Consider the following 72,089-nt stretch of genomic DNA (forward strand, 5'->3'; position numbering starts at 1 on the left):
ACTTGATTCTCTCCATGGAAATATTACTTTTTTGCCTTGATTATTCCACAGTATGGAAATAAACTTGGTAATCACAGTGGAGACAGATTACTGGTCAGATCTATGGAGAAGTAAGCCTGCACATGGATAGAATTCATGTTTTTTTTAATGGTATTTTGAGCTATAAAACACCTGTAATAGAACAAATACAAAGGAGGTATGTTTAATAACTCTACTGTGGAATATTCAAGACAAAGAACTAACATCTTCACAGAGACAAGCAAGTAGCAGACCCTCCCCCTTAGAAGTTACAAAGTGCACCTTTAAGTGGGACCATGTATCACCAATGCCAATAATGCCCCAAAATACCCCTTTATAGTCTCAAGAATAATGCAAAAATATCAGACTTGCAAAAATTAAACAAAACTCTTATAATCTAACATGCTCCACTGAACTATGCCTCTTTTAATGAGCTCATATTTTTCACTCATAATTTCGCCTCCATGCATTTGTATTATTCATGCTTCTCTTTGCACATATGCACAATGAGATGCATCACATCTTCATACTTGTAGCTGTACTGTTTTCTCCGTCCTGTCTCCACGCTCCACTAAACTCGCTCCTGTTTGCGTTCTCTCTCCTTTCGTGTTGAATTTGAACATGCATGACGTGTGCTCTGACGCCCCCCTGTGTCCTAGCCCTTCCCTGTGTCAGTGGAGAAGCCTTTTTTATCTCACACCCCCACGCGCCAAATAACCAACCCTCTACGGACTCCCCACACAAAAGACATGGTAATTACACATACGAGTGCTGCCCCCTGTCTGCACGTTGATTAAAAGCAGGGGTGTAGGTTGGTGTGTTGGTATTTCAAGGTCAGGTACACAGAGTAATCCCAGTGATTTAACCTGCTAAGCCTCGCTACACATCCTTAGCCTTTTTCTGAATGATTAGCTGTGCCAACATTTACAAAGAGCCAAGATCACAGAGGGTGTATTGTCAACAACATAGGGACAGAATTGCAATGTTGAGGTAGAGGAAGGGTGCACTATAATATGGCATGTTTTCTTGGTGACAGAACCATAGAGTTGCTTTTATTTGCAGTAACTTTTTAACTTTGAATAGTTTTCAGACAACACCATTTTATCTCCAAGTTTGTAATGTACAGTATTTTACAGTGTAACAATATTCTTGAGTAAAGGTTTTGGGTATACTTTTCCCACTTCGAATAAGTCTACAGTGACAAAAACTTAAAATACTGACTATTTGTGCACTGCTCCTTCAAAAAGGATTTAGGCTTTTCTCTTTATTCAATAAAGAGTAAAGATTTTCAATGGAAGACGATAAAGTTTATTGTCTTCCATTGAAAATACCTGTTCAATTAGGCTCAATTTACTTCAAATTATAAATCAGATGTTATGTTCAAATTTACTCTTATGTGATACGTAAGAAAAATACTGTTTTACTTGTATTTTAGGTATTTCTTAGACCACTGTTTTGTACTTCTTGACTAATATTATTTTGAAGTACCAACGTGTTACTTGAGGACATTTTTGGCTTCTCTACTCACCTCTGTTCACTTGTATATTGGGAAACTGCATGAGAACTGACTACATACCAGAATCCTACTGCAAAAATCTCAAGACCAAAATCCCAGATCGAGATCTAAATAAAACAGGAGCCCTTCACTGTGGTCGCCTTCTGCTTCTGACAGTTCCCCCGGCAACAATGAAGGATGTCAAATGCAGAGGACACATTTCCCTACCAAAACAGAAAATATAACTTGAATTAATGAAAATGTTACCTTTGTATGGATGAATATGGCCATTTCATTTGCTCAGTATGCATAATCGGCAGCAATGACAAAAGAGGCTTCACATATTTTGCAATGAATTAATAAACTAATGAAGTATTTCTTTTAAATAAATCTCTATAAATAACCCAAACCAACTGGCTATGGTCACGAGTTTCTGGGAGTTCTCTATTTTGCAAAAATTCAGGTTTGTTTTAGGTAAACAATGATGGACGAATAGGGGAACCATCCATTCAGAGAACCATTTCAAAATAGATGTGCCTGTTGTGTACATTAGTGACAACACTGGTTTCTCTGTCAACAAATCAAATATAGTCCTAAATGACCTGTCACACTATTGATCTGACCAACTGGGAAACATGCAAAAGGACAAGATGGAAAGGTAGCTATAGGGCTTTACAGTAACACAATATATATATCAATAACATATCTTTCTGAGTTTTAAACCAGCTGACACACTATATAAATAAATGACTCTAAAACTTTTGACCTGTGCATTCAATATTGTTTTATAATAAAGACTAATTTATAGGATTTAACACTAAGGCATATGTTCTGCAGTGTATGTCCATTTTGATAGTATTGTGAATAAATAGTAGACTGGAATAAATCAGTCTACTGTACATTGCTGTGCCGGAACATCACGCGGTGGGTGTTCTACATGAGTCTCTAAGGTGGAGCATAGCAGTTACCATTAAGACACAATGCATAAGATTGGCTGAAATTTCAAGATAATATACACAGTGGATTTAAACAGCACATTTTCAGGAGTTCTAACTAAGTCATCTTTTTCTGGTCAGACTGTGTTAAAATAAAGATCAGATTATTGTCTAACTTCGGTAACAGAGCTTCAACAGAGTAGTGGCCATATCAGTTTGTCAAAGCCTGATTCCATCAGATCTCAGAAGCTAAGCAAGTCTGGGCCTGGTTAGTACTTGGATGGGAGACTGCTGGGAAAATCAGGTGCCACTGTGGGTTGCCAATTGCAAAAACCTTAGGCAAGGCACTTCACCCACATTGCCTAATATGAAAGTGGTGTGTGTGTGTGTGAGTGGTGGTGGTGGTTGGAGGAGCCAAATAACGGAGATTGGCAGCCTTGCTTCCGTCAGTATGCCCTAAACTGTGGCTACGATGGTAGATTACCACCACTGACTGTGGAGTGACTAAATAATGCTCTGTAAAGCGTCTTTCAGTGTACAGAAAAATGCTATATAAAACTGATGAATTATTATTATTATTATTATATTCACATTATAGGGAATGATGATGCCATCAGCGGCAAAAAATCAATAAGGGATGCATGGCATATGTCCAAAGCTGGTTAGTTTGATGCATATATGACAAGCTCATCATCCTAAAGTATGCAGGTATTAACATTTGCAACACAATTTTTAAGTGAGCTGTTCTTCTGGAGATGGGGTGTCTGGTATTTTTTAGTTTGTTTTGTTTAACATATCTAACATAACTTTTTTGTATTGCAATATTTCTAAACATTCTATATGCATTTGGATGGGGATATTAGCTCAACCTGTGTCTACATCTTATCTCTGCCCAGACCCCCTCAGAAACTTGGCTCTGTGTAATGTTTGTACTTCGTGAGTTTGTGCATTACCCGCCAAGACTTGGCCACCAGCGTCCATTTGATGTAGAAGGTCACCACGTGGGATGTCCGCTGCAGTTGGCACTTGAATCTCTCATCATCACCTCCATAAGGAACGCTTTCAGAAAATACAGACACAAGTATACAGCCATTAATATTTCAATGAGCCTTTCAAGGTAGAGTGCTTTTAAAAGAATATGCTTCAAGTGGATATGACTGGTTTTCTTGTTTTTCTAGTCATTACTTGATTTTGTGGGCTAGTACCTGTGGTAAATATTCATCATCATTCAACATCAGTTAAGTTGCAGTTTGGGGTAAAAAGGTTGAAAAGAGAAGTACAAAAATACAGGAAGTAGCACTAAGACAAAATAACTGCACCTGTGTTTAACAAACAAGGATTTGTTTAATGCACTTATACCACAGCTACTAACAAATGTAGCATTCAACATTGTACATTCAAATGTCTCATTGTGAACGTGAAAAGCCTGTTCATATGTTTTAAATGTCTGAAGCTAATCCCTACATTCTATGCACATTTGTTTACTCACTGCTATATTCATGTTGATGGCCACAGACAGAGCAGAACAGTGATTTGGCTGTGGCTGGACTGCTTGTGAAATAATGAAAAATAGATTGTTTTGATTCCTGCTAAACATTTCAATAACTCAACATGAATCTCATATGATGCTTTGTTTTAGATCAAACTGGACGAAACTGTTTTGACCTAATGCCTATTATTGTTCCTCTTCCTCCTGCAGTTGTCTCCATTGTCCTCTGAATATGTGGAGGACACTGCTGTCATGTTCTTGACCCTAGTTCGGGCCTTTCTCGCTTGCAGAAGGACATCTTCATAATCATAGTATCGGTCATTTTGCATGAGTTATTATTGGACCTCATATGAAGACTCGTTCTCATCTGTCCTCTTATTTCTGGTCTTTTTCTTTCTTCTTCTAGTGGTACTAGTTGGATCCTGGATCTCCAACTCCTGACACATGGATTCTTGGATCACGGTGTTAGGGGAAACTTAAGCCTCTGCCTGTGTTGTCTCCCCCGACTCATCGTTAAATCAAGTGAACCAAAACTCTGGTACACTGGAAGACTCCATCCAATCTACCTAATAATTTTTGCTCTTTTTGGTCTTTCTCCTAATGGTGGTAGTGGTTGAATCCTGGATTGAATACTCCAACTTCTCACACAGGGATTTTTGAAGAACACTGTTTGCGGTAACTTCAGTTTCTGTCTGTTTTGTCTCCTCTGCCTCTTCATTTGTGTATTTAAAGCAGCTGAACACATCCTCTTGGCTCCATCCAGTGCATCTTCTTATGTTTTGTTCTTTGTCTTTCTTGGAATCCTGGATCACCACCTTCTTGGTCTCCTCAGGGCCCTGTTCATGGTGAAGTCCAGTATCTTCCTCCACCAATGCTACAGCGTTGGTCATCTTCTCAGACTGTGTTGCTGGTCCTTCTTCTTGTGAAAACACTTCAGCCTTTCTAAAAGCTGTGGCATGGATCTGATTTAGCTCCACTGCTGACGTCTTCTGGTCTTTAAACAAGTCCTTCATTTTACTGTAAACTGCTGCAAGGTTTTCTTCCCAGAACTTCTACAGGGTCTCATTTCTACCCTTTTTGTTTCTTTTTGTCCCACACTTTACCTTTTTTTTGTTGATGTTCATTTCCCCATCCTCGGCTTGCATGTCAGACTGGGGAACATCAACCACACTGACAGCAGCATCCGGTTCTGCCAGTGTTAATTTGTTGTCAGTATTTTCAAATATCTGAACGACTCATTGTGAGGTCCTGTATCTTCATCTGTTGTTTAATAGTTTACAGTGGTGTCCTCTTCTGGGTCAACTTTGGTCAATCCACCTTTATTTTCAAGTGAAATTACCTGGACCTCTTTAACTTCTGCTGCTGTGGTCTCAGGAGTCCTCAAAGCATATAAAGCAAGCACTTTTATAATTTTGTAAAACAATCTTTTGCCTATCTGCAGAGAAAAACAAACAAAACAAACAAGATCTAAAATCTTCAAACCAGCATACCAGAATACCTGTCAACACTGAAAATTCCACCCAGATGCAGGAACAATTTATGAGCAACAAACACTTTTATGACACTTGAAATTCTTTTTTTAAACAAAACAGAGGTGTTGTCATCTATTTTTATCAGTCTAATAATAACTATTGTGAAATTTAGACACATTTCGGCCCTGTGTTAACGTTACAATAGACAACATTATGTTAGATACAGTGTGTCCTGTGTCTGCGGCCCCTGTGCCCCTGTCAAACCAGGAAGTCAAATTATAACCTTCCCCAAAATGACAAAACTAGTAAAGACTAGACAGGACTTTGTAATAAAATCTTAAATATAATGATGTTAGCAAACCTGTCATTCACTTTAAAGTGACAGTCTGAGTTTAATGAGATGTCCTCTTACCCAATACTTCAGAGTGATACAGACATCACATCCTCATTTCATTAAGTCAGGGGAGTCACTTAATTGATTGACAGGGCTAAGAGTACTCTCCTTACAGTTTTTAGGTTAGGTTATGGGAGGGGTTTGAGCAGACATGGTGCTATTATTGATGTGGGCAGAGGAGGGCTAACCACAATCAATGCTCATAGCCTTTATAGTTACCCAAAAATCAATCCAAAAATAAGATCACTTTCAAATGCAGTGCAAGGTTGCAGAATGTGAATGTAGGGCAAATATGAGACAATGAATGGAGGGATTCAAAGGCTTGGGTTTAGTACTTGACAACATAAGTAACAGATTGTCTAATTAAACATTTTGGTGACATTTCCTCTCATATCTCTTAGCATATTTGTTTTTGTTCACTTAATAACAAAAATAATAACTTAATAAAGTAAAATGATGGCCCTCTTAAACATTTCTGTGCCTAAAACTCTAAACACAACAAATCTATTCGCAATTCAGCCTAAAAGGTATGGCTTGATATACTGCACTAAGGTTCTATTGACTTTTCTTTCATAGCTCATTAACTTTCCTCCAGAGAGCCGTCTTGCATCTAATGACTGTTTCTAGCGGGTTATTGTAACATACATGGGGTTAAACGGGATCACGCATAGATGGTATTCACAGCGCCACCTGTGCGTAAAATTTGCCACCTCGCTCAGCCTCTCGGTTCGTGTGCCGGGCGTGGCTGTGTGTCTTGTCTGCCTTGGGGGGCTCTTCCAGCGGTGTAGCAGTAGTAGCTGCGGGGCTGTTGTGGATGCTCCAAGATGGATGAAGAGTGACAGATCGGGGTTAGCCGCCAGGGGAGTCCATTTTCTTTTACGCGGTCCTATCCGAGCTAAGAAAGAAGAGAAGCGAGGAAGAATCACTACAAGGCGCCACAGGGAGGAGGCAGGCACAGGCAATCGGAGAGTGGCGACCGTTTTCTCCCCTTCAGGACCACCCCTCCCTCTCACTCTCTCTCTCTCTCTCTCTCTCTCTCTCTCTCTCTCTCCGTGTCACTCTCCCCAGCTTTCCACTGCGTGCATCAGTGGGCTTCACTCGCTGCTCGCCGCATTGACGCCACTACTCTTCCCGCCGCTTCTGGACACAAGCAGAACAAAGTGCAGATTTTTCGGATGCTATTTTTATAACTGGATTGCATGCCGCCCTCAGTATGTGAATCAGCGTGGATATGCACCGGTTCCCCTTTGGAGAAGAGGAAACAGCTGCAGTGCGCGAGTGGGCTTTAAGTTTTACGCTGCAGCAGAGGAGTTGTGAACGCCGTACCGTTTTAAACATGGGTGTAGACTGAAGAAGGACGCAGAGAGGATGCTCATCTAAGGATTTTAATCGTTCTTGCTCCACACACACTCCCGGACCATGCCGTTTTTGCCGCTCAGGACGTTGTTTGTCTTACTAGCGTATACGCAAGTCTTAAATTCCCTGTGGACCGATGGCGAAGTGCGGACTAAAGAAAGCGATAACGCTGGCACCCACTTGACGAGAACTTTCCACTGGGCCTCTCGGGAGAGCCATCAAAACAAGGCAAGAGAGCACCACGCCACAGGTGCAGCAGCGGCAATTAGCAAAGCTGCTCCCAACTCCACGCGTCCTTGGGGAAAAGTAAAGGAGACGAGAAAACCCGCGCGCAATAACAGTAACAATAAACCCAACTTGAATAAGACAGTGACAGCCGTAGAGGACGCGAACGCTGCTTCACACTGGGACCCAACGCGGCAACATAATAACAAGAGGATAAAGTTGAATGGCGGGCTTAGTGGTTCAGCAGGTGGACACTACAATGCGCCTAAGCTCTCTTCACTGGTTATGGACGAGGAGGGAGGCGACAGGCGTAAAAGCGTCTCCAAAGAAGAGGGGCAGAAGAAAGCAGTGCCTAAAAAGGGAAAGACTCGGCGAAACAAAAGCGAAATTGTTGCGGCACAAGCGCACTCCGCGTCTTGGGAACCCATGCCCAAACCTTTGGCGCTTACGTCCACGGATCTGCCCTTTGACCTTTTCACGAAGCGGAACGACTACTTCTACACTTTTAGGGGAGAGGAGAATCCTTGGGATGCGACCCCCATGACGCCTCCGAGCTCACTGGATTTTGTGGATGAAATTAAGAACCCGTTTTGGCCAGTGACAAGTGAGACCTACGGGGCGTACGCGATCACGTGCGTCTCAGGGGTGATTTTTCTAGTGGGGATAGCGGGGAATATCGCTATCCTGTGTATCGTGTGTCAGAACTACTACATGAAGAGCATCTCCAACTCCCTCTTGGCTAATTTGGCGGTGTGGGATTTTGTTCTCATCTTGTTCTGTCTGCCCATGGTGGTTTTTCATGAACTGACCAAGTCCTGGCTCTTGGGAGAATTCACCTGCAAAGTTGTGCCCTACGTGGAGGTAATACTAACTCGAATCTCAATTGCACTTTCATTAGCACTGTCTGTTGTGCATGCGTAAAAGGGTGTACATCAATGAACAGAATTAGACAAAGTTGCAGAAATAGTGGTGGAATAAAAGCAATGCGGATACTCAAGCGAAGGCAGTGGATGGGAGAGTAAAGAATACAGTCTATTTTATAAGGTGGAACTCTTATATCCTATATGATAAATAATTACATCAAAACTAATACTAATATATCATGCACTTGTTCCCCACCCTTAGTTTGAATGTCCCCATGCAGTCATAATCAGACATCTTGGTTTTGAGCACCATAACATGTCATTTTACACTCTTTCTGCCCCTCTAAAAGGATTAAGAGTTTCGGTTTAAAATCCACACTGGAGCTATACCTATAGGATGACACCACATTCTGCCGATAAGCACACTGTGTTTGTCACTTAAACACTTGCTATTGGAAACTCTACCTCTCCTAGCCCTTAAGGCAAGCTAGACGCAAACATACACACACCTATTAGAACCACTTGTAAGGCAATAGCTCCCAATTACTGAAACGCTGTCACTCTGTCTTCACTAACCTGCACCCACTCACTCAACTGTAGTAACTGTTCTTATTTCTCCTACATCTTATAGTAAATGGCTTCAAAGGTATTCAGCTGTTTTTTCTTTTCACGTTTTAATGTGTTTTTTGATTGGCACATCAATCAAAATGGGTGGAAATTAGCTTTGTGCAAAATCATTACATTGACAATTAACATGGCTCAGTGGGACCACACATAAAAAGGACAAAGCATGGAGGTGAGTGGTATCATGACTCCGCCCCTTAGTGATAACGCAGCAGCAGGAGTGGAACCATATTTCAGGCTTTTAAGCTGGAGTCTGTCATTAGTTTGCTATTTTTAGCCTTTTGTCTTCATTGTATTCCCTTTGAATGCCCCAAACAACGTCTTTCTTCTTAATGAGATCAACTACAGCACATTATTCAGAAAATGCAGCTTTAAAAAGTACTACTGAATAAATGGAGTGACCTTAAACCACTTGGAGCACCACACCATTTTTGAATATATTTTGCAAAATAATGAGCTCTGTCTCGACTCTCGACTATGAACTCATTTACATACACATGCATATTCAGTGTAAATCAAAACACATTAAGGCATAATCCAAATACTGAGCAACTGTTGCCTCATTGCAAGGATTTGGCCTCTGCTACTGAATGGTTAATACTAGGCCTGTCACAGCAACAAATTTTTAAGTCCAATATTTGCTACAGAGATGTACTGCAATAAACAATAGTATTTAAACTACTGCATGCCTCTGACACAATAACAATAATCCAAGATAATCCCCAAAGAGATATGTAGATATGGTAATTATCATGACAGATCTAGTTAATACACTATACACTACACAATAAATGGAGTACTTTGGATTTGTCAATATATTCTTCTATTTCAACAGAGCAAAACGTGAGCAGAAACAATCACCAAATGCATTTATAAAGTCTCCCCATTTCAAGTTACGTTAAACATTAAATTTTTTATATTTCTACTGCATTATTTTCTCAGCACATGCATCTGGCCCGTATAATCAGTGGTGGTCCAACACTGATTTACTCCCCGGGGTGATGGGCTTCCCAAAGTGTGCTGCAAAGAATTAGATGTGCACGGTCATTCATGCTGCCCCCCATGTCACCCCGGGCAGCTGCCTTGTCGGCCCATGTCTAGGACCGCCCCTGCTTGTAATTCCACCTCTTGATGAGTACAAATGTTTTAATCATAAAGGGATCAAAGGGAAAGTGTCGTCTCCCACTGTTACTTCACACGTGCTCCACCCTCTAACCACAGGGTTTTATTTAATAACTCTAATAACACTGACCACATGCCTCACACTGGGGAAGATACTGTACATATGGGCAATAAACATTATATATAATTACATTTTCATAATTTCACACAGTGCACCATTAAGTAAGACATTTGTAGTGTATTATATCACATTTGATGGTCTGCTTGAATATTATCCAGTTGTTGTCTTTGGTCAAATACAAAATGAGAGAGTGAGTTTAACTTTTGTCAGTAATATCACCTGCAGCAGAACAACTCCAGTCTATATGTTTGTGTGTTGTTTGTGTAAGACTAGCCTAGAGCCCTTTGTCTCTGGAGCATTCACTGCAACACACAGATGCACAGTTTCACCCACAGATGTTCACTCTTCACTTAACCCAAAGATCAGGCACTGGGACATCAGTGTTCGGCCCCAAAATGGCCTTCTCACAAGCAGGCTCTTGTGGGACTTGAACACAGCAAAAATGTGAGCTGAAGTATGCATAAACAGAACAGGCTCTAGATAATGTTGGTCACTGAGGATGGAGCGCCTTGCAGTACAGTATTCAGATATTTAATTTAGAAAGGAGAGATCTGAACTTGGAGAGACTTTGCTTTCAGTAATTGGGCATCAGTATTGTATGTTTGTATTTGGAGTGTTGATGAGCTGCTCCTTCTGCTGGTGATGGGTTGCTGTCGTTCATTTTTTAGCTGTATTTAAATGTTACATGGACCACTTTATGAAGTATCTGCACACTATTACTTACTGTCACTTTGCCTTTACCCAATGAGCTTGTAGCCAAATTTGGTCTGTGCAATACATTTATTATGCAACGTTTGCCCCAAATAAATAAATAAAATAAAACAAATTAAATAAATAAACTAGTGATGCACAGAGAGCTGAAAACCCCAAATAACTGCTAATAATGAGTGCTTTCTCTTGCCTCATAATTACACAATATAAACACTGACAGAAAGAGCACGTTTGTAAGCAGAGAAGGAAATATTTAATTTGCCATGGATCATTCAGAGGTACAACACTGCAACACAATGATTAAAACGGTTCGGGCCCATTACCCATAAAGACAAACTGTTGAGGTTAGAAGTACAAGAAGCATTAAGTTTGATTAAGTGGGGTTGCTGTGTTTATTTTAATCCACTAACTGTAACCAGACTCTACTTAATGTGTGAGCAAGCCACTTCAGACAACACTGGCCATTAGGCGTGCTATTATAAATCTGCACTGGAGCATGGTCTCATAGGAAGAAAGTGTGGATATACACCTAGGTTGCTATGGTCTTTAATCAGAGTAGCCAGTGTATATTTCAGAGTCTCTTATAATATTTATGCTTTCCTATAGAGTTTTCTCATGACTAAAGCATGCTATATAGGAATCCATACATTCTATTCGCTCTGTGCTTTCTTGTCCCATGCTTTGTGCAGCTTTGAAACATCTGGCCCATGCAGAGCTGAGCGCAGCCTGCAGTCAGAACTATAGACTGTCCTTGATATGGTACACTGGGCTTCACAGAGAGGCCAAGTGAGGCAGAGAAGATGGAGCAGGAGAAAGAGGGAACGACTGAAACAGGCACTTGCAGCTTTGAACCATATAGAATGAAGAATACATACTGCATTTGATAATGTCATGTGTTTTTAGGTTGGCATCTATATTTACTGGCAAATGTCATTAATAATGATCATATCTTTATTCATTCCACACTCGGCGGTGGTAAACTATTGTAGACACAGCTGCCCGATTCACACTTGCACACACACATACTTGGAACTAAAGCTAAGCTAAACCAAACATAGACTAGAACAGGACCAAATCAAGGACTAAACTAGACGCAAATTAGACAAGAGAATAGGGATACACCAATCTCATACTAGTATAGGATCTGGGCAACAACACTGAAAAATTTGCTAGACTGGATATCGGCTTCCAAATGTTGTTTCAGCCGATATCCTGGTTGAACATATAAATGGATATAATAAGTCTATTTACTGGTTGTAGTCGGTCCACAAAGTCTCAGAATGTTTGACCTTTTACTTGTTCAAAGTTGTTCTGTAGTTTGATATCAGATATTGGCAGATACATAAAGCTGTAGTATTGGAATCTGAATCATAACTGAAAATGATGGCTTGGTGCATCCCTACAAGAGAGTGTACCATAATAAATTTGCCATGTGAATAAGTCATTTGTTAGGAGCAGTTGAAGATCCACTCTCATTTTGCTAAAGACTTAGCTATAGAAAATAGCACCACCCCTGGTCCTCTAGGGAGCTACAGGGAAAAAAATCTATGTTTACGTGAATTCAAGTTCTCAAGTTATGAGCGAATCCCACTTTGCCCATAGTTGCTGGTAAGGTCTTTTAATCCTTAAGAGGAAAAATATGAATAACACATATAACATGAAATGTTGATTACATTCAAATGACATAGCTCAGTAAATACCACGCACTGATGTCATGTGGGAAAATGCTCCACTGTGTTTTTAAACTCCACACACCTTCACTAGAATCATTTGGATCATTTCAACCCTGGAAGGTAAAAGGTAGCTGTTAATTAGAAATGTATTGCTTCATGCCATCACAAGTTGGAACAGAGCATTTTGATCTTAGGAGATATAGACAAGCTAATAATAACGCATGCTCAAAGGTAGGCAGGTACTTTTTATTTAACCAATTGCTGTTATTTGGTTGTGACGTATGTAATGCGCCATTCCCAGGAAGAAGGGCAATAATGTATTTCCCCCTGATAAAATTCACCAAATATTCAGTTAGTTTCAGCTTTAAATCCTTTATCTCAGGAATCGTTGCCAACACAGAATGTATGTCTTCATCTACATTCATCTCGATTTACTGTTGTGCTGTACCACAAAAGGGACCCAGACAGGTGCTTGAGTTTGACGTCATGGCTTCACAGCTCTCCGCTGATTGGCCGGTGCGCGGTCTACAACTTCTGGGGTTCTTGCAAACCGTCTAGTGTATTCCGAATCCTGACCTAGTCGCTGGAGAGAAAAGAAATTGAGTGGAGGCACTAGGTGGCACCAGCCTGGCTACTTATAAAGTGGACCGTCTGAAAGAATATGCATGTAATGTTGGTGTAAGGTATCACATATCACAATTCTTTGGGTTCAAACATGAGACAAACCTAGTCCAGGTACCAGTAATGCTGTTTTGTGCTCGAATTCTTTTCACCCAATGTACATTTGTCGTAAAAGGATGCAGTAACTGTTGTCGGCCTGCTTGCTCAGTTAGCCTCCATGCTGCTCTGTAGACAGCAGTGTTGTAGTGCAGATGGGTGGGATGGCCCCCTGATTCCTGCCCACAGCTTTACTCTGTCTCCTCATATCTTCCTCTCTGCATCAGCTATCTCTGATTAAAAATGAGCCCCAGGGGAACCACTAAAGCACAGTTACATAGGCACTCCCCTTACACTATCAAAACAATACACCACTGCATACTGGAGGAGGTACAACTACACACAAATCACACAAACACACATGTCATGGCCCATCTTAGGCAAATGAGAGTTAATTGCAAGATATGTAAATTGCACACAGTGTATAATTAACAGTTTTGCATTATGCATGTCGGCCAGTCCATTCAGCTCTGTTGGTACAGATGAAGACATAGTTTTGAATAGTGTTGACAAGAGTATGCACAAGGGAAATGTTGGTTCAATTAACTCATAATTGCACATAGTTAGTCAAAATGCACTGGTCAGAACTGCATTTGGAGTGAATTTGAAAGATATAGGAGCATTATTAAAGGTCCTCTATTATGCAGAATTGACTCATGTGTCACTTTAAAGAATGTTGTTACCTCCTCAAAAACATACCTGGAATTGTGTTTGGTTGCATTCACACATTTTAAAAATCCTGCATATTAGTCTGTCTAGAACTGCAAAACTCAAAATGCTCTGTTAAACCTTGTGATGTCATGAAGCAGTAGTTTTCAAGTTAACAGCTCATTTTAGCTTTAATTCAGTGGCAATTCCACAGTTTGAAATGATCCAAATGGTTTTAGTGAAGATGTATGGAGTTTAAAAAGACAGTGGAGCACTTCCTGTATTACCACATGACATCACACGGTGGAACAGAGTGTTTTCTGTTTGAACTCATTTGAACTAAATATGCAAGGCTGAAACAAAACACGACTCCAGATACGTCTGTGATGATAAGAGAACAGCATAATAACATAGATCAATAGTGTAATATGAGCTCAGTAAGGTCTTAAAAAACAAGGCATTATTTTACTTTAAGTTTATACAACATTTTAATTTACACACCAAAATACAGGCTTTTCAGTATTTAGATCCCCATGTAATTCAGTCATCCATATAGCTGAGACTACTAGTGTGGATAGAAAGCATTTAGAAAAACCTGTATATTGTAGTGTTTTTTGCTCAGAGGTTTATAAATACATAAATAAACACATAAAAACCCTCTTTGCTCCGCTAGCACAGGTCCATGATTTAGCTTCAGTCCGGGCTCAGTGATCAGTGTTTTATAGCAGCCATCCAATGTACACTTTCAGCAGAATATATTTTTTAATGTCCAGGGGAAATGTGCTGGTATCGTGTATAATTAAATGGAGCAGGAATTTATTGTGTGTAAGAAATACTGCCCCAGACGCACTGACTAAGGACAAGAAAAGCCATATCAAGGTGTTGAGAAGAATATAATTTGAATGTGTATTTAGCATATTCCAGTCACACACACACATTGGATGCTTTACCCAATGTAGAACCATGAGTAAAAACAGTTTATTCTTAACTGTTAGAAAAAAAAAAAAAAAAACTTTGCAGGTGAGGCTAACAGACAAACAGTCTGAACAGCTTCTAATAGTAACAGGAAGTTGAGTCTACATAGTTATCATATTCATTTAGCCCCTCCTTTGAAATTCCATGATAAGTATATGGTTCTCATGCAGCCATGTGTAAGGTTAGACAATGTGGAGTGAGTGACAAGCCTATTTAAAGGCCCTATATTACGCAAAATTGACTCTTGTGAGCTTTAAGCTATGTTAAAATGCTGTTACCTCATCAATAACATACCTGGAGTTGTGTTTCATTCACACGTTTGACTAACACTTTATTATTGGTCGACATCTCCAAAGCTCAAAATCCTGTTGTTCCATCTTGTGATGTAGAGGTATTTTTCAAGTTCGGAGCAACCTTTTGTCTTTAGAGCAGTACAGATTGGAGCATTTGCGGAGCTAAAATTATTCTAGTGAAGGCCTATGGAGTATTACCACATGACATTGCTGAGTATTGTACTGTATTGTTATTGAGTTGTTGAGTATTTTATTGAGAGAATAACTAAATATGCAGGGTTTGTGTGTTAAAGACATGTGAATGAAACAAACTAGAACTTCAGTATGTTTTTGAGCAAACGGAATTATAGCATTGTTCAGAAATAGTGTAATATGGGCTCTTTAACCAGTGAAATAGAAATGTACAAGAACGGTGATAAATGGAATACTATACTTGCAGCCTATAGCTTCTATACCATATTGCCTATGAGACAGTGTTGTGAGTAGTTATGTTTTGCCATTATCCTCCTCGTCAATCACTCACTCGCGCTTTTAAAATTGGTGAATTGCTTGTAAATCACAGCTTGCTCACTGTGCCATAAACACGCTGGTGCCACAGGCTGAAAGAGGGCACTAAAACATGTCTGTCCGACTATACAGAGACACACCCTGGAAGAAGCCTCTCCTCTCACTCCCTCTCTCCCATCCACACACAAAGGCCAGCTGTGAGATGGATGGGGGCTGTCACAAGAGCAGCGTCTCCAGTGAGAATTATGGTCTGAGGAGCTGGCTCTGGCTCACACTTAACATGGTAAACGCACCAGCTCAAGACACCTCTGTCTCTATACTGGGTTCAATGTAAAGTCTTCATTGTCTGCGATGAGTCAGGTCTATAGAATGAACTGCACAAGGTTGGAAAATGCTGATATGCATGTTTATAGTGAGTTGGCCATTTTTAGACCAAAACAAATCAATTCAATAAAAGAGTTACTATTTAGTTTTAGTATTACGATTCTTTTCCATTGGGTGATTTGGCTTGGTGTTCATTCAGAGGAAAACTTTTACCTCTAATAGAATAGATTGGATTGGGACATTAAAAGCTTTTATGATGTGACATTAAAAGCATAATCATATTGAGAATGGGTGTAGAAGGGTGTATCAGGAAGAGCATCTGAAAAAACACCTGTGGCAACTAGCAGCCCGTTGCCTTAAAGATGCATTGTGTAGCTTTTCTGGTGGAGGGCCCATCAAATACTTTTCTCCATGGATATATTATTGCTTTGTCTAGAATGTTTCATAGTATGGTATTAAACCTTTCTATCTTCATGGAAACCAAAACTAGACCAAGTTATAGGTCAGACCGCATATTTGAATAACACTTTATTATTTGTCTGTCTACATCTCCAAAGCTCAAAATGCTCTGCTCCAGCTTGTGATGTCATGAATCGGTAGTTTCAAGTTAACAGCTACGTTTTATCTTTAATTCAGTAGAGCTTAGCAATTCCAGGGTTGAAATCATTCAAATTACTCAAGGAAAGGTGTGTGGAGTAAAAAAAAAAAAAAACTTTTTGTATTACTTCATGACATCACAAGGTGGAACAGACTGTTTTGTGAGAAAAGAACTTAGGCTAAATATGCAGGATTTGTGTGTTAAACATGCGTGAATGAAACAGCGTCATAACATGGATGAGAAAATAGTGTAATACAGGCCACCTAGTGCCTCCGCTCAATTTCATTTTTCTCCAGCGACTACGTCAGGAATCTGAATACTCTAGATGGTTTGCAAAAACTCTGGAAGTTGTAGACTGCACATTGGCCAATCAGTGAAGAGCTGTGGGGTACAGCACAACAGTAAACAAAGCAGTCGAGATGGATGTAGACAAAGCCATACATTCTGTGTTGGAAACTATTCCCGAGGTCGAGGATTTAAAGCCGAAACAAAGAGAATGTTTGGTGAATTTTATCAAGGGGAAAGACGTTATTGCCCTTCTTCCTACAGGATTTGGGAAAAGCTTAATATACCAGTTAGCCCTGTTAGCGGTGCATTACATACACCATGACCAAATAGCAGTGATTGGTTAAATAAAAAAAGTACCCGCCTACTGCTGAGCAAACAAATCCTAACGCTGTGAGGTCAGACAGTTTCCATAAAGTGAAACCAGCTGATAAATCAGGCTACTTCAGTAATAACTCCCTAGAGACAAGGTAGTGGTAGTGCACCTTGAAATCTAGACTGTACTTCATTAACATGTTTCTGAAGATTGAATGATGCATGTTTTATTCATAATGCAGTGTAAGTGTACTTGATACTATCACACTGGACTGCAGTAGACTGTGCATGACCTGGTACTGTCCATTACCTCTGACAGAAGTGCTAGTCACAGCTTGGCCACACAGACTCCACCAGGCCCAATTAGAAGACAATTAATAATACAAGACTTCAGCAGCACCAGCTCCGTGGATCTTTAATCAGGGGGCTAATGGAGTGTTATGAAAAGTGTAGTAGGGGAAAACATGGTCCATACCGACTGAGCAGACACATACACTCATAGGCCTGTCACGACACATACTATTCAGACTTATCGTTCAGTACATGAAAGATGGAAAGATGGAACTGTCATTTTTGAGGGTCAGTGTTTATTATGGGTACTTTTTCTTTCTACTAGTGGGAAAGATCTGGTTATTTGTCTGTACTACAATGAGATCTGAGCTTTAGAAGGCTGAATTATGAACAGATTACAGATACAAACATTTTCATATTTATTGCAGCTCACATTTTTATTTAGCGATACTGTAGATTTAGAATACCTTTTGGAGGATAATTCAGCTTTATGGTTTGGTTTCAGCATTATCCTTTATCATCTATATTTACTTCCACAGTATCTCAGACTTTAAAATTTGTTATCGTGACAGGCCTAGACACTAACAACAAAATGGGTTACAGATGAAAGAAATCTGAAAGCTATCATGTATTGTATTTAGCAAACTGGAATTAAATAAATGTAGAACAACCACAATATGACCAGCAAAATTCATAAGTAACCAGAACGTACTTCATACTTGTACTTTAATTCAATTCCAATTAAATATTAAACTGATTTGGAACTGTAAGTCTCTGAGTGACTAATATTTGAAAGAATAAACTAAATGAATCAGTTACCAAAAATAATTGTTAGTTACAGATCTAGAAAAAAAATCTATTATGGACTCCAATATTAGGTGATGTTTATAATTGAATGGCTGATGGGCACAATTCTGAACAAAGGGAGTTTACTTTATATCCCCAACAGTGTTTCCCTATCTGATGAAGCGGCCCAAATCTTGAAAGTGTATCCTGGATTATCTATGAACAGGCAGCTGCCCATGTCTCTGTTACTTTGAAGAAGATTTACTTCCTTAAACCATTCTTGAAAGCGACACAAGACTCCTTCAACCAAAATCTCACCAGCTGCACACTTGGAGATAACCAGAAAATGCCACGACATTGATGAACTATTGTAAATTAATCTTCCACAATATTACATCTGTAAACCACAATGTTGTTTCCCACTGTGGAAACTCTACTATGACTTGACATTTAACTTTTTTTTTCATGATTCAGGGGAATTTCAAAGCGTTGTTATAACCCGAGGCTGATTGTTCGTATTGTGTACAGGTAACTGGACCAGACAGGGTCAAACTGCTGTTTAGAGAAATGTCACTTACATTTTGCTAGAATTGTACATTATAGTAGTCCTGTAGCAGTGCTTCTAGATCTTAATAAAATGGGGTATAATGCAAAATAGATTATTGTTTTCAGCAAATATAGCATTTTCAGAACAGTAAAAGGTAACATGGTAGTTAGTTAGCAGTTAGTGGCCCATAGAAGCAAAATACCCCTTCTTTAAACATTTTTACTGTGTAATTACATTTTAATCAAGTTTGATATTTTGTCATTTCTAATAGTCAATGATCAGCTTGGCTCTTTTTAATCAAGAGGTCTATAGCCAATCAGTAAAAGTATACAGACTCTGGAGGAAAACCTTTGACCAATTTGTGTGTTTAATGGCACTTAGAAGTCTATAATGTTTATGCTGGAGAAATTAACAATACTGAAATACATTTTTATAGGCAAAATATTAAGACATCTGATCAAAAAATATATATCAACATTAGGGGTGGATACCATTAAGAAGTTGGCGATACGATGCATACCTCGATACATAGACCACGATACGATACATATCTCGATACAGTGAACCTTTGATTCGGTACAATACATTTCAAATTGATTTGACACAGTTCAATAAAAAATAAAGGCTAAATCATGGATGTGATATTAAAGTCTTTATTAACCCAATTCTTGTGCAAAGTTAATATGAAACACAAACATTTTAATCCTCAAAACAGTGAATATGTCAATGTGCGTTTCCCTCCTCTAAACAAGTGCTGTAACAAAATAATTTACTAAAGTATACTAAAAAATACTCTTGATGATATATTGATACAGCAGCCCATGATATCGATACTGTATCATCACATTAAACAATATGATATATCGATATTTTTACACACCGCTAATCAATATATTTTTCATATACAGAGTCCTACTTATAACAACAGTTATTTTTTCTTAATAAAACATTTCAGCTCCCTAGACCTCTCTCCCTCCTAAGTTCCTGCAGAACAAAGCTCAAATTGTCCACCCAACCCTTGCCCCCCCACACCACAGTGATCAAAGCTGCTGTAGCACTCCTCTGTGACAGCCCTTACAGCTACATCCAGGCCTGTTGTTCAGTCCATGAAATATTCACTGCATTCTGCACCTGTGTGTTCACTCACATTGGAAGTATATAACACATGTGCAGTATAATGGGAAAACTAGGTCACATGTACCGCAAGATATGATGCAACTATATGATACAGATAGACCACTGAAAGACAGTGTAGCATCAATCTTATACGTCTAGAATCTCCATCTAGAATCATATTTGTTGGTCAGTGTTGAAATGCTTCATTTTGTGCCAGTTGATTCCTTACACCAATTAAAGTTACAGTACAACATGGAGCACTTTATGTCATCAAGCCACGTTACAGGTTAGATCTAAGAGGAGGCAAGCTCTCTCAATGTAAGAATGATTGAAATGATTTTAAGATATTTTTAGTTGTAACACTAATTGAGTAACTGCTCAGTAAATCAGCAAATAACACACACAGGTAGGTGGCGGACGCCCAACCAGAAAAGTTCAACGTAGGCCTGTAAGACTGTAAATTATATAGTTACACTTGGTTATACAAAAATATGGTATGCATATGCTGCTAAGATCTTGTCACAGTCACATGTAGGTTTCTTGTTTTGTGCTCAGACTTGGCAGACTGTCATCCTCTCAAAGGTTTAGCTACCATCAAACATCCATTAAACGATAACGTGATCCTGTCAGATCCTGAGAAACACTACCTCCCCTGAGACCCACAATCCTTTGCTGCTTTTGTTCAAGCTAAAAACACAGTCAATACACACACTATAAAACAACATCATGCATACAGTTAACCTTTATATGTTTTCAATATACATCTCCATTTCAAAGCTGAGGTAATTTGCAGTCTAAAAACACAGTTGGCAGTTCAATCCCAGCTCTGATCTGTGCATACCGTTGTTGTGTCCTTGGGCAAGTGACTTTGTCAGTGTTTACTGGGTATGATTATGAAATGTGACCGAGTGATTGATGTTGGTCAGAGAAGCAGTTGGCACAGATTGACAGCCATTACTCTGTGTCATTCCCAGGGCAACTCTGGCTGTAATATTAGCCTAACACCATCAACCGTGGGGAGCAGTGATGCACGATTCAGCTTTTTCAGTTCTCATACTGATTCCAGTACTTTAGCTTTAAGTATCTGCCAAAACCAGATATCAGTGCAGGGGGTAACAATAGTATTTATTCTTTTTCCTTTAAACTAAAATAAGACAAAACCAGTCCAAAGGTGTTACGTAGCTGTCATTTATCTCTAAAGTAACAATTGAACAACTCTTATACAACTGTATAAATACAATTTCAACCATTAAGAACACTTTCTGGGCCAGCTATGACCAGTCTTATTACATCAGTTTATATGTTCAACCAGAATATTGGCTGATATATGATTCAGCAAAATGTTCTGTATCAGCACCGATATGCGATGTATCGAGTATCGGATCAGGGCATTTGTAGTCGGGAGTGGATGAATAATGCATAGTATGAATGAAAAGTGATAAAAACACATTATATTCTTTGTTCAATGCAGTTTATTTAATAAGATAAACTAATAAAGATAATCTAAATGTAATTGTATGCTTGTCAGCCTCTTAAGGCCCATAGTAGGCACCAGAATTGTCTCCATTCACCCATGATCCCTGAGGAGAGACTCAGACAGATGAATGAATGAACCCGGGTATCACAGACGGGCTACGCTAACACAATTACAGCCCTTTACAGTAGCATCATGTCATGACTCACCAGGATCATTGTTAGCGCTCAGGGTCAGCTGCCTGTTAGCCTGCTAGCCACTCGTATGCCCCAGATTTTCCAAATGGTCAGTCATCATTAGCCTGGTTAGCTGCTTCCTGTATGTCATAGGGTCACTGAGCATGAGCTAGCATCAACTCTATGGTTATATTTCATCTCTATCCTTCCACACACGCTAAATGTGATTGGGGCTCTCAAACCAGATTCGGCGGGGCCATCTGGGAAGCTGGCGGCTGTAATTAAATCAGATATGAGGGATGGGAAGAAGGGACTAAAGATGTGCAAATGGGAATCAATGGTGAGAGGAGATGTGGTGTTTGAAAAGGAACGGCTATAAGAAAGGTATCGCTGGGTGCGGGGGAACATTGGTGTCTGCGGGCAGGTTTAGCGCTGGAGGCAAAACCAGGATAAAGAATGGTTCAAACGAGGACACCAGCTCGTAGACTGCTGTGGCTGCTGCTGTGGGGTAGGCTAGTTTACCAGGGCCCGCTCTGCCAAAATGCTAATCCAAACACATGCTGCAGAGACAGGAGTCCTTTCCCTCCATTTGTCAACAAAGTGTGGAGGCGATAATGGGTAATTAGACACTGCGTGCAGGTTTTCAAAGCACAACAAAGGTAAATAGACACAGTGACAATGCATTTGTATATTGACTATTTCTGCCGATAAGACGAACTAACAGATTGCAAAAGCCATAACGTATTTGTGTTCCTTGCAAGTGTAATTTTATGTACAAAGCTGTTTAACATTTTTATTACTTATTAGACCTCATCAAACATGTTTTGAATGCCGTAAAATTATTCATCAAGTTGGCATGCTTGCTACTTTTCTTCAAATATTATCCTGTACACAGAGAACTAGACTGCTCAGAACACACACAGATGCTAAGTGATATGAAAAATAAAAACACCATTTTACTTGTGTATTAGAGGTGGGTAGTAATTACACACGGGTCGGTCAGGACTAAACCAGGTCTAATCTTGGACTTAAGAGAGAAAACGCCGAGCAGTTTGTCCGCAAAGCGCGATCGGGCAATTGCCGCGTTTAACTCCGTGAGGTGCGGAGCTGAGCCAGTCCTTTCTCCTGTGGTCACCTCTGAGCCTGCCCCGATAGTGAGTCCTGTTTCAGTTCTGATTTAGTCCTGTTTTAGTCCTAGTTCAGTCGTGGATTAGTCCTCCTCTTCAATCCTGGAATCAGTCCTGGGTTAGTCCTGGTTTAGTCTTGGTTCAGTACGTGCCGTAGGCAGCGCAAAAGTTTGATATAATCTCGGGTTAACGGGCAGGTGCGGTCCTGTCCTGCGCGGGTGCGGTGTTGTACTGGGGGTCTCCAAAAAAGGACCCGTGCGGGACTCTGCGCTGTAGGCTCCATTACGGAATAAATGCATCTTCAGTTCGTTACATAAAGAAGGAGGAAAATAACACAAGGACGACAGCAGCAATAAGTTTTAAGAAGGAAGTAAAAAGGGTTGCACCTGTCCTGTCTGAGAAAAGTGTATAAAGTGTGTGCTGGGGGTTTTACAGCCTTAACACAGATAGAATAATTGTAAAATATAAAGTTGACTACTTTGTGGATTTCACCTATCGCGGGTTATTTTTAAAACGTAACACCCGCGATAAACGAGGGACACTGTCCTCTCACCTCACAACCTGTGCACATGACCTCCCACTTGTCCCGACCGGGACGGAAAACGGAGAATTTCTTGTACAAGTCATTGTTAAATGCACATTTGTGCTTCGGTATGTTGCAGGCTGACCGACTGTTTGTGTCTCGCTCCTTCTGAGTCACAGACGCTACGAGAGACGCTCAGTTTAATGCCCCCAATGAACGATACTGAAAACCCAGACATTTGCATCACTTTATAAAAATAAAAACCCGGACGCCCTGGACATGACGCAAAATACGGACATGTCCGGGGAAAAACGGACGTTTGGTCACCCTAGGCTTTGTCAGATGCTCTGAATCTTTCACATTAAGGTATTAAAGGGACAGTCCGGAATTTTGGACATAAGACCTCATTTCCTAGTGAGCCAGAGTGTTGGAGATGTGTGGAGACAGATTTTAAAATATTCCATCCAGTCCTTGTATTTGTAGAGGTCGCTGGTGCTAGACTGGTGCATGTCAGTGGCCATAGTTATCTTGCCACTAAAAACAGTCTTACCCACTCCACAAAACATCCGAAGCAAATCTATTGTTACACCAGACTGTCGCTGTGAATGTCTGTATTTATTATGTTTGAAATAAAACTAACCTTGCATCGCATGAATCGTCTCATGTTGAGGGAGTATTTTCTCAGCAACAGCGGTATTTTACTTTGCCGGTAAGATAAGTGCTAGGTGATATCAGTCTGCTGTTGCCAAGCTTTCTATTAGGAAGTACAACTCACTGCTGCTGCTCAGACATAAATCCTTCAAATCCAAGGTTGGTTTTACATCTAAAATTATTCTTTCGACACAGACATTCACATCAGTAATCTGGCGTAATAATAGATTTGCTTCAGGTGTTTTGTGGAGTGAGTAAGACTGTTTTTAGTGGCAGGATAACTGTGGCCACTGACATGCACTAGTCTAGCACCAGTGACCTCTGCAAATACAAGGACTGGATGGAATATTTTAAAAACTGTCTCCACACGTCTCCAACACTCTGACTCACTAGAAAATGAGGTCCAAAATTCTGAACTGTTCACCTTTACTTTCATGGAGACCAAATCAGACCAAGGAGAGGCAACCCCACTCACAGTCCTAATGTCTCTTTTTCAAGGTATTTTCGAGCAGTAAAACTACCTGTAATTGAAATGCAAGGTAGAGCTGTTTAATATCATACTGTGTAACATTCCAGGCAGAGCAATGATATATCCATAGAAACAAGCAGGCAACAGACTCCAACAAACATAGTTACATAGTGCACCCAGTTTAAGCAATTTAAGACAAAAAATCATATGCATAGTATTAAGATAGACAATTCCTGAACAGTCTATATCAGAACTAGAATATAATCGCATGGAATTACAAGAAAAACTGTTGTCCTTTTGTGTTTCAAGTGCAATATCTGTCAGAGAAAAACACCCTTCCGAATATTATCTAAAATTGTCCAAAAATGCTGTGTTTTATCTTCCTCGTGATTTGGAGTAGGACAGGATACAGCTCATCACCATAAGCAGCTTGCAGTCCTTTTACTGCCTGATCAGAACGACTTAAGGGCCCTGTGCCACTTGATAGCTCCTACTCCGACCACTTCTCCTTATCACTAGGCCAGCTGCTTAATAGCGGGGCCGGAGAGTCAAGCCTTATGTCTGCATCAAGGGTTTCCAAGATGGTGTGGCGTCTGTGTAAAAGCACTACACACTTAATATTTAGTGTCATCCACCTGAACAGAAGGAAAATAGGACGTCTTAAAGAAATCGATCCCATTGTTTTGATGTAATCTTGTGTTTACTTCTAATCATTCAAGTGTAAAATCCATACTGAAATAAATTGTCTACAAATATCATTTAACGCTATTTTAATTTGTCTTTTATGGTAATGTATAGGCGTGTAACAATATCCAAGTCTTACAATACAATATTGTCACGGTATGAATCTCACGGTACGATATTTATTGCAAATTGTGGGAAAGCTCATGATATGGTGGGGAGGCTCACAATTAGAGATGCAACAATATCCAACTCTCTCGGTATGATATTTTCACTATATACATCTCACGGTACGATATTTGTTGCGATTTTTTGTGGAGGCTAACAAAACTGTTAATATGCAACTTTTTTTTCTCTTAAAATGCCTTGACAAGACCTAATCCAAAAAATTAAGACTTAAAAGTGCTTATAACTGAATTTCTACATGTAGTCTACACTGAAATGGATCAAAGGATCATGGTTTATGTAGTTCCCACTGTATTTTTTTTAAAGATATTGCTGCACCATACCTCTTAATTTAAGCAAAGAGACTTGTAATTTGATATATTGTGAGGATCCACGATATTACAGTGAGAACTTTGATGATACGATATCACGATATTTCAGTTATTGTTACATCCCTAATAATGTAGTAAATGTTCTAATTATTTTTCTTTCAACCATGCAATGCAGTTAGGCTATTTCATGAGTTCACACTTTATCCTTGTTTAGTTCTGATCTAGATTTGGTTTGATGGTGTTCTAGTCCTGGTTTGGTCAAGTCAGACATGTCTATACTATGGGATAGGGGCCAAATGCTGCCCTCAGACCTATTTTTCTTGGCCCTCAGGCTTCCAGGTGAATTGGTCCATATTACCTCAAAGGTGACTTTAACTTAAGTTTTTGGTTGGAGGTCCTTCACTCACTTGTTTCTATGGATATGCCACTGCTCTGCCTGGAATGACAGCTCCTCCTTACATTCAAATAACAAGTGGTTTTATAGCTCAAAAATACCTAGAAAAATGGGATTCTGATTGTGTGTAGGATTGCCTTTCCACAGTGCAGACCTGTAACTTAGTCTGGTTTGGTCTCCATGAAGATAGAAACGTTTAATATCATATTGTGAAACATTCCAGTCAAAACAATAAAATCGAAGGAAAAAAAAAATCAGTAGTCGAATTTGAAGGACATTCCACTATAAAAGTTACAAAATGCCCCTTTAAGCTTTTCACTGCAAGTCTCAGTCTTACTTGTTATAAACGCATATATTTGAATGATTCACTGTACTGAGCACCAGTCTACAGCCCTTGATTGGCCCTCCATTTAGTCTGTATTTTTATATGCGGCCCTTGATGACAAAGGTTTGGACACCCCGGTCTAGTCCATGATTAGTTTCGGGTTTGAGTTCCACCAATTTTAAGGCAATGTAAGGCTAAGTGAAAAGGCATTGATTAAGTCTGCGGTCTATGAATTTCTCGTTATTTTCAGATATTCCTTTTTTATTAACTTCCATTTTCTTTTCTCCACAGGTTGCTTCTTTGGGTGTAACTACATTCACACTCTGCGCGCTCTGCATTGACCGCTTCCGTGCCGCCACCAATGTCCAAATGTACTACGAGATGATCGAGAACTGCACCTCCACAACTGCCAAATTAGCCGTCATTTGGATCGGCGCTCTGCTTTTGGCCCTACCTGAGCTCCTCATACGACAGCTGGTGGTCGAAGACACTGGCATTCCAGACGAACCCCCCGTGGAACGCTGCATCATCCGCATTTCCACCTCTTTGCCGGACATGCTCTACGTTCTCGGCCTCACCTACGAAGGCGCTAGGCTGTGGTGGTGTTTCGGATGCTACTTTTGCTTGCCAACTTTGTTCACGATTGGTTGCTCATTGGTGACGGCACGCAAAATCCGTCGCGCGGAGCAGGCCAGCGTCCGAAGCAACAAGAAGCAAATCCGGTTGGAGAGTCAAATGAACTGCACTGTTGTGGCGTTGGCTATAGTCTACGGAGCATGTGTAGTGCCAGAGAACATTTGTAATATAGTCTCTGCGTATATGGCCGCTGGAGTCCCAGAGCATACCATGTCTGTACTCCACCTCCTCTCCCAGCTTTTGCTCTTCTGTAGGGCTGCAGTTACCCCAGCCCTGCTACTCCTCCTCTGTAGACCCCTTGGACGAGCGTTTTTAGACTGCTGCTGCTGCTGTTGCTGTAACCATTTGCCCTCTTCAGCGACTGGCAGTGATGACAATGAACACGAATGCACCACCGAACTGGAGTTGTCCCCTTTTAGCACTATCCGCAGAGAGTTGAGTAACTACACCCCCGCTGGCTCCAACTGCTAAGGGGCAGAGGGAGCAGGAGGGGCACAGATGTTACTGCATTAGAAGGTGCCTCTGCCAGATTAGGGCACATAGCCTTACATCGTCTGGTCAAACGAATGGGTGCATGAGTGAGTAATGAGTAACCACATTCAGACAATATTACAGAACATTTACAGTGACTTTTGAACCCTTAGATAGAGGGGAAACTACGCTCAGTGCTTGGAAACTTGGTACATATCTTTGCAATAATGCACACAGGTTAACATTACAATCTTCACCACTTCTGCCAATACAAAGCCAACAGTGGCGTGGTCTTGTGTGTTCAGTACAGATGCACTACTAGACTTTTGTTTGTGGACAATGGTTCCAGTTGCTTTTATCAAATTGACTGAATTCCCAAAGGATAAATTGTACAGATAAAGTTGACAGAACTCAACTTTTACTGCTGTGCAATGTACATACAGTTTCAGTAATGTTACAGTGTGGTACTTGACATCTGTGGCCAGTAATCTAATATTATGTACTGTAATTTAAATGGTACTGGTACTAATTATTGCCAATCAGCTAGTTATGTGTCATTGTTGAAGCAGCCTTGTATAATACTTCTAATGAAGCTCTCAGTTACACAGTGGGCAAACACTGCCTATACAATGGAAACCCTCAGTTTACAATTATATAGTTCCTGTAATGGTGCACACACGCTGAGCCTTTGTGACTGGGGACCTAGGCTTTGGATAATTAAACAGTGAAGTCTTGTGTTTGTAAGAGCAGACAGAGGAAACCAAGGGATTAAAATGTACTCTTTATAAATCTGTATTATGTCGAGGTGTGTCAATTCTGGGCTGGTCTCAGAAGAACTCAGATGGACTTAAAGGGGCTGTATTATGGTTTGCTTGTTTTGCATTTTAAAACATTTGCTGGCTGCACATATAGCGTGTTTATCAGAGGACAAAGAATTGTTCAATAAGAACTTAATAAGTTAAAACACAGTGCTAATTTTTTGTTTGTTTTTTAAAGAAAGGATGAAAGAATCAAAAAAGTGAATGCATGATATTGTGCATAATAGAGCCCCTTTAAGTGAAACTCAAAATGCTATAATTCCAGGTTAGAAATTAAGTTTAAAAGTTCATATTATGCTATTTTCTGATCGCTGTTATAATGTTGTTTCCTCATCAAAAACACACCTGGTGTTGTGTTTTGTTTCATTAACACGTATTAAATTAACACAGAAACTCTGCAAATGTAGTTCTTCTCTCAAACAAAAAATCTGTTTCACTTTGTGATGTGATGTGGTAATACAAGAAGTGCTCCACTGTGTCTGTAAACTCCATACACTAGAATCATTTGAATGATTTCAGTCCTGGAATTGCAAATTTCTAGTGAACTAAAGGTAAATGGAGGCTGTTAACATGAAAACTATTGCTTCTTGGAGAGGTACACAGCCTTATAATTCAGGATTACTCACACGTGTATGAAAACAAAACAAGTCCAGGTATGTTTTTGAACAACTATTTTAACATGGCAAGAGTCAATTTTGTGCAACATAGGACTTTTAACTGAAGTTGAAGTAAAGGTAAATTACTGAAGTCTAGAAACCCGGTGTCCTGTTCCATCCTACACTATGCTCTGTATATAGTGTACAGTTCCTCTGGTGCTCCTGATGATGCTTGCACTGTAAACAACATATGGTCTCAAAACAAAAATCAATGGTTTTCAAAACAAAATGCAAGACATTGAACAGTGTTTGGTGATACTGGTCAAGAAGACAGATTACACCACAGCAGTACAAAAAAAATCAATTTCAACTTAATTCAGAAAACTACATAGGTTTATTTTGATGACAGTCCATATCCATTTTTCACTTTATCATATTGTGTTCTGTATCATTTAATTTACAACACTATAATTAATCAAGCCCAATCTTAGGCATTAGCTAATAGCATTTTTGAAGTAGCTTGGACCAGTTTCAAATTGACTGGATCCATATTGCAATAGTATAGCACTGTTCTGTAAATGTCATTAACTATTTTAGTTTCAAGGGCAATCAAATTTGTCTTCTTGTGCCATCTTCTTGGATCACACTTCAATCTCTTTCATTTTATGTGAAAACCAATGAAGTCTGAAAATGTGCACGTCATTGTACAGTAAATCTGTTTGTTTTTTTTTTTTTTTTTTATGTTATAGTGGAAGCTAATCATTGCCACTGTGATTTAAAAAGTTTAGTAATAATAAAAGTTACTTTGCCTTTTTTATCACAGTGGCAGAAAAAATGCTACATATTTCAGACCTTGGTCAGAACAAGTATAAACATTTTTTTGTTTATATTTTCACTTTAATATTTAGATTTATTTATCATATTATATCTTTATGCCACACCATGTGAATGTTTGGCTGGACTAAACATAACCAGAGCATTTCAGGCAAATGGCACATACCAGTTTAATGTATTTGTCTATGTATGTTCTAAACCAGGGGTCTCCAACCTTTTTCCGCCAGTGAGCTACCTTTACAAAAAAACATAAATATCAGAGTGCTACTGATTTTTGTGGTCACAAGAAATTGAGTATATATAAGCGCTACAGTGAGCTGGGCCTGTCACAGTAACATATTTCGAAGTGTGATATATTGTTGAAGTAAATATAAACAATAAACGGTAATGTTGAAACCAAACCATAAAGAAGAATCATTCCCCAAAATGTATTCTAAATGTACAAAATACATAAAAAAAAAATAATAATAATAAAAAAAAAAAACTGCCAAAAATACATAACAGAATGCAACACTTAAAAGGTGCACTATGTAACTTTTTGGTTGGGGAAGTCCATCACTTGCTTCTTTCTATGGATATGACATTGCTCTGCCTGGAATCTTCCACAGTAATCAGCTTTACATTTCTTACATTTTATAGTTTTATAGCTCAAAAATACATTCTGATTGTGAGCGGAGTTACCTCTCCACAGATCTTACCTGTAACTTGGTCTGGTTTGGTCTCCATGTGTAAATGTGTTATATCATACTGTGAAACATTCGAGAAAAAGCAATATCATCTCCAAGGTGAAAAGCATTTCACAGACCCTGCACTAGGAAAGTTACACAATGCAGTTAGTTATGTGTTTAAAATGAGTCATAGAACTTCATAATTCAATCTTCTACAGCTCATATTTACTCGTAGTACAGAGAAATAACCAAAATGTTCCCACTAGATCTAAGACTAAGTACCCACGATAAATATTGACCCTCAAAAGTTAAAGTTAAGCACCAAAATCATACATGTACAGTGTGAACAGCCATTTAATTCATCACATTTTAGTTAATAAGCAGAATATGTATAATTCATAAATCCCTTGGTGAGCTATAGGCTGGAGACCCCTGTTATAAACTCTTTTGACCTTGGTCTGACGATGTTGATTATTGGTATACTGTACATACCACTGTACAAATCTTCATAGGGTTCTGCACTGCCAAACACCTTTCTCTTCTCTTTGTTGTGCTCTTGTGGTAGTAGTACTTTTTGGTTGTCTCTCTGGAGTTTGTGGGTCAGCTTGCTCCATCTAAACAGGAAAAATGAACCAAAAAAATGATACTACAAACTGGCAACAAGCAATGCCAGTTTACAGTTAATAGCAAAAAAGTCATGATGATAGTATTTTATGCCCCTTTTAGCTTGAGGCAGGCCTGTCTTTGTGCCTAACGACCTCTGTTTTATGAGTGGGGAGGGCTCTGGGTGAGTGGTGAATCGGCAGTGGTGCTACCTGCTGTTCCAGGACTTTATAGAGGGAGCACAGAGGAGCAGAGGCACTGAGCTCCCTGCAGGCCGCGTGACAATTCTTTTTATTACCAAGGAACTGTGGCCAATGTGTAAACCTGTCCACAAGCTAATTTATATTCCAATGCATCCACTCATGATTTCAAGCAGGTTTTGGAGTCAATTGAAAAAACAAAAAATAAAAATAAAAAATATATATAAATAAAATGTGTAAGGCATAACATTATGACCACCTGTCTAATATATGTAACATATGTCCTCATTCAAACTGCAATGTAGTATGACCATAGACTGTATATAAATAGACATAACCAGCACGTTTCAAACAGGAAGTGAAAATGGGGCTCCATCGACTCCGTTTCAAATTGATTTTACGTAAAAAAAATTGTCACTTTTCTTTCTGTAACTGCTACAATGAGACTCATCATTTTGGGCTTAAAATGATTGTATTAACATGCTCTACATGATCCTGGTGTTTTTGTTTTGATATTTTGTAACTAAATCCTATACAGAACTGGCTCCAAATTCGCCCCTATAACCGCTAGCATCGTGAGATTGATTTCAGCTTCAGTCAATTAGTTTGACATACTATCTCTCTATATATTGGGTCAAGTTATGGTTATAGATTACCATTTTCGTTTTTGGAAAAGAACACTTCTGGGTCCTGGATTCATGGAGTAATTAGATGAAGGCTTTGCTTGCACATGCTTTTAGTTGCCAAAGTCACTCAAATGCCAATGCAAGGAGGGAGAAAATGAAATTATTCCCCCTGGGACTGCACAATATTGTAAAACACTGATATATGAGAGTACTGCAATATCAATATTACTGCAAGACTTCCATATACTCCTAGATACAATAGTTTTTTTTTTATTAAAACAAAAATGTACATGTCTTAATTTACTTGTCTGAAAAAAAATAACCATGGCTAATAAGGACATTGTACCAAATCATTAGTAAAATAAGTCATATTTAAAAGCTTTGATTAAAAACATACATAATTTTCAGCCTGATCTCGGTTTTATTGTTATATTATTCATTTATTGCCACTTTGCATTAGTCAGTATTGCGCTATTGATAATTTTGTGTTATATTCTGCAGTCCTAATCCAACCAATTAATATAGAGGTCATTGAACTATCGAGATTACTGGACTATAGAGAATGTCATGTGGTCATAATGTTATACCTGATTGATGCACACACTGCAATGATTTCTCCCTGTTTTCGATGGACCAATGTAAACCAAACTGACCCTTGAACCCTATCTATCTCTTCCTCCATCTTCCTAGGACTATAGCTCTTTCTAAATGGCTCAGTGTGTTCGTTAACGTGGTTCGAACTATTGATGACGTCTTGTAAATCGATTCGTGAGACATTTCCTTCTGAACTTTTGTGAACAAAAAGTGTCTGTATTTGATACCCAAACAATGTAAGCACATGACCACTGTCGTCTCCAAGTCTAGTCACTGGTTTCTAAATAGCTTTTTATATAGCCAAAATGTCCCTTTTGTTTATGAGAGAACTCTATCTTGAGAACTGTATTAAAAACCTAAATGTACCATCACTTTGGAGTCTGTGTGCTATTTAAAGACTCAACATTTCTCTTGAAGACAAACTCACAGCTCCTACGCCTTCATCTTAATCTTTGATCTCCCTTCACTCACATTTTACAGGCTGAAGAAATCGGTCTATTCACAGCAACAGAAAAAAAAGCCTTCGACCAGAGATGTTGCTATGGATACTGATAAAGGAGCATTTCAGCAACTTTAGGTGGTTTGAAAGCTAAATAAAGGTGGTGAAGAAGAGAAACCCAATTCTAGTTTGCAGTTACAATGATAGCTTCTGAACTGTGTGGCTTCCAAATATCAGTTATTGAAGCATGCATCATATATGGCCAGCCTGAAAGCTAAAAAGGCTTTAGAAAAAGGCTTCAACTTATACTTTGCAGTTAGATAATGCTGGGGGTGTTCTGCATGTATCTCTATGGTGGGATGTTCAGACGTTGCCATGGTGACACAGTGCACAAACAATGCCAAACTAATTATCTGAAATCTCCACAGGAAAAAGAAAATATGTGTAAAATGGAAGGAAACAGCACATTTTTAGAAGTGATCAATACAAGCGTTCATGGGAGCGTTTAGGTGTTAGACAACAAAAGGATGACAGTGACTAACTGAAAAACTATTAGCTAATACTAACTATTTTGTGACTGTAATTTTATTTGAGAGGGACTTGTTTAACAGCACAAATCAACTCAATTGTTGTAGTTCCAACTAAATTTGTTCTTTATGGCCAAATTGTGTTAAAACAAAGCTCAGATTAAAGTCTAACAAAGCCTCACACAGAGCAGCTTTTGTGCTTTTGTGGCTACCTGACTCAAATACTGAGCTTAAAAAAATTAAAAGTTTCAAAAACTGCTCAGTCTTTAATATCATATCATGGCATTTTAACCAACTAAGAAGCGCAGCATGTGCAGTTCATAGGACACAAGTAAAGGCCAATTTGTACTTCATAAGAACATAAGAACTTTGTTCTTGCACCCAGGGCTGCTCCTGTTTGACAGTTCTTGCAGGTTGTTCTCGACACCTCAGCAGAGCAGAAGTTTGTTCGGCAGTTCAGCAGTGCTGTCTGACTCTTTTGCTCTGACAGGTTATTTATGTGGGTGTGGTTTATCTGCTTCCTTGCCAGTGCAGAGAAAAAAAAAAGATTATTTTGAGTTACAGCTGGCAGAAATGGTGAGAAAATACAAACATCTACATGACACAATGTTCAATGATTATAAAGATGCCAAATGGCAAGAAATACATGGAGGGAGATCACGAACATTTTAGGCTTGGACGAAAATCAGTGTAAAAATGTCTGGCATAATCTCCGTGACAAGTTTGGGAAAGCCAAAAGGCAGGTCACCAAAAAAAAAAAAAACTAAACAAAAAACAAACAGTCAGGCTGGAACGTCCCCCTATACCTCCCTGCTGTGGCCAAGCTAGTCATATAGCTAACAGGCCAATGTGAGATGTGTGTGAATGAAAGGGACGTTACCAGTTAGTGAATATCTTAAAGGTTTGTCATAACAACAGCAGAGCGAGGGGGCAGTTCGGCAGCAGTAGTAGTTGAAGTATAAAATGTCAGAGCCCAAACAAACTTTGTTCTTGTTTTTATCACCTCAAGAACAAGAACAAAGTTCTTATGTTCTTATTAAGTATGAATAGGCCTTAAGGGATTTTTTTTTTTGAGGTCTCAGTCCACTTGATTTAGTGCGGATCCAAGTGCGATTGATGCTTTCACATCAGTGAAAATGAAGCAAAGTGCTCACCAACTCCTGTGTAAAAGCACCTTAGCTAGCCTCTAGCTGCTAGGATTTTTACACCATACGTGGCACACCACATGTTATTGTCTATGATGTTCAATCAGTATTCTAGGGAATGCAAGTGTGCAATGTTGTGCATTGGTGCAGAGACAAAACGTGTAATTCAGATTCAAAACATGGTTTGTGCTGTAAAACAAGTCACTCCCAAATAATATTACAGTTACAAGATAACTAGTATTAGCTAACAGTTTTTCAGTTAGTAACTTTTGTTGAAAATCTTCTAAACAGGACCATGAACACTTGTGTTGATCACAAGTTCCTGACAATGTGCTGTTTTAATTTTTTCTTGAGTTTTCAGAGACTTTCTAAAACATATTAGGCTGTTTGCTAATGCACACTTTTTTCTTTTTTTTTTTGCTTTCTTTGGGAGCAATGCTCATTTTTCATGTCCCTGAAACCCACGTAGGACGCCTCATAAGAAAGGCAACATGAGCCAAGAAAGTTTATTTTAGATGTTGCACATTTGTTATTCTTAAACACCTGCATCTCTTCTACTTTGAACATATCTTACCGTTTAACCCCATGGTGTCAGTACATCACGTTAGCATCCTGTGTAGTGCATCAGCTCACTTCCTTCCAGGGAACCAGATTAACAATTTGTCTGTGGCCCGTTTCCTCCTACCACATCTGCACTACATCAAAACTGTCTCCATTTTTCTTTTTCTCATAATGGTGGATCCTCTGAAATATTCATGGCTGCTGCATCACAGCTCTGTTCTGTGAGCTCTTCCCACACGTCCCACACACATACACACATACACACATACACACATACACACATATAAGGCCTGATGAGAAGCAGCCTTTGTCTCTGCTGTCCAAAGAGTTACACAATGCTGACGACAGTGAACCCCACGTACTGGCTCCATCTCTCTGCATGTGAGAGAACGCCCAGTGTCTATGGAGCCTGCTTCAAGGACTAAATGCGATCACTGAAACATGTGCAAAAGAAACTAGAAACACACAACTCCAGCAAGCTCTGATGAGAATACACCAATACAACATCATTAAAATTTGAATTCTATTGGGATACAATAGCACTGTTGATTCAATTTCCACTTTGACTCATTTTAAACCTGTTCATGCTGATTATTGGTTTAGTTTGTTTATTGAAAGTGCACTTTTTGACTTTTCTGGTGGGTGTGTCATTCACCTACTTGTATCCGTGGAGATGTTATTGCTTTGCCTGGAATGTTCCACCGTACAGCATTAAACTTGTATCTCCAGTGAGACAATCAGGTTAGCTCATCAACCCAAATTACAGATTAGATTTCTGTTTATTTGTTAAAAGAGTCAATGCATTAAAACAAGACAATGCAAAAATATATACCTGTAACTGTAGCCAAAGTTGGAGGTGAGAGAGCTCAGTAATAATAAAATGCACGTTGTTCACCAAAAAAGTTACATAGTGAACCTTTAAAGTGATGACTCATAGGAAGACCAAATAACACCCAAAGAATTAAAGTAAAGAGCCTCGGGCACTTTGAAATGTCACCATAATAACAGCTTCGAAGTCCTGCCTCCACCCTCCTGCCATAAGACTCACAGCTTACACTATTCTCTATGCATACACTTTTCTCTGCACGCTCCCCTCAGAGGCTGACAGGAGATATGCCACTCAATACGGTAATTTCCCTCAAATATCTGGACCCCTGCCAGTGCACTCAATCAGCCCCAATCAGCAGCTCACTCTCCAAATACCAACTGAGAGTTTCTGCCTTTCTGTTGTGTTTATAATTAGACAGTCTTCAAATGCTTATATTTCTGGTTTCACTTGTGAACACATAAAGAGTCTCTGATAGAAGGCCGCTGTGAAGTTCTGCTCTGCCGTGTTTGTTCTATTTTTGTTCCAAATGGACATAATTGATCAGAGTTATACAATTCTACAATACACACCAATGAAGCAAAATATTATAACAGCTGGTAGAAAACAGAAAAATGTGTTTGAACATATAGAGATTATGTAGGCAGTTTTCAAAATTACGTGTTAGAATTAGGAAAAACTGAGGTACATGGATTTAAGTGTAAATAATAATTAATTTTATTTTGAATGCACTTTATTCTACAGAACCAGTAAACATTAAAAACAACAAAGACAATATACAGACAACAGGCAGGTAATGGAGATAAAATCAGCTGTGGGCGTTCCTGCACAAAATTTCTGACCCCTTGACTGCTGCTAGTGTTTTCAAATAAGATACTTTTCTGCTTCCCGAATAGTAGATAGATGATCTGCTTACAGTTAATTCTAATCTGAAATGATATGATTAATAATAAAATAAAATGCATACTTGATAGCCCAAATACGAGGCAAATACCAAGCATTCGCTGCACACATCACATCGAAGCAAGCCAGGTGGGTAAAATGTCTTGCCCAAGGACACAATAAGAGTATGTAGTAAAATGAGCTGGGATTGAACCACCAACACAGATTTTGGGTGTGTGGGCAACTGCTTTCACCATGAAGACACTACACCTCCATATTACATGTATTCTTTGGACATATAGTATACATGCCGTGTTTGACAGACTGTGTTGTTTCCCCATGTCAGAAACAAGAGAAAGTGCCAGACGCTGCCAAGAAAAGGAGGAATAACAAGGAGGTATAGGATTTCCGTGGTGATGTGCAGGTGACAGCATGTGTTTATTGTGTAAGGCATCTCCAGTAAGAGATCCACCCTTTACTGTTGACTGGAGGTGACATAAACATGCTGAAACCAGAGAAGCCAAGAGCAGATAAGTGGTGCAAATGAAACAGGACCATGAGGTTATGAGCAGGAGGAGCAAATGACATAATCTTTCACACCATTTAGATTAAATAGGCCATATGCTAAACAGGATTCACTCACTAAAGCTATGTGTGTAAGTGGGTTAGAAAATACAACAGCATCTTATGAATATATTTTTCTGCTGTGTTACTGCTATTTTAGCCAGTTCTTACATAATCCAGTTATAAGAGCAATAGATTAGGCTCAGTAAAGCTGTGTGAAAGGAGGCTGTACTTTTTTTTTTTTTTTATCAGAATCGGACTGATCATGTGATCCTGTCTTCACACTTCGGTGTATGACTGAGCATCATAAGAATCATCTACACAAGGTTTTTTTTATATAAATTAAACCCAGAGCTCAAAAGGCTCTCTATACTCTATGATGAATGATGAAGTTGATTGCAGGCAACAGAGTATTTGGCTGCTGTTGTTGCTACCTAGTTGAGACACTGAGCTTTTTTTTTTTTTTTTTTTTTTCCACTTTTTGGGTTTTGAGCTCAGTTTTAATCACATCGTAGGGTCTCATAACATTGAAACCAAAACATATAACTTCTTTAACCTGAGATAATAGTTTGGTGATTCAATTTGATTCTACAAAAATACATGTTGTTTCTCAGTCCTTTGTCTTGTTTTTTGTAAGTGTAAGCAGCCATGTTTGTTTTTGACACAAACAGACCCCTGAAATCAGGGAGAGAGGATAAGGCTCCAGATCCACTCGACTTTGTAAAGTTTTGTCAAAGTGTGTGATTCAGCACACACAGCAAGATGGATTCTCGCAATATTTCAGTAAACAAACTCACGAGAATCCATCTTGGAGTGCACCCGCTGTAAGGATAATTGGCCAGGGGACATACATACATACTGCAGAAAATTTTATCAGTACAGACTGTTTTGTTTGTGAAAACCACTCAGAAGGTAAGGGCATTGTGCATTTGTGGACAGGAATATGTCTGTACTAGGGCGGGTATCATTAAGAAGTTGTCGATACGATACATACCTTGATACATAAGCCACAATGCAATATATATCTCAATACAGTTAGCTTTCAGTATGATACAGTATATCTCAAATCAATTTGATATGGTTCAATAAAAATAAAGGCTAAATCATGGTACTAAAAGTCTTTGTTAAACCACTTCTTGTGCAAAGTCCATATGAAACACAAACATTTTAATCATCAAAACAGTGAAAATGTCAAATGTGTTGCATAAACGAGTTTCCGATATTTCATTATTTTTGCACACCCCTAGTCTGTACTTTTCTCTCAACTGGATGCAACTAAAGTTTGATTTTTCAGCTTGTTCTGCTTTGACTAATTAGATAATAATAGTTGTCATTACATTCTGCAGTTTCTGATCGCTTTATGAGAGACACCCAGATTGATGTGTAGAAATCAATTCAAAGTGACACACATATCATCAATAAAACCTTTGCAGTTATGAAGAGATGTATGTATATTCCACAGAAGGACTTTGTTGCTGTGAGGCTGAAGATCTGACCACTAGACAACCTTGGTAATATAGAGACCAAAATTATTGAGACTCTAGGTCAGTCGATCCTTTAAAGATTGTTAAATTAAACGTATTACCACCAAATAATGTCTATATCTGTATGTTTTATATATCCGTGGTCCTTGTCTGTCGCTCTTTTATCCTGAACAGACCAATCAATATGAATGTATCTTTGTTCCAGTCCGTAACTTAGCCAGCTCAGCCTTGGGTTATGCTTTAGCCTCGTCTCTACTGCCTTGTTCTGTGACTACACAAAATGATCCCTGACGTCTCACACAGATCTGACTTGTTCAGCTGAATAATCTTTTACAGAAGTGTATCTCTGTGCCATCTGCTGCTAACGCTCCACTTTTGCCCCAGTTCATTTGGCTCCATGCCTCAGTACGCGCTCCTCTCAGACAACTACCGTTAGACAAGATACAGAGAGACACAGGCTACTTCACACACTGTTCTTTTAAATTACACCAGACTCATACATTTTTAGCTCTCAAGATTGAATCGCGGTGGAATGAACCAATTATAAATACTCCAAATAAAAAATGACAACTGTGAAATTTGTGGACTGCAGGTAATAACAGATTGTTGTGTATTTTCAGCTATGTAAGCTCACCGAAGGCTTCATGCAGCTGTTACTTCATATGGTATTAAATTCATCCACTCCACAGAGGCAAGCAGGTGGTGCCATCAGGCCAATTACAAGTCAGATCTCTGGAATGGCAACCTTGCTTTTTTTCAGCGATAAAGATATTTGTGATGAAATAAATACTAATTATAGAGGTATAATTGGAAAAGCAATAATACCATGGGACAAGGAAGTGAAGGACAGTTTTTTGTAACTTATTTGTATTTTGTTTTGTATTTGTTCACTGAAACCTTAAAAAACTGCCAGTATTTTGATGACTATAGTTAAGTTTAATTTAAAGGGACAGGAGCATTAATCAAAGATGCCCTGGAGAGATGCTTTGTTCCAGACCATAACTATAATTTCCATTTCCAGTCCCTGATAGAGATGTTCACAGTTGTTATGTATTATCTTTATGAACAAAGACTTCAAAAATCTGCATAACCTCAACAAGATCTGCATTTAAACTATAAGTCGAATGATTGGCAGACTCATGGTTCATAAAACAGGTTGTCTTCCTGGCATAGAGTGAGTCTCTCAACTCCATCTCTGTATTTTCTGCATAATCACTCCTGGCCTTGCTCTCCGTGGTGTATGGGGTTTTGTAATAGGGTGCATTCATTAAAACTAGGAAGTGTGAGCAGACCGGTCCGTCTGGCTGAGGCTTTCCTGCTGCTCTGTATGAATGGTTGCTAGGAGACCAGGGAGTTAAGTTTCACATCTCTAACTTTCTCCTATTTTCAGCACCTGCTATGAGAAAAACCCATCCTATACAACACAAAAGACATGGAGGTGCAGCCGTGTCCCTCTTCAGTTTCTATAACTATCTGACTGAGAATTATACAATGTTTTAAAAGAACAAATAGTAATATGTTGTAATATCAGCTATAATGAATGTTGTTAAAATGCAAATTTTTGTTGTAATATAGCAAGTTCCACCATCTAGTTATGAAAATAATCAATTAACTTCAACATTTGTGAATTTAACTTTTAGAAACGTCAGGATATAGAAATACAATTATCAGTAGGAAAAATTCTAGAAAAAAAAGGGTTAAAGAAGACCTCTTATGATTGTGTCTACTATATAGTTGTAATCTATGCACACTGTACATCATAATATTGATCTAGAAAACTGCAGTGCCCAGTGGAAGCTGACATCACCATAAATGACATTACAACTACGCAATGCTGCTGAATCCTACATTTAACACAGATTAAGAAAATAAAATTATTGGTGAAAACAGGGGTTAGTCAGCAATATGTTGTCTTGAAAATAGCTGATTAAAGATGAAAGATGCACAAATCACTCAAAAAAAAAACAACTTTTGGTGAGAAAATGGGGAAAATCACCATAACAAAACTCAATTTTGCATAATATGTCTGCTTTAACAAGTTGATTTCATCTCTTAAGCCTTAGTTCCAAAAAAGAGTTCTACACTGACTGCAAAAATATTCAGTGAAATCAATAAAAAAATGTGAGGTCAAAAAATTAACCACCAGTTTATTTGTTATAAAATATAAAAATCATATCTTCTCTCGTTTTTGTTGAAAATGTGTCTCATCTCCTTTTTTTTGTGCGACCCACAGCTGCAGTTTATGAACACATTTCAAGCTCAAACTGACTTCTGAGTTTCAATATTAGACTATTTACTGAAGCTGACTTTTCATTTTGAAGATTGAGTGTTATTGGAAACATAATATTGGCGTTTTTCTCTCGGGTTTTGCTTGGCCGTAGTTTTACCAACATCCATCTGCCTCTCACATCTCCATTCATTCCTTCTCCATGGTCTCGGCCCTCTCTCATACATTTTAATAGCAGCAGTTTTGATCCAAGTGGCCACAAAACATTCAGAAGCATCCATGGGTGTGGAATAAATGCATAATTTAGCAACACCAGTCAACTACTGCTCAGCCTACTGGAAAAGACAAGATAAATATTGGGTTTTTGACAGAGCAAGGAGGATGCGGAGGAGAAGGAGTCGTGTGTGGTGAGCATAGTCTTTCTTTTACAAAATTTGTGACTTGGAGTTTCAGTACAGCTTGCTGGGTATGACTGGGTAAAATGTTTCTCAAAAAGGATTTATTGGAATAGTCCCAGTGGAAAACTCTATTCAGCGTTCAAAAGGCAATTCCTGGGATAGTCAAAATGTGTGGCTGTCCTTGTTAAAGAAGACCCCAGTGGAATTGTACAACAATACAAGGCAGGACATGCAACACAGATATTAGTAAAACTCACAGACTGTATAAAGAAGTGGACTAAGTGAGTGTGACATCACCCATAGTGTTCGGCTCCAGTCAAATGAAGCGTGCGATGCTAGTGGTTACAGGGGCGAATTTGGAGCCAGGCACTATATAATGAATCAAATTTTTTTAACGGACAAAATAGCAAGGAAAAAAAAAAAACAGGATAATGTAGAGTGGGTTAATAAGAACATTTTAAGACCAAAATGACAAGGTTCACTGCTACAGAGAGAGTTGAAGGAGCTGGAAGTGCCCCCATGCTCACTTCCTAATATATGCATCACGAATTTCGGACTTCCGGTCATTGCGCAATGCATACTGGGAAGGATTTTCCGAAAAAGTGAGCATCAAACCACCATATTTGTTTTCCCAGTGGGATGCGTCTATTGACAAAGCCGATCTTTTCTAATCTTTTGAACCATATCGCTTTTATTTCTGGTTCTGATATTGTCATATTTTAGTTTTTGGATTAGGACATCATAATTGTGTGGTTGTTGGATGTCCTAACAGCGGAAAACGGCTCGAGAAATTTGTTTGCGAACTCCATAAATGCAAAAAGGAATCAGATTTGTGTGACTGCAAACCTCCGTTCAAACCGTTTCCCTTCTCAACGGAACTGAAAAATAGTGAAAGGTGAAGGTGATGGGCAGGATTGATACACAGGAAGGACCAAAAAGGTAACCTTTGGCTGCCTAAATCATCCTGAGTTTTGCAGCGAATATTTTCCATTTGTGATGTCCGAATCCCAAAACTAAAATATGACAATATCAGAACCAGAAACAAAAGCCAAGTTCGTGATGCATCTATTGGAACACAGCAGCTAGCAGATTTACAATTTCCTAGTCTATGGTAAAACTTGAATAACTACAAAAAGGCAAAAAAAAAAAATCATATGTCAGTGCTGGTGTAATGTAAAGAAAAGAACAGTTACTTGAGTAAGTATTTGGACTAAACAAAAACATGCATCTTCTGGCATCACATACCTACATACTGCAATTAAATTCTGAGTGTGTTTTCTACATTTCAACCACAGACAAAGACCAGCATAATAAGCAGGTCAAATGTCAACATGAGAGGCTTTCACAAAATGAAAACTGGACTTCAGTAATGCTGTGCGTTTGTTGACATAACTGTAAACACACTTCATGTTCTGTACCAAGGACAAAGCAGAAGAGCTTGGGAAGGAAACACCACACTATCAACAGTGGACCCACCTGTCTATATTAACAAGCAGCCAGACTGGAGAACATGGGGAGAACTTGTATAAGCTACACACAATGTCACATTGTCACTGAATCTAACCAAGGACCTTCTTACTTTTGTGCCAAATGTCTAAAAGCAGAACACAGACAAAAAGGACTACCGGTACATTCATACCACAAATGTAATAGATAACCCTTTGTCATGTCAATCACCATTTAATCTTTACACAGTTTCTCCTTACGACCTCTTGTATATAGCTGAGATATAATTGTGTTATTACATTTATTTAATTTTTACTTGTACACATACCTTTATATAATTATGCCTTATTTGACACCAGTCTTGCTATTTTTATGTAATATTACCATTTATATTGTTGCTCTTTTGTTATTATATTATATTGTCATGTGTGAGCTGCTATGTCCAAATAATTTCTCTTGCACATCAATAAAGTTTGTCTAAGTCTAAGAAATGACTTGAATTTGGCTTTAAATTCTTGTAGCATATTTTTAAACCCTGAGGTGAACTGTGTTGCATGTGCTTGGAATCTCTGCAGATATAGAAGCTGCATCCTGATTATCCTGGTTATCATAAAAGATCTCTTACATCTAAAGTTAAAATAGTTTGTCTGAGGTATCTGAGTCGTTCCTCCCCCGCACAGGAGGACTTTGAAGTTTGTAAATTGAGTTTTTGGGCAGTAACCTCTTTAGAGACTTTACACTTTCTTACCCTCCTAAATCTTGCCTCCCTTTGCCTCCTGTGTCTGTTAACTGCATACCAATGTGAGAATGCCCTTCACTCTGTCAACTCCCTAGTTATTTTGTGCCTTCTTAGAATTATAAAGCATCTTTCAAGATACTCAAAAAACAAAACCTTTAACATTGCATTCACACTCCACACTCTTGTTTTTGTAAGCAAACTTTGAATCTGCTGCCTTGGGGCATTTTTCCCCAAACCTTTTTAAAGCAGACCTATTATTCAAAATGGACTTTTCAGAGCTTTTAACCACGTTTTAGTTGTTTCCCCTTCTCAAAGCTGTATTTTGGAGTATTTGGAGTGATTCGTGCATGTTTGAGCAATCCTTAATCACTTATTTTCAAGACACAATATTGTCGATCAACTCCCATTTTCACCAGCACACGCCCACTACTCTCCACTTCACTTCATTCTCTAATTGTATTTTCTTAATCCATGATACATGTAGGATTGTGCAGCATCACATATTAACTTTGGAATAAATGAAAAAAAAAAATAATCTACTGCTCTCTAGTGTGATCTTTTGTTATCCATTGTACTTGTTGACTCTTTGTTGTAATGTAATGACATTTACTGCAACTGCACTGCGTTTTTATTTATTTATTTTTTATGCAGAAATCAGAGGACTTGTTTCTTTTCTTAAGTAGTTTTAGATTAATATTGCAATTTAAAATATGCAAATTATAACAGTGACCAACAGGTGTAGTAGATTATAACTATATAGTAAGCTCAAGCACAATATGTGTTCTTTAACAACGCATTCGATGAGTACACACATTCTTATTTTAGAGTAATACAAAGCAGCAGCCTGGTTAGTTCCTCAAATCATCCATTAACTGCAGTAATCTCTTGATGTTTGTTTATAAAGGTCAATATTGACAACGTGCCTCATAAAACTGCTTTTAACAAACCTGCAAAATGGCATAACATACTAAATGAATACTGAGTGCAAAACAGATGCAATATTTTATTCTTCTCGGAACCATCTCTGCGCTTCCTGTCTGGGGAAAAACGCCCATAACAAGAGAAAACCATAATCTTCCCTCTATTACTTTTGTGTCCCTTCGATGGAAAATAGTTTTTTTTTCAGCCTGTACAGATGAGCCTTTGTCTATGGCACCGGAGATTTTCAGTCCCTTTCTGCTCTTCATGTTTATGTATAGAGCCGAGGCAGTGGGTCGAAGCCTCATCCTCAGCCTGTTTCCAGTGTGCACAGTGCATGTGTCACTGCTGTGTAAGCTCCACTCAGAACGCCATGTCCTTTCATTGTCCCTTTGTTCGGATAAACACTCGATTCCTGTCCCCAATCGCTCCTCCTGCACTGGAAATTGTGCTTCAGAAAGTCCAATATAGCCGAGGACCTCCCTGTCTGTGAGAAGAGGTGTTAGTTTGGTTATAAGGATGTTGCAGGACCCTTGTCAATGATCAGCTTGAGTCTTTTTAGTCAAAGGGTTCACTGCCAATGCTGTCAGTAAAACCATGTGGTTTTAAAAATCAATCAAACACAGGATTAACATAAGATATGACCACAATCAGTCTTTATATTACAAGCCCTTGCTGGCACTATTAGTCATTACTATACAGGCCTATTTCCATCCCTTTTCTGTGAATCAGCTGCGTCTGTATAACCTTATAACACATACAGTATAAGCTATACTTGCACAGCAAGATGGATTCTCGGGATATTTGTGAGTTCAACTCATGAGAAGCCATCTTGGAGTGTTCCCGCTGTAAGGATAAAAAGAACCAAAATCAAACATGGCAACACCAACAGAAATACTTCAGTATATTTTAAAATAAATATGGTTAGTTTTGTTTGATAAAATGTGCAGAAGGTAAGCACTTTGTGCATTTGCAGAAAGGGAAGATACCTGTGCTTTTCTCTCAACTGGATGTAACAAAAGTTTGATTTTTCAACTTGTTCTGTTGTTGTAATGCTTCAACCAATCAGATTCAAATAACATACCTTGTGCAAAAATGTTGTCACATTTCTGAATTTTCAGTTGTAGCCCTGTAATACACTTTATGGAGATTTTAAGATGATACATACTTGATTCAAAAGTATGCTGATTAATCCTTTTATCGTAGTGACCCAACAGTTCATGTTATTTCACAACCCTTTTCTTAAATATTTTTTATCATTGTTTTGGGTAATGCATCTACACACTCTGGTTCAAAGTACTAGGGAAAAACTGTACCTGCTCTATTCCCCAAACTGCAATTAGCAAAAGATGATAAAATAGCACTTACCTAAAAGACCCTACATCAAATACTGAATGCTCAAAATGTGGGAATTATGGCCAATTTGCTGACACCTGCTGATGATTTGGTTTTCTATTACAGGTACATGTACATATTATACAAACAATGCTCCAGTTTGTCATTTTTCTGTAATTTTTTTCTGTCCATGTTTGTCCTGAGCTGAAATGGCACTTGTAATGTACCACACAAAGGGAGGTATGTTTCCAGTACACTAACTCACAGAACCACTCATTACATGGAAAAGAGTATTCAGAATAATTGCATACATTTGTGTATGCTGCAATTACTTAAGCTTGTTGCTATGGATACCGAAATAAAGGAACATTAAAAAAACTAGACAACTAGACAACTAATGAAGATATAAGTGGTCTATCGGACACATGGTGGGTAAAATACATTCAGTATAACATTAACACTACACCAATACTGTTTACTGCCCTATTAAAGTATAAAGAAAGACTAATAAATAATGAACAAGTGTATTAAGAATGCTTCAGGAGAACATGGTGAGCGAGGCCTCTACTTTGACTATGTTTAATTCCAGGCTCATTCTGCACTCTTCTCTCTTCTTCTCTTTTAGTGTTAATTGTATAATGATTATTTATAATTTGATTGTTGTGATTTTGATATCTTTCTTATTTTGTGAAGGCATTTTGAATTATAGTACAAGGGGAAAGACATTATTGCCCTTCTTCCTACGGGATTTGGGAAAAGCTTAATATACCAGTTGGCCTCAGTTAGCGGCAACATCATGACTGCGAGGTCAGACGGTTTCTATGAAGTGAAACCAGCTGAAGAATCAGGCTAGAACTAGACAAGGGACAAACCAAGACTTACAATGTGACTAAAGTGGGCTCAAGGAAGGATCAAATAATGCTTAACACACCTATAGATTCTGAATACGTTGTGAGGACATTTATCAAGCTCTTTTTTTTTCTTTTTTGTATATATATATATATATATATATATATATATATATATATATATATATATATATATATATATATATATATATATATATATATATATATATATATATATATTAGTGCTGTCATGCGATTAAAAAAATTGAGAGATTAATTAATTATGATCTGTAATTAATTAATCTAATTAATCTCATTTTAATCTCACCTAAAAATTGCTGAGAAAAGCCTTCAATTTGAGGTATTTTAATTTAAATTCATTATTAAATTATTGTGGCAGATCAAAAGACTGATATAGAACAAAAAAAAGTGACTTTATAAGTCAATTTATTGTTTAACAAATCTCCCCAAATTGGCTGTTGAGCCCAAGTCTCCATGAATAAGAAACTGTTTGCTGTAAAGTAGCAAAGATGAGGAAATCTGAACATAATAACTTTTGTCGACTTAAAGACAATAAAAAGTCCAGTCTTTCCTTAACCATATTAAAAATATTATTGATAGAGAAATGCTTTATATATGAGATCACTGGTTTTAGTCCTTGTTTTAGTCCTGGTTTAGACCTGCTTTAGTCCTAGTTTAGTCCTAGTTTAGTCCTGGAATAGATTAATCCTGGGTTTTAGTTTTTCTGGTTTTAGTTCTGGTTTAGTCCTGGTTTAGTCCTGGTTTAGACCTGGTTTTAGTTCTGGTTTTAGTTCTGGTTTAGTCCTGGTTTAGACCTGGTTTAGTCCTGGACTGGATAAGTCCTGGTTTTAGTCTTGGTGTTAGTTCTGGTTTAGAGGCGCACAGGAGGAAGCGCGGTTTACGCCGCGTACGCGAGAAAACACGATCCACACGCGGCGCACGGGAGCACGTCGGTGTCCGCGCAGTAACTACGGAAGGAAACGTGGTCCGCGCGTTCTCAGGTTAATGACGATGATGAAGGTGTGTGTTTGTGTGTGTTGTGTGTGTTTGTGTGTGTGTTTGTGTTTGTGTTTGTGTGTGTTTGTGTTTGTGTGTGTTTGTTTGTGTTTGTGTGTGTTTGTGTTGTGTTTGTGTGTGTTTGTGTGTGTGTCCCCTCATGTGGCAGGTCACTATAGGACAGTAGTGCAGACATCATGAGCCTATGCAGGTTGTTTTCACCAGTGACATTTAAGTTGTAGGCGATATTATATTAGTTATTTTCTTTTATATTTCATGTCGGGAGAATAATTTCCAAGACACGAATGCGTTTTTACCTGTGCACTGCTGACTCTGTTCTACTGGCTCTTCGACCTCGTCCATTGTGCCTGACGCCGCCAACGTTAACATGACGTTTACATCGCTCTTACTGCGCACATGTTTTGTGTGGGTTTTTCGGCAATGAGTGGAATTACCGAAATAAAAAAATGTATAAATGTGTTTTTTTTGTGTGTGTGTTGTTGTTGTCCCAACAACACATAAAAACAGGTTTTATAATAAAGCAACTCGCATACAGAAACACTAAAGTTAGAGATTAAAACTGAGATTAACGCGATTAAAAAACATAACGCGCTAAATATGACTGTAATTAATTAATCGCAATTAACGCGATAATTTGACACCCCTAATATATATATATATATATATATATATACATATATATATATATACACACACACTTGTCAAGTGAAATTTTCTCTAAAAAGGTGCACTATGAAACTTCTAAGATGGAATGTCTGCTACTTGCTTGTCCCCATGGAGATGTTATGTTTTTGCCTGGAATATTCCACAGTCGGGCATTAAACATATCTCCCTTGCATTTGTTCAATTGCTGGTGTTTTATAGCTCAAAAATACTATAAAAACATGAATTCTTGCCATGTGCAGGCTTCTCCTTAGATCTGACCATTAACCTGTCTCCATTATGATTACTAAGTCTATTTCCATACTGTGGAATAATAAAGGCTAAACAGTAATATCTCCATAGAGACAAGCAGCAGACCCTTCACCAGAAAAGTTACACATGGTGCACCTTTAAGTCAAGCAATGTTAACTTAGATAGACTGAACTTTTGCAGTGCATAATTAGCATAGTAGTAGCATTTCTCTGTAGGGACCAAAACGTCTCTTTTTCACTTGTTTTTAACCTTTATTTGAATGTTACACTCTAGATTACTCAAAACTTTTCCCAACCTAACCCCACAGCACTACATTAATCACTCCATTGAACATCAAAATATATTTGATTTCACTTTCTAGGGCTGACATTTGTGCTATATATTAAAATTCTGGTGAGCATGCTTTGGGGACATGAATACAGATTTGAACCACTCTAAATCAGTGGTCTCTTCTGGCTCGTGTTTGTTGGTGGTCTGTTTCTAGGTCAGTGGGGGAGCTATCACGGCTGGCTGAGCTTCAGACGTGTTCACTGGAGAGTTTTCATGTGAACCTGTCCATGTGTGCACAAGCGTGAGGGCATCCAAGCAAAAGAGCAGCACCTCACAGCTCCACGTACACATGAATTCACTATACTCACACAGAATGGAGCCTATAGAAATGACAGACAGTAGCTTTACCTGACCGCTCACATACACAAGGCTCAAAGCTGCTCCTGTATGAAAAGCTGAAAGATTGGGTCCGTTTTGGTCATGGCATGCCCCAGGGTGCTACATGAACAATGGGTCTGCACTCTATAAGCCTGTTACCGAGGAAAGAAGCAATGGAAGAAATGAATTAACGTTTTACATTTTACTGTTGTCTAGCCAGCCAAGACCACACACTTTTACAATACTTTTACAATACTTTACCATGATGTTGGCTGGTTTAGCCGCTGTGACTGGACTGCCCCAAATAATGACAGTTTTCAGTTTTGTTTGTTAAATTAAATTCAAGTATTTACCTTTTTCACTTATAATTGGAGGAAGTTGATAGCAGTACAGTACCATAAATGGTTAAAGCTACATGCCAATTAAATACCGTATTTTCTGGACTATTGAGTGCACCTGAATATAAGCTGCATCAACAAAATTGTACATATATAGTCCACACCTGAATATAAGCCGCAAGTGCTCACGTTAGGGGTGGGCGATATATCGATATTTTAAATATATCGAGATATTTTTTAAACTCGATATGAATTCTGACATATCGTATATATCGATATAATGCTTGTATTCAATTTTGATTTTGCCGCTTCGCTTGTTTATCTTCTCTCCCGTCGCCTCCGCGCGCCCCCGCCTCCCTGACTTTGCGCGCTCTTGTCTCCTTCACTCCTCACTACCACCGTGAATACCGAAAGTTGGTGCCAGTGAAAAGCTTCAAGGCCATCAGCAGCACATCCTCACATTCCACCGAGTCTCGTCCTTTAGCCCGAAAGAAGCTAAACCGCATGAGCGGCACGTGGAGTCCGCTGTTTATGCAAATTAGCCATGCACTTAAAGGTTGTATGGAGGATTTTTTTTTGGTTTCAAGTTGTCAATGATAGCATTATAGAGATGCAGTAGCCTTGTAATTATGATGACCAAAAAAAAGAGAATAAAAATTCATCAACTCTGGACGTGGTGGGGCCAGCTAAACATTTGCCAATAGATAACGACACTGCCTCGTTATCTGTTAGCTGACATGCTGTCAATCAATCTCCCTACGTTTCTAGCGTAACTGACTTGCCTGCGCACCGCCGGTACGTGGTTTACGTACGCCTGTCACGCAGTCCACAGACGCAAGCCGCACAGACGCTGTTTACTCCACCAACGCAACAGTTCTTAGCGGCTTTTTTTTTACCTATATCTTCCTCGCAGTTAGCACAAAGTTGGTTGCAATGGCAGACAAGAATCCAGGAGCAGTTAGCCGCAAAAGAAAGTCCGTTTTTGAGGTCGCTGAAAGAAGAAGACAAGGGGAAAAGCAGCAAAGCCAAACTAAGGTGATTCTTGAAGATTCATTCCAGCGATGGCGCAACTGAAGCAGACGAAGGGTCTAAAGACTGACGCATTGGTCCACAAATTACTCCTGGACAGGTCACTTCTGCTTATTATGAAAACGTACTTTATTTCCAAGAGCTAGTCAAATGTTTTTCAGGACACGAAAGCGATATCCTATGTCTGAAAATTTAATTTTCAATGCAAAGAAAGAGTCCGCTTGCTGCTGCGTGTTGTAGCTAGTTCATTCGCACTAATCTCCGCGCAACCTTCTCTGCACCCCTTTCCTGCTCCTCTCCCCGCTGCCCGATCCGCTCTTCCCCCTGCTCCTCACTTCTCCGGGCACGGAATCTCCACGCACCGCTCCCTCTCCCTCTCTCTCTCTCCCTGCTCCCTGCTCCGCTCTTCTCCCTGCTCCTCACTTCTCGTCCGCGCACGAAATGTCCGCGCACCCGCTCCCCCCGCTCCTCACTTCTCCACCTTGCCTAACCAACCAACACTGTAGTTAGTTGTTTACAAGTCATGTGCAGCGCACCGACTGTAAACAAACCTGTTTCTGGCGTAAAGAGGAGGCGGGAGGAGGCGTTTCTACGTAGGGAGCTGTAGGGGAGGGGGGTGGTTTCACGCATGCGCAACATTTGAAAAAGGACAAACAGTCGCTGGATTTCTCGTTCCTTGGAAAATCCTCTATACAACCTTTAAGTTTCGTTTCTGTAAAATGTAAACACGTGCGCAAACAGGCTGATGTGGCTCTAGAGTCGTTATGCTTTATATATTGTAAAGTTTAGTAATGTAAAGTTTATTTATGCAGAAGATTTTAATAAATAATCTGCTGCAGTGTAACTTGTACAACAGTGTTTGGAATCGTTGGGTTTGGTCTGCAGTGGATCGTGGGACACCTCAGAGCTCCTTACTGCTGGATAATAACATGGATCTGTTAAAATAAGGAACCTTCTGAGCTTCCTCTGCTAAAGGAGTTCATGGTTCTGGTTCTGGTCTGGATAACAGAGTTAATGCAAAGATGAGCTTGTGTTGAGTTGTTTTATTTATGAATGAAAAGAAGGAAATATGTATTATTTGTTTTATTTTACAGTTAAATTATTATTTATGTAATTAGGGTTTTTTGTAATCTTAAATGTTCCTATATGAACTGCCGACCTCTTACACTTCAATTTAAGAAAAAAAAAGACCTTGTGGAATTTGGCATATTTGTTTTTGCAGTTTTCAATTTTAGGGGGTTATTTTTTCTTGTACATATATCGAGATATATATCGTATATCGAGATATAGCAAAATATATCGAGATATATTTTTTGATCCATATCGCCCAGCCCTAGCTCACGTCTTCAAGAACGTTATCAAGGGCCATCAGCTTTTATCGCCTCTGAAAGCTTTTGTCGTCTTTTTGCATTGAGTCACTTCATCATGCTGCCGTCGCCAACGACTCACTGATGCAGAGTTCATGTGCAGCAGCTCTGTTTCCTTCTTCGACGGCCACATCAATCGCTAACTTTAAAGCTGCATCATCTGCATTTCTTTGCGTGTATTTCATGAAGACGGTGTGAGTGCATGAAGCACAAAATAACTGTTTAAAACTACCTTGGCGCATCACCCCTGTCTCTCTCCGTGCTCTACAGCGCATGACTCCTGCAAGAGCCACTGTTCTGTCTGTATCATGTCAGTGTCTTGTAGGATTTCAGCAGATTTCAGGCTCTCTCTGGGGGCTAGGCTAGTTCTACCAATCAGGTATGAGTGGATGTCCGGCGATTGAAGTTTGAGATGTTTCTTCTCGTCATTTTTGCATACGGGTAAGACGTATCCCCATCACTAATGTTAATTTAGCAGCATAACTTATTTTATCACACAGCGATAAACTATTTGAGAGCACTGACAATATCGCTAGCTAGTGTAGCACAGATAGTGGCGCTTTCTGCACTCAGGCTGTGTATCCGCTGTGTTGCCAGACCATAGACCGTATATATGAATGGACAATGTGCCAAACAAAGACTCTGTCCATATAATAGCCAAATCATTTTACTAGCAGCAGGGTTGAAAGAGTGTGAAAAAAAAGTAGCTGCTTATAGTCCAGAATTTAGGGTATGTATTTTCTTCTCATTTAGTAATAGTAGTAATGTAGAAGTAGCATTTGACTAGTAGTATTCCAACCAGCAGCAGTAATGGTATTACTCTACAAATAATGTTGTTCTTCTCTCTAATTTAATGTCTCTCTCTTTCTTTTTTCTTTTATGATGATTATTTATGTTTTGATTTGTTTGTATTGTAATTTTAATGTGTTGCTTATTTTGTAAAGCACTTTGAATTACTTTGTGTGCAAATTGTGCTATACAAATAAACTTGCCTTGGCTTGTTGATTACTTAAAAACGAGTTTCAATTACAGCTTCAATTCCCTTGGTGATGAGCACTTCCACCTACGTAAATGGCCACATCTTTATATCGCGTTGAACCATCAAGGCTCTCAAAGCACATTACATCAAGGAACTACTCTCGCATTCACACGCACATGCACCAGTATGCACACGCTGGGGGCAAAAGGGGTTAAGTGTCTTGCCCAGGGACACAGCAGCATTCATCTGTGGGAGTGAAATTCGAACTGCCAGCCTTCGCATCAGTGGACAAACACTCTACCACCTGAGCTACTGTCTCCATAGTGAACAGGCCCATACAGATACGCGTGGTCAAAGAGAGTCACAGACATCTGCTCACACTGTGTTTCATGGTCCTGCACTTCATCGGGCTCTTTATCGAATCTGACTGATCTGTTCTGACACTCAGTAAGTATGTTATGATAATATACTCCAAAGGTCTCCACACATGTCATGTTTTCAATGAAGGTAATGAAGCTGGAACAAGACTATTTCTGTACCCTTCTATGAGCACCACTTTGAATTATGTATAAAATAGACAGCATAGGTTAAATGACTGGGTGCTGGCACAGACACAACGATAAGTGGATAATAGGGTGACAATACAGGCAGGTATTTGCACTGATGCTCTCTTTTTACTGCTTGTTGTCATGGAGATGTTATTGCTTTTGCCTGCAATATGGGATTAAATTGATCTGTCTCTACGGTTACAGGCAGGTGACTCCATCAGGCTAAATTACAGGTAAGATCTGTTAAGAGGCAAGTCTGTTTACTGACAGTGTGCGTAATATTTTCATGCAACAAAAACACAGTTACAAATAAAAGCTAAATGACATACTGTGGAACATTCCAGACAAAGCAATAACAGCTGTATGGAAACAAGAAGGTAGTGGACCACTACCTCTGTTTGAATTCTGTTTTGTGGGTGGAGTTTATGAGTTCTATCTTCTAACAAATTACTTCATAACATCAAAGACAGCAGGCGGGCAGGCACAATAAATGTGTCCGGGGCTAATTGGGCGATTTTGTGACTGGAGTAAAAGGTAATTGTCTGGGCCAGTTCTTCAGAGTATTAGTGTTAGCATGTTTTTGCTGAGAGTTGAGTTTAAGTGGTGCTTTGTGGTTTTACTCCAATTACTGCATCTTGGTCCAGATTAAGAGATCAGAGAGAAAAGTCCTGGTATCAGCACAACACTGTGAAAGTAAGTTTTAAATGGATTTGTTTGAGCATCTGTCAGTCACTCTGAAGTGAAAGCAACTGGGAAAAAAATGTGTTTTGAAAAAATCCAAATCACTTTTTCCAGTGCAAAACACTCTCATGAGAATGTTTGAAATTGCTCTCTGTTGAAGTGAATTTCTTTTTTACTTTTCCAACTTTTGTGTTACACAAAGCAAGGATGTCTCTGTGGGTTTCTGTCTGTGTGCTCTGTTAGCAAACTGCAAAATGTCTTATTACAAATGTTTGTAATCCCTCAGTCATCCAGATAGTATCCAAACCATAGATTGTGTAAAAAAGTGGACTAAGTGCGTGTGACATCACCCATAACGTTCGGCTCAACTCAAATGAAGCTCTCGATGCTAACGGTTACAAGAGCGAATCTAGGGCCAGGCTCAAAATTTGGAAATCCGACCCGAGTATCATAGCAACTACAAGAGCCAATCATGTCTGAGGTTGTTAAATGTGTCCGCCCTTCTCACCAGAAAGTGGGTAGGGGGCTTACTTAGCAACGAAACGCAATAGCTGTCAATCAAACCTGTTGCTAATGCCAGCAGGAGTGACCTCGGGGAACGAAGGCATCTGATTGGTCCATTATTTATGTTCATATCTAGATTTAGGGACAAAAAAGCTAAATGAAAAATTCAGGATCATGCAGTGTGGGTTTATACAAAAATTTTAAGGCCAAAATGACAAAGCTCACAGCAGCAGTCACAGAGAGAGGGATAACAAGATCCCAATATAAATCAATTGGAGCCAGGGTGAGAAGGAGCTGGAAGAGCCTCCTGGCGAACTTCATATTTGGAACACCATGGCTACAGTGTTAGTTATGTCCATTCATATATACACGGTCTATGATCCACACCAAAAGAAAATTCAAATTTGTCAACGGGACACAAGTTTTAAGAGAGAAGAATGGCAAGATAACATATTTTATTTATATTGAACAATTATAAATGACTTGGGGACAGTTCAGACTTAGTGTAAGTCAATAGGCCTATTTAACAAATATGTGTCTTTAGTTTCAGCCAGCTCCACTCTTCACACAAATATGTGGCAGTGTCCAGCAGCAATCTGACCAGAACTGAAGGAGCAACTTGGATGAGCGGTGAAACAGCTTCACTCTAAAAACCTGTGTCCAGTCAACAGAATTGATTTTGCTTCTTTGAAATGAAACAAAACAAAAAGCAATAAAAACAAAACAAAAAAGCAATACATTTATATCAGATCTGCATACATATTCAAATGGAAACCTCTTTTCCCATTTGTCTGCAGTTTATTGTTTAAATTATTTTTACTTGTGGCATACAATAATCCCTCTATTTGAGATGTGTGGAACATTTAAAGTCTTTTTCTTGTCTCTAAAGTGTGTGCTCTCGGATAGTCTTTGAATCCATTTTATAAGATTCTGCTTTCATAACACACAATTTGCAAAGAGGAGAGGAACAAGGGAAATGTTCTACTTCATTTAAAGCTCCTGTCTCCTCTGTCACGCTCGTGTCATTCTCCGCCTCCTTCTCTGACACCATGACAGAGCAGTGCAGCGATTGTCACATCACAGCTGGCATCATGCAAACCAAAAGTCCACAGAAAAAGATCAGTTCAAGGACGCTCAGATAATATACCTGTACCAAAAAGAATCATACATTCTTTTAAAGTGATTAATTGCAACAACTACTGACATGCTATAATCTCATAGCACTTGTAAACATCATACATCATTTTTTTATTGTTTATTTAGTCTCACAGGTTTAGGGCTATGGATGTCTTGACTAATGCATCGCCAACCTTCAGCACATGGTGGTTACAACTTCTACTATTGTTGCAACTATTGGCATAGTCGTCGCCTGAGCTTTCTGTGTAGTGTTTTGCATGGTACTGCCTCTGGGAACTCTGGTTTCCACCATCAACCCAAAACAAAACATCCCCCAGTTAAGGTAGTCCTGACTAGTACAACTAAAATTTAAATAAATAATTAATAATAATTAAAATTGAATTACTACTAAAATTGTCCTTATGTCCACAGGCAAGGCACTTCACCCACATTGCCTAGTAGGTAAATGGTGTGTGCGTGTGAGTGATGGCGGTGGTCGGAGGGGCTGATGGTGCAGATTGACAGCCACGCTTCCGTCAGTCTGCCCCAGGACAGCTGTGGCTACAAAAAAAGCTTTCCACCACCAAGTATGAAGTGTATGAAAAATGATCTGTAAAAGCCCCTTTGTGACATGTGTCTGTGAAAAGAGCTATATAAATAAAAAACTAACTAACTTACTTACTAAAATCTATAGACTACCGTGTTCAAACTGCCGTGCACGTATAGGTTAGTCCCGGGAGTCACAATTACTGTAGTGTCAGAGCAACCCCAGTCATCTGAAGGTAATTACTGTTGTCTTAGATTCACAGCCTCAATAGAAAGCCCTCCAATCTATGACAAAACACTGTTATTGCTTAGGCCAGGAACAAGACCAATCATATAGAGAGTTTCAGAGGGAATACGATTATGGCTTCCTATAGTGCAATCATGAAACAAACACATGTATAGACAAAAGAGAGTCATTAGCTGGAGTCATATAGAACTCTTTAGGGAGTGGTGAATAATGTTAGGTTTGATTATTTTAGACATCATTTGTGAGTAAATATGCTTAGCTGTGCTTGTAATAAAAGCCAATATTTATAGTCTTCTTATTGGGTGAAGTGTATCGTTAGGCCTGTGATAATGCAAGCTCTGTATATTGTTTTATGTTCAGCCATAAAGGAAGTGTAGTGAAAGACTTTATTGACCGTACAGAATGGACACTCAAAATATGTGCCAGTGGAAGTAGCCAACAGTCTCAATTTTAAAATGGTTGCTTGTGAGAGGTTATATCACTCACTTTTGGCAGTTCCCCATAAGAAAAGTTGGTGCAGTACTTTTGTTTTATAGATATTAGGCCAACCATTGTGCAACTAAACTAGATTGTCTTCACTGTCTGTATTTCAGTTACATTACTTCTACCACTATTGCCATTAGTAATAGACATACACTGCAGTACCAGTAAAATATTTGGACACACCATTATTTATGGTTTCATGATAATTTACATTGTAGATTCTCACAAGCATCAAAACTATGAATGGACACATACAGAATGTAGCAAACAAAAATCTCACTCAAAATATAACTCCAAACTACCCTTTGCTTTTATCACTGCTTTAGACAGTTGGCATTTCTAGATGCTGCCATGGCAAACCTTGAATTAAAAAACATTTCAGGTTACTTTATTATTAAGCTCAATGAGAGAAGGCCAAGGGTTTGCAGTGGCACTGTCAACAAAGCAAAGGGTGGCTACTATGAGGAATTATTTTCTTCTGTATGTATTAGGGATGTAACGACATCCAACTCTCATGATACAATATCATCACGGTATGAACCTCACGGTACAATATTTATTGCAATATTATGGGAAAGCTCACAATATGGTGGGGAGGCTCACGATTAGGGATGCAACAATATCCAAATCTCTCTGTACAATATTTTCAAGATATACATCTCACGGTACGATATTTATTGCAATATTTTGTGGAGGTTAACAAAACTGTTAATATGCTACTTTTTCTTCTTAAAATGCCTTGACAACTAAGACTTAAAAGTACTGAACTGTTAATTCTTCATGTAGTCTGCACTGAAATGCAGCAAAGGATCATGGTCTATGTAGTTCCCTCTGTCTTTTTTTTAGCTATTGCTGCACCATAACTCTTAATTTAAACAAAGAGACTTGTAATCTGATATATTGTGATGATCCATGATATTATTGTGAGAACTCTGATGATACGATATCACGATATTTCGGTTATTGTTACACGCCTAGTATGAATATACAATGTAAAGAGTAGCAAACAAAGAGAAAAACACTGAATGAGGATGAAGATGTGTTCAAACTTTTGACTGGTAGTGTACCTGAGGCGCCTGAACAGTCCCTTCTACATTCTGACTGAATCCAAAAGGGACTGGAACCAGACCATAGAGAGTGAAAAACCTCTGCCCAACCTTGAGATGATCCCAACCACAGACACTAAATTGTAGCACTTGTCTCTCAAATGTCAAATATCGCAAATGTCAAATTCTCGTAACATTCAGAACAAAAATAAATAAATAACTTCTTTTACCTGAAATAGTCTGGTGCTTCAAATGTTTGTCTTTGTTTTGTTGAAGTGAGTGGTTCTGGCTGGCTAAGTGCCTGATGATATTCATGACTTACAAAAAGGTTTCAAAGCTGTAAAAGCTGAAATGTCTGAGCATGATAAAGCATAAATCTTGTCTTTAGCACATAAACATGACAGACCTATCACTCTTATCTGTGGTTTATTACAGTTTCATATTACACCTCATTTCCTCCACATACAATAACTTACAGCTACATGAAAACCAAAGGAGATCAAATCCAACCAATTTAGCTTGCGTGAGTTACTGCAACAAAGTGCAAAGGATTTTAATGAACCCTATAGTTCACTGTGAAATAGCGTCTACATTTCTGCTGGGCTTTTGACAAATGCTGTGATCTGGCCTGATAAGGGCAGTTCAGACTAGATAACTCACCCTCCCATAGAGCGTTGGGGAGTATAATAGGACATGTAGTCTTCAAATGAAAGGTCTGCTTGTGTCTTAATCTGGCTTTCTGCGATGAGAACAATGTGATGCAACCAGACAGCGGGAGCCTCAGTAATTTATAGTTTTTAACAAGCAAACTCCCACAATGCCTTTGGAAGCAATTACTGTTTCATTAAAGGTCCTATGTTATGCAAAAATGCCTCTTGTGAGCTTTTAGCAAGTTATAAATGGTGTTACCTCCTCAAAAACATACCTGGAGTTGTGTTTTGTTTCATTCACATGCCTGAGTAACCCTTTGGATGGATGGACAGTTTTCAAAGTGCTGCACAAATACATACTAATAACAACTATAATAATATAATGATAAAATAAATGCTCAGATTTAATCATACTGGTCTTAAATTAATAAAACTAGTAAAATAAAATAAGAGCAAAAATCATAGAATAGCAATAAATAAATAATACAATGTATTTAAAATAAATCAAATAAATAAAAGACAGAGGACCACACAACTCACGCAGTTTTAAAATCCAGAGAATAAAAATGGCTCTTAAGGCAAGACTTAAAACACTCCACTGTGGGGGCTGTGGAGGGGCAGAGCATTCCAGTGTTTGGGGCCAGTCACAGAAACGGCCCTGACCCCCTGGTTTTAAGTCTTGTCTTAGGCGCCACGAGCTGGAGATGGCCCTTGGACCTCAGGGGGTGTAAATTTGGAGGAGGTCTGAGACATACTGTGGGGCCAGTTCATTCAAAGCTTTAAAAACAAACAACTAAATCCTAAAATCAATTCTAAAATTAACAGGAAGCCAGTGCAAGGATGCAAGGATCGAGGTTATGTGCTCTCTTCTTTTGGTTCCTGTTAAAAGTTGCGCTGCAGAGTTTTGGACTAACTGTAGTCGGTAAAGTGTGTATTGTGAGCTCGGAATGAAGTGCGTTACAGTAGTCCAGGCGTGATGAAATAAAAGTGTGCATAACTTGTTCAAAAAGTTTAAAAGATAAAAAAGGTTTGACCTTGGATAAAAGCTGCAAATGATAAAAACTTGACTTTAAAATGCCATTGATCTGCTTGTCAATTTTAAAATTACTGTCCAAGGTGACGCGAAGGTTGGTGACTGTGGGGCGAACATAATTTTTGAGGGGTCCCACATCAATGAGAATACTGACGGACCCAAACAGTGTCACCTCTATAATGTCATGAAGGAGTAGTTTTCAAGTTCACCATGACCTTTTGCCTTCTGTTCAGTAGAGATTGGCAAGTCCAGGGCTGAAATTATCCATATGATTCTAGTAAAGCACTTCCTTTATTGTCATATCAAGGTTGAACAGAGTGTTTCCTAGCCTGATTCATCAGCCGGTTTCACTTCGTAGAAACCGTCTGACCTCACAGTGTTAGAATTCGTTCACTCGACGGTAGGCGGGTACTTTTAACATTTAACCACTCGCTGCTGTTTGGTAGCCATGTATGTAATGTGCCGCTAAGGGGCCAAGTGGTATATTAAGCATTTCCCAAATCCCATAGGAAGAAAGGCAATAATGTCTTTCCCCTAAAATAAAATTCACTAAACATTCTCTTTATTCCGGCTTTAAATCCTCGATCTCGGGAATTGTTAACAACACGGAATATATGGCTCTTCACTGATTGGCTGGTGCCCGAACTTGCACTTCCGTTTTTGCAAACCATCTAGCGTGTTTTGATTCCTGACCTAGTCACTGGAGAGAAATGTAATTGAGCGGAGGTACTAGGTGGCGCCAGCCTGGCTAAGTATTTCCTAATTGAGAGAACTCCCTCCGTCTAAATATACAGGGTTTGTGTGTTAAACATGTGAGAATGAAACGAAACTCCAAGTAAGTTTTTGATGAAGAAACAACATTATAGATCAGAAGATAATCTAATATAGGCCATAGGGTAAGTGCTTTGATTCACTTGATACAATTTCAGCCAATATCTTCCATAGAACTTGTGATTGGGCTTCAAACGTGTCATTGATTTTTGTGCTTGTGGATGCTGCAGGTTGAACACATGTTGGGGAGAGCACAAAGGACTCTAATATGTCTGGCACAGTGGCACATGCATATTTATGAAGCTGTACAGAGACACAGGAGCATATGGGGCAACAACGCCTGGGTAATAACTGTTGATTTGAGAGTTCACACATCTCTCACACCTACAGGCCCTCAAGCAAGTTTTATTGGACTGGTCTCTCATTGCTCTAGCGTTTCTCTGGATCTGTAGTATGAGTGTTCACCCATAAAGTCAAAGATCGGTGGTTCAACTCCAACTTCAAGCAGTTCACAGTTGTTTTTACAAGGCATGCTCATGAGAAATATTCAGACTTTTCAGAAATGTAAAGCCTGATAATTTTTGTTAGTGGCTCAAACTCATTAGCCTGATTTATCAACCGGTTTTACTTCGTAGAAACCGTCTGACCTTGCAGCATTAGAATTCGTTCGCTCAACGGTAGGCGGGTACTTTTTGTCATTTAACCAATTGCTGCTATTTGGTCGTCACATATGTAATGCGCTGCTAACAGGACCAACTGGTATATTAAGCTTTTCCCAGATCCCGTAGGAAGAAGGGCCATAACGTCTTTCCCCTTGATAAAATTCACCAAAAATTCACTTTGTTCCAGCTGTAAATCCTCAGTCTCGGGAATTGTTGACCACACTGAATACATGGTTCTTCGCTGACTGGCTAGTGCCTGGACTTGCACTTCTGGGGCTTTTGCAAACTGTCTAGTGTATTTTGATTTCTGACCTAGTTGCTGGAGAGAAATGAAACTGAGCGGAGACACTAGGTGGCGCCAGCCTGGCTACAAACTCACAATATTGAATGATTATTATATTTGTTTTAGCTGCCCCCATATGCGTATTATTGGTGGAATGTTGTGGTGTCATTTGAAATCAGGCAGTGCTGTTGCTGTGTCCTTGACCAAGACACTTTACCCACCTGGCCCATGAATGTGAAAGAGAGAAGGTACAAATATGCAGCTGCTTCTAAAATTCTACCCCAGGTCAATTGTGGTTACAGAAGTCATTTGCCCCACAGAGTGCAGGGAGTGAATGAATAATGCATGAGATTGTTTGGCGTTATCAAGGCCCTCGAAGCCATACAGGAACAGTGCAATATTGTACATTTTTATGAAGTATATTTAGTTTACAATTACAGTTTGTAATTCTAGTAATTGACAGGTTGTGTGTATGTTGATATAATGGGATGTGAAGTTGAATAATCAGATTACAACCGCCAAATGAGATTACAGACAGCACGAAAAGACCGCAGCTTGATGCTCTCACACCTAAATATACATTCTACCTCAACAGAAGAGTATGAGACATTATTTGAGGTATTGTGTTGACCATTGCACATTATTGTCCAACTGTGTTCAATACTCATCATATTATTTTACTTTACTGCCCAGAAGGTTGTTGGTTCAATCTCCATTTGTACCAGCATACTGTGTTCTTGGCCACTTAACTTACTTCATAGATTGGTGTAGAAATGGGTGTGAATAAATCTGGTTCTTTGATGTAAAGCATGTATGCTCAATAGAGAACCAAAAATAATAAAAACATTGTCATTACTATTTCATAACTTTTTTGTATACATGCATCACGAATTTCGGACTTCCAGTTATCAAGCAATGCATACTGGGAAGGATTATCCGAAAAAGCGAGCAAACCACCATGTTTGTTTTCCCAGTGGGATGCGTCTAATGACAAAGTCGATCTTTTCAAGTCTTTTGAACCATATCGCTTTTGTTTCTGGTTGTGATATTGTCATATTTTAGGTTGGGATTTGGGCATCATAATTGTGTGGTTGTTGGATGTCCTAACAGCGGGAAATGGCTCAAGAAATGGGCTTCGGAAGTTTGTGAACTCCATAACTGCAAAAGGGAATCAGATCTGTGTGACTGCAAACCTCCATTCAAACTGTTTTCCTTCCCAATGGAATAGAAAAATTGTGAAAGGCGAAAGCAATGGGCAGTACTGATACACAGGATGGACCAAAAAGCTTTGGCTGCCTAAGAAATCATCCCGTGTTTGCAGCGAACATTTTGTATGTGGAGCGCCAACAAAGCCGGATCCCGATCCCTCGCTCAACCTTGATTACGAATTTAAAAAGTCAACGCCAAACCAGAAGGCACTAGCTGTTCACCAAAACACAACTTCAACTGCAAAGTGACCAAGACGTGATGTTGCTGTAAAACCACCTGAAAAAGAAAGTGTGAGCTTAGCCTGCTTGCTTTCTGTACCTCTCACGTAACAAACGGGATCCCACTTTGATGGCGCTCCAGATACAAAATGTTTGCTGCAAACTCAAGATGATTTCTTAGGCAGCCAAAGGTTACCTTTTTGGTCCTTCCTGTGTACCAACCCTGCCCATCGCCTTCACCTTTTACTATTTTTCAGTGCTGTTGGGAAGGGAAACGGTTTGAACGGAGGTTTGCAGTCACACAGATCTAATTCCCCTTTGCAGTTATGGAGTTCGCAAACTTCCAGAGCCGTTTTCCGCTGTTAAGACATCCAACAACCAAACAATTACAATGTCCAAATCCCATAACTAAAATATGACAATATCAGAACCAGAAACAAAAGCGATATGGTTCAAAAGACTTGAAAAGACTGACTTTGTCAAGAGACGCATCCCACTGGGAAAACAAACATGGCGGTTTGATGCTCACTTTTTCAGAAATTGCTCGATGACTGGAAGTCCGAAATTCGTAAGGTATGTATTGAATAACCACTTGTGAGCTTACAAATAGACTTCAGAAAGGTGTCATTCTTCAACAAAAGTCTCAAATAATGCCGATCCAAACAGCCTCTTTTCACAGCATTTGGGTCAGATTGCCTTGTTAGCCTCCACTGGCCTGTGCTCAGAGCCCGCACAGACCCTGGCCCTCTGAGCATGTCCCTGGGCTCTGGCTCTGCTCAGGTCTGTTGTAAACAAACAGGAGCAGAGAATGGGACACTTCTGCTGTTTCTCTCCACCCCTCGCTGCAGCTCTGACAGCAAGATTAGGGCGAACACAAAGAAGTCCTACACTGCACAAAATGAACATCCACACTGTTGAAATTACTTTTGAATCTGCATATTTACACAGATTTAGAATAATTTCTGTTGTGTTTAGACCAAAATCAACAACAATACACAAAGCATGATGTTATTAAGGACAATGAAACTGCCAGTATGTGTTTTAGGAAATCCTCATGTCCAAATGTGCTTGTAATATAACAATCGAAGGCAGAAGTATCTAGAAAGCAAATAACATTTTCTGGTGTCAAAACATATGATGTGTTTTCCTCTTATTTGAGTTGAATAACAAACACTGATATTCTATTGTCCTGTTGAAAACAGTGGAAATGTAGGCCAGCCTCTTCACAGTAAAATATCACCATAACATACAGTACATTTTCAATTACTACCTTTTTGACCCATAGTTTTAAAAGGACCCATATTACACTGTTTTTGATCTATGTTATAATGTTGTTTCCTCATCACAAAAATAGCTGAAGTTGTGTTCTATTCTCAAATGAAAAACACTCTGTTCCACCTTGTGATGTCATGTGGTAATACAGGAAGTTATCCACTGTGTTTTTAAACTGCATCACTAGAATCATTTGGATCATTTCAGCCCTGGAATTGCAATTGTCTACTGAACTAAAGGCAGAAGGTAGCTGTTAACATGAAAACTACCATTAGATGACATCACAAGGTGGAACAGAGCATTTTGAACTTTGAAGATGTAGACTGACTAATAATAAAGGATTACTCAAACATGCGTGAATGAAACAGAACACAAATCCAGGTATGTTTTTGACAAGGTAACAGCATTATAACATGACAAAGCTCACAAGAATCAATTTTGTGTAGTGGTGAACTTTAAAAATATAATCAATTAAAATCATAGACTGTTTAAAAAAGTGGAGACATAGTGTTCAGCGCTACTCAAATGAAGCTTGGATTACTAGTGGTTACAGGAGCAAATTTGGAGCCAGGCCCTGTCTTATTATTAGGATTATCTGAACAAAAAACAAACAAAAAAACACCAGGATCATTGAGAGCGGGTTAATATGAACATTTTAAGACCAAAATGACAAGGCTCACACAGCAGCAGTTACAGAGAGAGGGGCCACAGTATTCTAATGTAAGTCAATGGACGCCAGGGCTAAAAGGAGCCAGAAGAGCCCGCGTGTGAACTTCCAATTTGGAACGTGGCAACTAATGTGTTAACTATGTTCATTTATATATACAGTCTATGATAAAAAAAAATACATCTATAAATAAGGAAACAATGTTATTCGATGGTTAAAGTCAATTTGAAAGAAATCTAATCCTGAGCCATTTACTCACATGACCATTATTCATCTGAGTTTTTGTATCTGATGCTGATTTTTTTTTTGTCTTTTCCATTTTTTGCAGTGGAGGACACACAAAAGTCCTCCTGACTCCGTTCGTCTTGAGAGTGTGTTCCTGTGAAGTGAGTAGTGCTGCCGTCTGATGATTGATAGATTACTCACGGTGATTTGGTGGGGCTGCCAGTGGGGGGCCCGCAGACGAACACCTGCTGAGGACGACTTGATGGGACCCCCCCTCCTCTCTTTCTCTCTTTCTCCTTCTCTCTGTTTCTCTCTCTCTCTGTTTCTCCCCCCATCTCTCATCGTCATGGTAACTCACCTCTACACACACACAGTGGATCATTAGCGTCTAGTGATCTTTCTCCTTTGTGTCCTGTTGCCGTCCTTCAGGATCCTGGCAAATTGCACTGCCCCCCTCCCTTTCTGCCCCCCCCCCCTCTCCCCGGTGCCCACCCCCCACTGTGACTGTCCGTGCCCCCTCGATGCAGTTTCATCTTCTTATCACACGTCTTTCAATTTTTAATATCCTTTTTTATCTGGGCATCCATCAAACACGCCCAATTTCTCACCATTATGTGTGGGTACATTTGATTCTCTTCGGTCTGTTCAGTCTGTCACGGTCTGCACTTTGAGTCCTTGTGATTTCCAAGCCTCCAATTTAAAATATATAGTGTTCCCCCCCCCCCCTCCTCAGTGGGCACTCAAATAAAGCAATCATTTACTCATTGTTCCTCATAAGCAGCCATACATTCACTCACAAGTGTATACACAGACACTGAAGAGGGGAGTAAAGTGTCTAGCCCAAGAACACAAGAAGGAGACTACAACTACAAATCTACCACCAATATACCTCACAAATTTACTGTTGAGTCGCCAATTTTGAGGAAACAGATTTTTTTTATACCAGTACTGCCTATATATACACAATATAGATCAGATTTAGATCAAATTCAACTTTGTCATTGTGGAAGTACAGTGCAAGGAAATGCAGTTTTAGTATCTAACCTGCGTACAATCTGCAAGTACTAGATAAAGATGTATATATAAGAGAATATTATGAGACAGAGGTAGGTATAACATGAGCATATAGCTGTTCATGACATATACACATCAGTGTTCTTCATAACTAAACTTCTGGTCCTTTCTTTCCAACTGCTTCTGAAAGTGATTTGATGAAAGCTTCATGCCAGATGCTCTGTCCATGTGTACAGGCTTAAGATTTGTCCAAAGACTGAACATTTAGATTCTAAAATTTTGATTACAATGTGTTAAATGGGGGCGGCAGTAGCTCAGTTGGTAGAGCATTCGCCCACTGATCTGAAGGTTGGTGATTTGATTCCAGCTCTCGACATAAACATCACAGGTTGAGCGGTCAGATCCACTGACCCACAGGTTGGCTGGTGTGATTCCAGCTCCCACAGATGAATGCTGCCGTTGTGTCCTTGGGCAAGACACTTAACCCACCTTGCCCACAGTGTCTGCGTACACTGTTGTGTGAATGTGTGTGTGAATGGGTGAGTGGTTCCTTGTTGTAAAGCGCTTTGAGTGCCTTGAAGGTGGAAAAGCGCTATAGAAAAATGTGACCATTTACCATTAAAGGGCCCATAATACGTTATTTTCTGATCTATGTTATCATGTTTTTTACTCATTACATTTACTCATTATTTACTCATTTTGTTTAATTCACACATGTTTAACACACAAACCCTGCATATTTAGGTTTAGAAGTTGTACATTCAAACTGAAAATGCTCTTTTTCACCTTATGATGTCAGGTGGTACTAAAGGAAATGTTCCACTGTGTTTTTAAATTCCACACACCTTCACTAGAATCATTTGGATGATCTCAATCTCACCAACCTCTACTAAACAAAATCTAAAAGGTCATTGTTAACTTGCAAATTACTGCTTCATGACATCACAAGGTGGAACAGACCAATTTGATCTTTGGAGATATACACAGACTAATAATAAAAGGTTACTCAAACATGTGTGAATGAAACAAAACACAACTCCAGGTATGTTTTTGATGAGGTAACAGCATTATGACATGGTTTTAAAAAAGTCAATACTGCGTAATATAGGACCTTTACAGGCTACTTGTATAAGACAGAATAATCAAAAGATCAAAAGGCTTGCAATCAGTGTTGTCACAAGTAAAATGTCAAAACTGATTTAATTACCAAGGAAAAGAATCAATACTCGATATTGATTTTAATATACTTAACACTATTTCTCTTTGCAATTTCAACTATAGGCCTAGTTTTAAGTGGATGCCATGTAACCTATCATCTTGCAGCTTTTTCAGTGTGAACATCCTTTCTTCTCTCCATCTTCAAACCACTCTTTGATACTCCCAGCCATTATATGAACGCATTTAAGCAGTCTCCTCCCTTCTCCCTCTGAACATCAGTCTTCTCTTCACTCTCCACATCTTTCTAGTGCCATAATTGCCCTGTTGGAGGTTTTAATTACCGGGAGAGGAGGAGTGTCTGGAGCTGTGGAGCCCTAATTGAAACCCCAATTAGTCTCCTATGGTTTGCTGCGCTGTGTTCAAACCAAACCCTGCTCTAAAATCTCATTTCGATCAGCTGGGCAAATTCTTCCAATGATTAATTTGAAATGTAATGAAATATATTGCAACTCCTCTCTTGATAATAATTGCTTTAAAAGATTCTCTACTATGCAAAACTGACTCTTCTAAGCTTTAAAACATGTGAGAGTGTTGTTACCTCATCCAAAACATACCTGGAGTTGTGTTTTGTTTCATCGCACATGTTTGAGTAACCATTTATTATTAATCTGTCTACATCTCCAGCCCTCAAAATGCTCTGTTCCACCTTGTGATGTCATGAAGCAGTAGTTTCAAGTTAACAGCTACTTTTACCTTTTGTTTAGCAGAGACTGACAATTCCTGGGCTCTCAAAATAACTAGTGAAGCTGTATGGAGTTTAAAAACGCAGTGGAGCACTTAATGTATTACCACTTGACATCACAAGGTAGAACAGTGTTTTCAGTTTGAGAGAAGAACTTAATATACAGGATTTGTGTGTTAAACATGTGTGAATCAAACAAAACTCCAGGTATGTTTTAAAAGAGGAATCCACAACATAAAAAGATCAGAAAATAGTGTAATTTAGGTCTTTTAAACTAGTCTAGCTTCAATTTGCCTCAGAAAATTAAGAGCAGGAAAAGGGAATAAAGGAAACAAGTCTCAAATAAAGTCAACTTGTTGCCGCGGAGATCGCCATAGTTACCAGGAAGTTGCAGGAAAAGCTTTTTGGAAGTGGTCGGGAAAAGGAAAAAGGGAGAACAACTGTGGGGATTTAAGGCTTTGTGAAGACTCTAACCTAATGCGCTCAGTACGGTTTGGATTCACAATTAGACCACTGGCTGGGAGCCTAAGTGCAACAATTACACACATACATGCATGCATTCTCCCCCAATGACGAGAAGAAAATCACAGAGTGGCCTTGTTTTCTTCATACCAAATGTGTTTAAGGGAAATGTGAAAGTGAGAGGAAATCTTGAGACTAATTTGGAATGTTCCACAGTATGACATTAAGCAGTTCTTACCTTAGATTTATTCATTTATAGGTGGTTTTACAGCTTAAAAATACCTGTTAGTGGGGTCACCATCTGAGCTGTAACTTGGTCTGGTTTGGTCTACATAAAGATAGAAAGGTTTAATGCCATACTGTGAAACATTCCAGACAAAGAAACATCTCCACAGAGAAAAGCTTTTGATGGACCCTCCACCAGAAAAGTTACACAATGCACACAATAGACATACAGACAAATGTATATTAAGACCAAATAAAGAATCACAAAGGGGGTTTCATTTGAATCCATGTATCATTCATTCATTTGTTTTTCAAAATAAAACCAGAAATAAGAAAATGAAGAAACTTTGTCTCCAAAACAAAAATGATAACAATTTTTCAATTTTTGATTTTGTGTTTAAATGAATAATGGAAAAAATGGATAACGGCCGTTTCCCGTTTATGTGACTTAAACTGCGATGCCAAACTTTTGCACCGCATACGGACTGAACCAGGACTAAAACAAGTCTAAATCAGAACAGAACAAGGACTAAACCAGGACTAAACCAGGACTAAACCGGTCTCAGTTCCAGTCTCAGTCCCAGTCTCAGTCCCAGTCTGGTCCTGGTCTCAGTCCCAGTGTCAGTCAGGTCCTGTTTTAGTCCTGTATGCGGTACAAATGTCCTGCATCACAGTTTAAGTCAGTATTCTTTTTTTTTTTTTTTTTTCATTATTCATTTAAACACAAAATTGAAAAATGAAAAAACAAATTGTTATCCATTTTTTAAATTTTGGTATTGGAGACAAATAATGAAGAAAAGTAGTTTTTTCGTTTTCTTATTTTTGGTTTTATTTTGAAAAACGAATGAACGAATGATACACAGATTCATTTGGTTCCATGACTTGTTAAAAAAAAAAAAGTGTTGTTTTAAAGCTGCACTATGTAACTTTGCAGGGGAAGGGTGCAAAAATTGCTTTTGTTTTGTCTGGAATGTCTCACAATATCACTTTAAAATGCACTATGCATGTTTTCTGGAGGGTCTACAAATGGCTTCATCTGGAGTGTAACGCAGTATGGCTTTAAACAGTATGGCAATTGTATCTTGTAGTTATCCAGTTACATACAGGTTTTTTGGTTTTGTTTTTTTTTTGGTTTTGTTTGTTTGTTTGTTTTTTATTAATACCTTGAAAAGCACCCGCTGTCCCACAGATCTGACTTACAACTTGGCTTGTCGACGTAACTTGCTTGCTTGTTTCCATTTAAATGGAAAAGTTTAATGCCATACTGTGGAACATTCTAGGCAAATCAATAACATCTCCATGGAGCGACTCTCCACTGCACCTTTAACTGTCACTTTTGTATTTATTCAATTACAGGTGTTTATATTGATACACAATAGAGAAAAAAGACAACCAAGGCCTGTTTGAAATATAATGTGATTTTGTTCAATTTAATTATGCCTCATTTCTATGTCACAGTGAAAATGGATTTGGTTTCAAATCAGGCCAGAGAATGTTGCCTATTATTATGTTTCTAGGACAGAAAAAGCTGTTAGACCACCACTCACAATTACACCAATTAAACCCGATGTATTTTTATTGTTCTCTTGATGCCTGTATAAGTCCTTTGTAAAATGGGAACACATCACAGCTCTTCTCTTTCTCTTTTCTGCCTGTCAAAGCCTTCTTTCCCCCTCTTTCTCTCGCTTCCTCCTCTACCTCTGAGCCTCCTTTTCTCTGTTCTATCTCAAACTCACTTTCATTCTCATATCCTCCTTCTCTCCCTCATTCTGTCTCTCTACATCCCTCTATCATACCTTTTCATCCTTTTATCCTCGTTCTGTCTTTCCAGGTCTGTTTTCTCTCTCTCTCTCTCTCTCTCTCTCTCTCTCTCTCTCTCTACCCCTTTATTCCTTCCTTCGTTTGCACTCTATCACCCTCCTACTTCCCTTCTTTCATCTCTTACTCTCCCTCCATTTCACAGTCCCTTTACATCCTTCTCTATCTCCCTTTCTCTCATTCTCTCCCATGCTCTCTCTTTCAAATTCTCTCCCCACTGTTTCTCTCCTTTCTTCTGTCATTCTCGCTCTTTCCAACCCCCCCTCCACTTCCCTCTGAACTCCTCTAGTTTCATCTTACCTGCGCACCTGTCCCTCTCTCTTTCATTGTCTCTCTCTCTTCCATTCTATCTCTTCTTCTATCATTCCCTCTTTCCATGCCCCCACCTCCTCCTCCTCCTCTACTCCTTTAGTTTCATCCGCTCTTAACTGTGCACCTGTACCTCTTCCTTTCATTCTGTCTCGCTCACTGTAAACCCGAATGTTCAAAGTAAAAATAGATAGATTAAGTTGTGTATACTCAGTTTTAGAAATAGTCCTACTAACTTAATTATGTCAAGTAGCTGTAACATGTTCTTCCTTTTGAGTAATTTTAACTTTTTTATTAAAGGGAACTAGTGTGGGTATAAGTGAGGGTAACTTAAAAACATACTAGATGAGATGCAACTTAGTAGAATTAAGTAGTTACAAAATAATATCTAATGCAGGGGTCTCCAACCTTTTGCCTCAATCCTATTTACTATTTTACAGCTATTTTACAAAACTAAAATGCCAGAGAGCTACTTATTTTAGGGGCCACAAGAAATCAAGGCGATTATAAGGGAGCAAGCATTTGGGTACAGTTAGATGCCTACAAAACATAAATCGTTGTTCATTTATTAGTGCACAAAGTTCAAAATTATACATTTACAATGGTAATAGGCATGTAATTAACCAATATTTTTGTTATTCAGCTCAGTGCTATAATTCAGAAATTCCTTGGCGAGGTACATGGAAGGGGGTGGAGAGCTACTGGTACCTCCCGAGCTACAGGCTAGAGCAGTGTTTCTCAACCTTTTTTGAGCCACGGCACGTTTTTTACATTACGAGTCTCTGCGGGCTGCACTGAGCGCACAGGCTGCACTAACACGCCCCACACGCTCTGGCACAACAACAGCAGCGGCCGTAATGAAATATGATCGCACTTGTTGAGTGTCAGACCTTGAGTGACAGACAAGACCGAGTCCAAACGCGCGTCCGAGACGAGACACGGCGAACTACCCACACGACCTTGGCGATCGACTGGTAAATCGCGATCGACGTATTGAGCACCTCTGATTTAAAGGAAAGAGGCAATTAGCTGCCTGTTGCCACCCGGACAAATATTAGATCACTCTGCCAGTCATTATATACTACACTGTAGTATAGTGTCCGTGCTGTAGTAAGTACAGCACGGACACTCGACAATGACATAATGTTTGCAGGTAATAATTAATAAATTTTAATTTTAAAAAAGTGATATTGGATAATTTCTCACGGCACACCTGACGATCTCTCACGGCACACTAGTGTGCCGCGGCACAGTGGTTGAGAATCACTGGGCTAGAGACCCCGA

General features: G+C 39.0%; 1 protein-coding gene and 1 pseudogene across 1 annotated transcript; both read left to right on the forward strand.

The window, feature by feature from the left end:
* Positions 1–2,646: 2,646 nt before the first annotated feature.
* Positions 2,647–2,764, forward strand: LOC129409060 (5S ribosomal RNA; annotated as a pseudogene).
* A 4,458-nt stretch (positions 2,765–7,222) lies between these two features.
* gpr37b (G protein-coupled receptor 37b) lies at positions 7,223–27,324 on the forward strand. The gene is made up of 2 exons (XM_020926145.2): positions 7,223–8,245; positions 26,509–27,324. The coding sequence occupies exons 1-2, from the start codon at positions 7,223–7,225 to the stop codon at positions 27,322–27,324; spliced, it is 1,839 nt and encodes a 612-aa protein (XP_020781804.2).
* Positions 27,325–72,089: the final 44,765 nt, after the last annotated feature.

Source organism: Boleophthalmus pectinirostris, unplaced genomic scaffold (genome assembly GCF_026225935.1).
Source record: "Boleophthalmus pectinirostris isolate CB_2022bp ecotype Guang Dong unplaced genomic scaffold, ASM2622593v1 HiC_scaffold_18, whole genome shotgun sequence".
NCBI classification, from domain to species: Eukaryota; Metazoa; Chordata; class Actinopteri; order Gobiiformes; family Gobiidae; genus Boleophthalmus; species Boleophthalmus pectinirostris.

What these genes read in the sequence shown, in the direction of transcription:
- gpr37b (XM_020926145.2), top strand. Translation starts at nt 7,223, where the DNA reads ATGCCGTTTTTGCCGCTCAGGACGTTGTTTGTCTTACTAGCGTATACG. An exon ending in AAGTTGTGCCCTACGTGGAG is followed by an intron (nt 8,246 to 26,508) that starts GTAATACTAACT and finishes TTTTCTCCACAG; the next exon opens with GTTGCTTCTTTGGGTGTAAC.